Source organism: Heptranchias perlo, chromosome 4 (assembly GCF_035084215.1).
Source record: "Heptranchias perlo isolate sHepPer1 chromosome 4, sHepPer1.hap1, whole genome shotgun sequence".
NCBI classification, from domain to species: Eukaryota; Metazoa; Chordata; class Chondrichthyes; order Hexanchiformes; family Hexanchidae; genus Heptranchias; species Heptranchias perlo.
Genome location: NC_090328.1, coordinates 93,177,127 through 93,238,074, shown reverse-complemented (window position 1 = coordinate 93,238,074; position 60,948 = coordinate 93,177,127). Strand labels below are relative to the sequence as shown.

At 43.1% G+C, this 60,948-nt stretch overlaps 1 protein-coding gene across 1 annotated transcript; it reads right to left on the bottom strand.

Moving 5' to 3' along the window:
* Positions 1-411: 411 nt before the first annotated feature.
* hacd4 (3-hydroxyacyl-CoA dehydratase 4) lies at positions 412-51,669 on the bottom strand. The gene is made up of 7 exons (XM_067983304.1): positions 51,540-51,669; positions 26,306-26,400; positions 21,140-21,267; positions 14,740-14,852; positions 9,541-9,647; positions 4,368-4,499; positions 412-3,036 (listed from the first exon to the last, which is right to left on the bottom strand). The coding sequence occupies exons 1-7, from the start codon at positions 51,581-51,583 to the stop codon at positions 2,960-2,962; spliced, it is 696 nt and encodes a 231-aa protein (XP_067839405.1). The 5' UTR covers positions 51,584-51,669; the 3' UTR covers positions 412-2,959.
* Positions 51,670-60,948: the final 9,279 nt, after the last annotated feature.

Genomic DNA, 60,948 nt, shown 5'->3' with positions numbered 1-60,948 from the left:
CGTTGGATGGTGTCCTCAGTGCGAAGACGGGACTTCATCTCCACAAGGACTGTGCGGTGGTCACTCCTACCAATACTGTCATGGACAGATGCATCTGCGACAGGTAGATTGGTGAGGACGAGGTCAAGTAAGTTTTTCCCTCGTGTTGGTTCGCTCACCACCTGCCGCAGGCCCAGTCTAGCAGCTATGTCCTTCAGGACTCGGCCAGCTCGGTCAGTAGTGGTGCTACCGAGCCACTCTTGGTGATGGACATTGAAGTCCCCCACCCAGAGTACATTTTGTGCCCTTGCTACCCTCAGTGCTTCCTCCAAGTGGTGCTCAACATGGAGGAGGACTGATTCATCAGCTGAGGGAGGACGGTAGGTGGTAATCAGCAGGAGGTTTCCTTGCCCATGTTTGACCTGATGCCATGAGATTTCATGGGGTCCAGAGTCAATGTTGAGGACTCCCAGGGCCACTCCCTCCTGACTGTATATCACTGTACCGCCACCTCTGGTGGGTCTGTCCTGCCGGTGGGACAGGACATACCCAGGGATGGTGATGGATGAGTCTGGGACGTTGGCTGAAAGGTATGATTCTGTGAGTATGGCTATGTCAGGCTGTTGCTTGACTAGTCTGTGGGACAGCTCTCCCAATTTTGGCACAAGTTCCCAGATGTTAGTAAGGAGGACCTTGCAGGGTCGACTGGGCTTGGTGTTTTTTCAGGGTATGATAGCATAGTGGTTATGTTACTGGACTGGTAAGCCAGAGGCTTGGACTATTAGTCCAGTGAATGCAAGTACAAATCCCACCATGGTAATTTCAGAATTTAAAGAATTTTAAAAATTCAGTTAAAACACTATCTGGAAATAAAAAGCTGATATCAGTAAAAGTGACCATGAAGCTGTCGGGCTGTTGCAATATCCTTTCGAGAAGAAAGCCTGCCGTCCTTACCCAGTCTGGTCCATGTGTGACTCCAGTCCCATATCAAACGTAGTTGACTCTTAACTGCCCTTTAACGTGGCCTAGCAAACTGTTCAGTTGTATCAAACTCAGAGCAATAGATGCGGCCGTCCCAGCGGCACCCACATTTCGAGAATGATTTAAAACAGTGACAGCATCTGCTATGGAACTCTGTCAGCTACCTGAAACAAGTGAAAATATCAGAGCTTTCTTCACCCCCAATAATCAGTTAGCAACATTTTTTTAAAAATCAAAATGCAATGGACTCATCACGTGAACTGTACTTAATACTGACAGCTTTATGCAAGGCACATTTCTAGATTATTTAATTGCATCCACCAACTACCTGTTAGAATGCACTTACACTACAAGTTTAGTATCGGTACTAAGCAACTTCTGCTTTGCCATAACTAAATTTGCGGTACAAATTTGGAGTTGGGCCCCACCTGATTCCAGAGGAGAGTGAGACTCTTCGGATGTGGTAGTCTCACCACTTCGGTTTGACACCGCATAAGAGTGTAAGTCCAGTACAGTATTAAACTTGGTTTACAAAGTGCACCGGGGGTCTCTGACCAGGGCACTTTTTAAACTTACCTGATCTCAATTTAAATGTTCGGTGAGCAAGGGAGGGGATTCTCTCCTCCCCACTTTCTAAATATTTTAATTTGTATGTGCGTTATTGAGGCATGCACAGAGAGCACTCCCCTATGTAGGACAGTTACGTTTCCAGCCAAGCAGGAGCCAAGCAATGTAAACACGGTTCTGCCTAGTTGAAGCCTGAACTGCAACTGCAGGCCTCAGCCCAGTAGCTGCAGTATACATTCGCTGTAAGATCTGCATTTCTGTTGCTTTCCTATCTCCATGCTGCCTTCTATCACTGATAGAATGAGCCAGTTTTTTTCTTGGAATTCCAGTTAATTCCTGTGCCCACTCAGTGAAGAATAAGCCCACTGATCAGTACTTTTTCCCCTGATTGCTGCACTCCCCTCCCCCAAACCTGGCAAACTGACAACTGCCATTCTATTTAGAATGAGCCTCTAAGTTTTATGCTAATCGAGTCTGGACTTTAAACAAGAGTTTTTGGCATGCAGAGTCCTCGAGACGAGTGATGGGCTGTCCTAATATATTTATTTAACTATTTCCATTATAATGAATACTGATCAGAGTCAAACCAGAAAAACAAATAAATCTGGAATAATTTAGCAGGAAATGTTCAATGAAATACTGCAAAATGATAGTACCGCTGAGTTAACCAAATGTAACTCAGTGTTGGAAAATAACTGGGTAAATGTAGAGTGAGACAGTTCATTGTCACAGTGATCGAATCCTACCATTCACCTCACCATAATCGAATGTTAATTCACATTTGATACGTAGTCAAATACCAAGATTTATATCATTTTGAAAAATAAACCAACAATTTTTTCAAGAAAAAAGCAGCAAGCATTCAAAAGACACTTCATTGAAGTTTAGGACTTCAAAATGCTTATGCAAACAATGTCCATGCAGACTCTTAACCAACGGATCATTCCCATGCAATTAACAAGTTTGGCAATTTCTGGGAACTAATCAGCTACTACTTAGAACATTTCATCTGCAAACTGCATGTATATTTTGCTGTCGCCTTTAGATGTCTGGCAGCTTGCTGGAGTCAAATACGACAATCGTGCAACTTGTGTCTCGGGAGTGGTTTGGCTACTTATGGAAGCCGACTGCTGATGTAGAGCTGGTATTCCAAGTTTTAAGTTTATAACTAATAGTTGGTTAAATTTCAGATTTTTAAAATTTATTTTGATATTTAATGTGAAATTATTCAGAAAGCATTGTGTGCAGTACTGCCTAGCATTGAGCATTGCAGTGCATTTAGTTTGACGGTGATTCAGAAGAGGGTTTTAGTGATTCTCTGCGTTATATGAGCAAGCTCAGACACTTCAGGTGAAAACGATGACTCCCAAATTTCCAGCAGCATTTGTAGATCCTGATGAGCAGTATGGGCAGCGATCCAAATTGATTAGGTTTACTTTTGCTTTAATTTCATAATTCTTGTGTGCTGCTTTCGTTCTTCATAGAATTGTCTGCAGCAGATGTACATACCTAAATTATACACAGGAAAAAGCAACAAAAAATTACAACAACTGCGCTGGAAGGAGAAATGCATTAATATGACAAGGACCATCAGTGATACTATTTATTGTACACACTTAGGAAGGTTGAAGAACCTAACAGCTGAAAGGTAGCAAATTCTGTCATTTTGTTCTGCTCTATAAAGCTTAGTTTAGCAGTTACTACATACGGCTGTTGATGCTCTTCATTCTGCCTAATCTTTTTAAATGCATTTTAATTCTTTTGTTTTTAAAAACGTTAACATGTATTTCGATATCAGGTTCAGTCCTTCTGTATTGTTTTCACACAGTATGTTGTATATAGATATCCTACAGATGTGCACTGGGTTCAAAGACCAGACTCTGCTAGAATGGTGTTTTGTGAGAGGAGTTTGTAGCAAGTTAGCTATCAGTTGTGACTATGTGGGCAATAATACTTGTATTCCCAGCCATTTATTCTCCTCTCTCCTGGGTCCTCATTACCCCTTTTATTGGTTGAAGAATGGTGCAAACAGCCTGGACCTGGGTCTCTGCCATAACCAGCTGCAGCTAGCTAAGATAGGTACAAGAGTGCCAATAGGGTGACTTGCCCATCAGAGTTTCCATCTCTTTCTTCCTCTGATGCCCCAACTGAAACTGGGAACTCCCTGCATCAGAATCGCTGGCCTCATCTTTCCATTCCAGGAAACAGGTTAGATTTTTTTTATTATTAAACAAAAGAATATGGTTATTCTTGTTGAAGACATAAATGTTCCGAAACATGTCTCAATTATACTGTATTTAGCAAGACATACATGATGTGTGTACTTCATTACAGTACATATTACTTTATTGTTAATTATACACCTATCACCCAATATTTTACATTTATTTTACTTCCCTTGCTTTAGTTCTCTCCTCCTCTATGCAGAGACCGTGGACAAGAGACCTGCTCCTAGACTCCTGTCGGTATTGCTCTTGAGCCAACTGCTGAGAAGTGCACGAGAGTAACACCAGGGCGACTAAACCTGGTCACAACCCTCTGCCTGTAAGAAAGTGTCTGGTTTTTGGTAAGTATTTCCTTCTCGGTGTACAGATCACAAGATAATTATAGATGAGGAAGGCTGTTGGGCCCATCTTCATTTATTCATCCAGAAACACCAACAAGATTGAAAGCAGAAACTTCCCTTTTGGGAAAACTAGAGTTGCAAATCCACATTGTAGTCCTCCATTACACAGTGTGTTGGAGTACCAGAATTGTACGTGCCACCTCATGCTTTTGTTTTGATAATATAACTGCTTGCATACATTTTTTAAGCAGGAAGAGGATCAGCTTCAACTTACCTGCAACAAGTATTAGACAGTAGAGATGCAATATATATGGAAAACGCACTGGTGTGGCAATGGGCCCAGGTAACTGAAAGGAATAGGTTCCTAGGGCTTCAAAATAGGGCAGCGACTGGTAAATGGCAATTACTGGGGTAAAAGAAAGAGTTTGTTAGTAATCTGAACACTGAAATCTTTGACCTGACTGAGGAAGCCGAGGATGTACATGAGGACCGTGGCTCCCTTTTACTAACTGAGTGCTGCTGTGGTATCTGTGCGCCACAGAATGTAACACAATTGTAGAGTTTTTAAGTTCCCAGTTTATTCTGATGAAAAGTTCTTTAGTGGATGGCATGGTGGTTTTGAAGGCCCAATGGTATAGCACAGAGTAGCAGGATGCAGGTTCATTCCTGCACTCCTCCACATGGAGTATCAATCTCTGCCATGTCTCTGTGGAGATATACAAAATAGAGGCTTGGCATTTCCCTACAGGGGAGACACTAGAAAAATTGGAGGGATAGCCACCCCGGGCTGGATGCAGTAATCTGATTTAAAACTCTGAGCCCAACAAACTTTAAAGGATTCGTACAAATTCCATATAGTATATTATGGGTACTGAGCAACGCTGTGTATTTAAAAGTGTCTTTCACCTCTTAAGACTCCGGTTGAGATCCTGGCCTGAGATAAAGGATGAAAGTCTTGTCACTCAGAGTCACAAATGAGTTGTGACAGACTCCACCCAGTTTCCAGTCAAAATAAATCCATACTACAAAACTGCTTTGAATGGACTGCTGAACATGACAAGTCTCATTTGACAGGCCCAGACTGTGAAGAATTGAAATGTCATGCCTTGTAAAGCAGAGAGCACTCCTCTGAAGCTAGGGTTGAAAAGCAATCATGTTGACAGGTCAGGACAGCACAACAGAGCAAGTGAAAAGCCAAACAGCAAAAAGAACACTTAAGATATCGTCAGTGAATGCAAAAGAAATTTAATAAAAATTGAACTTGATCCGTCTCATTTACTGTATCTTCTGTTGAGGAAGTCCCCTCCCCCTACCTGTGATTTGGGAAGTCACCTCCCCTGCTTGTTTGTACCTGTGATTAGGAAGTCACCTCCCCTGCTTGTACCTGTGATTTGGAAGTCACCTCCCCTGCTTGTTTGTACCTGTGATTAGGAAGTCACCTCCCCTGCTTGTACCTGTGATTAGGAAGTCACCTCCCCTGCTTGTTTGTACCTGTGATTAGGAAGTCACCTCCCCTGCTTGTACCTGTGATTTGGAAGTCACCTCCCCTGCTTGTACCTGTGATTTGGAAGTCACCTCCCCTGCTTGTTTGTACCTGTGATTAGGAAGTCACCTCCCCTGCTTGTACCTGTGATTTGGAAGTCACCTCCCCTGCTTGTTTGTACCTGTGATTAGGAAGTCACCTCCCCTGCTTGTACCTGTGATTTGGAAGTCACCTCCCCTGCTTGTTTGTACCTGTGATTTGGAAGTCACCTCCCCTGCTTGTTTGTACCTGTGATTTGGAAGTCACCTCCCCTGCTTGTTTGTACCTGTGATTTGGAAGTCACCTCCCCTGCTTGTACCTGTGATTTGGAAGTCACCTCCCCTGCTTGTACCTGTGATTTGGAAGTCACCTCCCCTGCTTGTTTGTACCTGTGATTTGGAAGTCACCTCCCCTGCTTGTACCTGTGATTTGGAAGTCACCTCCCCTGCTTGTTTGTACCTGTGATTAGGAAGTCACCTCCCCTGCTTGTACCTGTGATTTGGAAGTCACCTCCCCTGCTTGTTTGTACCTGTGATTAGGAAGTCACCTCCCCTGCTTGTACCTGTGATTTGGAAGTCACCTCCCCTGCTTGTACCTGTGATTTGGAAGTCACCTCCCCTGCTTGTACCTGTGATTTGGAAGTCACCTCCCCTGCTTGTTTGTACCTGTGATTTGGAAGTCACCTCCCCTGCTTGTTTGTACCTGTGATTTGGAAGTCACCTCCCCTGCTTGTTTGTACCTGTGATTTGGAAGTCACCTCCCCTGCTTGTTTGTACCTGTGATTTGGAAGTCACCTCCCCTGCTTGTTTGTACCTGTGATTTGGAAGTCACCTCCCCTGCTTGTTTGTACCTGTGATTTGGAAGTCACCTCCCCTGCTTGTTTGTACCTGTGATTTGGAAGTCACCTCCCCTGCTTGTTTGTACCTGTGATTTGGAAGTCACCTCCCCTGCTTGTTTGTACCTGTGATTTGGAAGTCACCTCCCCTGCTTGTTTGTACCTGTGATTTGGAAGTCACCTCCCCTGCTTGTTTGTACCTGTGATTTGGAAGTCACCTCCCCTGCTTGTTTGTACCTGTGATTTGGAAGTCACCTCCCCTGCTTGTTTGTACCTGTGATTTGGAAGTCACCTCCCCTGCTTGTTTGTACCTGTGATTTGGAAGTCACCTCCCCTGCTTGTTTGTACCTGTGATTTGGAAGTCACCTCCCCTGCTTGTTTGTACCTGTGATTTGGAAGTCACCTCCCCTGCTTGTTTGTACCTGTGATTTGGAAGTCACCTCCCCTGCTTGTTTGTACCTGTGATTTGGAAGTCACCTCCCCTGCTTGTTTGTACCTGTGATTTGGAAGTCACCTCCCCTGCTTGTTTGTACCTGTGATTTGGAAGTCACCTCCCCTGCTTGTTTGTACCTGTGATTTGGAAGTCACCTCCCCTGCTTGTTTGTACCTGTGATTTGGAAGTCACCTCCCCTGCTTGTTTGTACCTGTGATTTGGAAGTCACCTCCCCTGCTTGTTTGTACCTGTGATTTGGAAGTCACCTCCCCTGCTTGTTTGTACCTGTGATTTGGAAGTCACCTCCCCTGCTTGTTTGTACCTGTGATTTGGAAGTCACCTCCCCTGCTTGTTTGTACCTGTGATTTGGAAGTCACCTCCCCTGCTTGTTTGTACCTGTGATTTGGAAGTCACCTCCCCTGCTTGTTTGTACCTGTGATTTGGAAGTCACCTCCCCTGCTTGTTTGTACCTGTGATTTGGAAGTCACCTCCCCTGCTTGTTTGTACCTGTGATTTGGAAGTCACCTCCCCTGCTTGTTTGTACCTGTGATTTGGAAGTCACCTCCCCTGCTTGTTTGTACCTGTGATTTGGAAGTCACCTCCCCTGCTTGTTTGTACCTGTGATTTGGAAGTCACCTCCCCTGCTTGTTTGTACCTGTGATTTGGAAGTCACCTCCCCTGCTTGTACCTGTGATTTGGAAGTCACCTCCCCTGCTTGTTTGTACCTGTGATTTGGAAGTCACCTCCCCTGCTTGTTTGTACCTGTGATTTGGGAAGTCACACTGTCAACACATCTCCAAATTCTATCACATCTTTTCTCATCTGACTTGCCAGGTTGAAAAAATATGAGAGACGTTATTGCTAAGTTTTAAAACTTAGTAATTTTTTCCATCATGGAGGTCACATTCATCAGACTTTCTTGCAAATAGATACAATAGAGCAATCATTCTTATCAGTGTGATAACATGTCTTTCAGGTTGAGAGTTTCAGATCATTTTTGTCCAAGTACTGCATAAGCTGCTCATAATGAGTCACAAATTCCTACTGCATCATTAAATTAACAACTAAATTGCTAATTGGGATTTAAATAGAGAAACACACTACTGACCTTCATTGTTTTCCATTTCTAATAATCCTGCCTGCCATTTATACACTCTTCAGTCCACCTATAGCACTGAGCAGCATGGAGAGGTTTGGTGTGCATTTTCTACAAGACACTCTGCCTTGAACAAGTGATCCAAAACATTAAATATTTTCAGGACCTACTGGTCCATCCAGCCTGTCCCGTTCAGTTCTGATGCCTAATGCATCGCGATACAGACATTCCCCACCCCAACATGTAATCTCCTGAGAGAGGTGAAAAAAACAGATAAAAATACAACATAATTAGGGGGGGATATCTGGAAAATTTCTTTCCGACCCCCTTAGGCGTTCGAAATTAGTCCAGGAGACCTCCCTGGCCCTGATTAATACTACAAGACACCTACATTTTGTACAAGATGATCTCCGCCCCAGCCAGAAACAGGCCCAGCTCTCGCTTGAAGGAATTCAGCGAATCAGTGTTCACCGCATGAGCTGGTAACCTGTTCCACAGATCCACTATTCTCTGGGAAAAGAAAAACCTCTTAACATCTAACCTAGTTCTGCTCTCACATAACTTCTGACCAGGATCCCTGGTCCTTCCTAACCTATTCAGTTGAAACAACTGGTCTACACAAACATAATCTAGTCCCTTCATTACCTTGTAAACTGCAATCAAATCACCCCTAAGTCTACACTTCTCTAAAGAATAGAGACCCTGCTCTTTGAGCCTATCTGGGTAACTAAGATGCTTCACACTGGGAATTAATCTTGTGGCCCTCCTCTGAACCACCTGGAGTACTATGTACAGTTTCCTTATCTAAGGAAGGATCTACTTGCCTTGGAGGCGGTGCAACAACGGTTCACTAGATTGATACTTGGGATGGGAGGGTTGTCCTTTGAGGAGAGATTAAGCAGAATGAACCTATACTCTCTTGAAACATGTAAGATTCTGAGGGGGCTTGACATGAGGATGCTGCGAGGTTGTTTCCCCAGGCTAGCGAGTCTAGAACTAGGGGACATAGTCTCAGGATAAGGGGTTGGCCATTTAAGACTGAGATAAGGATGAATTTCTTCATTCAGAGGGTTGTGAATCTTTGGAATTCTCTACCCCGGAAGGCTGTGGATGCTTAGTCATTGAGTATATTCAAGACTGAGATCGATAGATTTTTGGACTCTAGAGGAATCAAGGGTATTTGGAGATTGGGCAGGAAAATGGAGTTGAGGCCAAAGATCAGCCATCATCTTAACAAATGTTGCAGCAGGCTCGAGGGGCTGTATGGCCTACTCCTGCTAATATTTCTTATGTTCTTATGTTCTTTCCAAAGCCTCAATATTATCCACCATGTGAGGAGACCAGAACTGGAAACCGTATTCTAACTGAGGCTTAACCAAGGTATTGTACTGGCAGAGGCCTCTGAGCACTCTGAAGTAATTGATGCAGACAGACTATAGCAGGGGATAAAAGGATGGAAAAAATATCTGCAAAAAAGTATAATTGAGAAGAGCCCAAATAAATTCTGCAGAGAGTATCTGTTACATCATAATATAGGTTTAAGGTAGTTGAGCATAAATACCTTCAGTCAGCACTATTAAAGGGTAAAGGGGCACCCAAAGGCAATGATGAATCTGTGACAAAATATGTAAATCAGTTCTTATGACTGACAACATGTGATACGGATACCTGTAATTTACAAGAAAGTTATGCACTTGTTACTTGCAAATAAAAAAACATTTAAAATATTCAAACATTAACGCCAATAGAGTACGAATGGTGGTGTCACAGGTCATTCATTGTAACTACATAAAAGTATTTGTACTTCCCATTTCACAAGAAAACCATTGAAGTTTCAGGGCAATTTCTTTATTACAAAGTCATGCCGTCTCCTAGTTTGAAATGCTTTTCACACATCTTGGAATTAATCCAATAGAGGTGCACACAAACAGTTGACATTTATGTTCTTTTTCATCAGCCTGAACAGACTTTCAAAACTTTAAGTAAATTCTTCTGTGAAGATAACTTTGTTTTGTAAACATTGCCAAAATAATAGTTTTCAGCTATTTCATTCTTCTTCTTTGCCTGGTTTTCTGCCCATTTTCTCCTCCCCTCCCCCCTTATCTTTATCAGAGGGGTGACCTCTTTTTGGGGTATGATTCCATGGGGGCCGGTTGTCCCCAAGTCCCTTGCCCAAATGTCAATTATTAATGTGCAAGCCTCAACAATGAATGTCAACAGGATAATTGATCATGATAGTGTCAGTGGAGAGAAGATTCTATACAAAATGCCAGCTCCCAGGCTGCCTCTGAATTTAAATGCAGGAGCAAAAAAACACGAGACTAATGTAAGTCTGCAGAAATATCTCTATATAACATTTAGGATTATGTGGTGACTCAAATAAGCACACTTCCCCTAAACAGTGCAGAAAAAAATCATCCTCTAACATGTTCTACGGTGCAGTAAGTAGATTTGAGAAATTTTCTTCCACTTTCCCAGAATCAGCATAACTAAAACCTCAGTAATGCGACACTTTTATTCAGATTGAGCTTCATACTGACAAAACATTATTACTAGCAACATAAAACTTATGGACAGAAAATTATCAACTCTCATCACCCTCACTTACGCATGTGTTATCTGGTGCCATGACATCCATTAGAATGTATGGCCCTGATATCTGGTGGGAGGGTGCGCGGTAGCGCAGGGAAAACCCGCGAAGGTCCTGCTGAATTTAACGGCAGGACCTTGTTACAATCTTTTTCTTCCGTTTCCCACCTGGCTGCCGGGCAGGAAAACCAGCGGCAGGAGGCCGCAGCTGGGGACCGTCCCCAAGGGTTGGGGGGGGGGGGGGGGGGAAGGCCGGAGATCAAGGCTGATGAGGAGGAGGTCGGCGATCACGGCAGGGGGGAGAGAGGCCGCGATCAGCAGAAGGGAGGCCGAAGGCTTCCTTGACGGTCCGGGGGAAGCATTCCTGCTCTTCCTGGCCCACAAGGAGTGCTGGGAAGGACACCTACCTTCTTGAGCCGGCAGCTCCCGCCTCTCTTTCGCTGCCGGGTTTCCAGAGCCCTGGGAAACCTGCGGCAACTGTTAAATTTAAATCAGGCTCCCAGTTGTACTGTGGGAGCCTGATTTAAATATGTTAATGAAGTGTTCCGCCTCTCGACGACGGGACACTCGCACAACACGAAACATGCCACCATAAAAATGGCGACAGGCGCCTATGCAGCAGGCTGGGGACGCATTCCCCGTTTAAAACTTTTTTACCCACCTCTGACCCTCTCCCACCCGTCGTAGGGGGATTAATATGAAGGCCTAATTGTCAGCACATGTCAAAATAGTGCCCTCTAGCATCTGAAAGATAAGCCTGTAAAACTAACATTTTTGGAATTGTGGTTATGTGCTAACCCTAAAGTCACCTTTTCCAAGCATCGTTCTAAATAAGGTGTTCATTTGCTTAGTGTCTGTCTAAATTTTCATTTTTCCCAGCAGAGGGAAGTAGCTCCAACATGTTAGGGTCAAGTAAACTTAAGAGACATCGAGAATACAATAAAGAAATGATTAGATCGCACCTACTACAGTTCAATGTGGGAAAGTGTGAGGTCATAGATCAGAGTATTTTCTAAATGGCGAGAAGTTAGGAACTGTGGAGGAGCAGAGAGATTTAGGGGTCCATGTACAGAAATCACAAAAAGCTAGTGGACAGGTACAAGAAATAATTAAAAATGCTAATGGAATGTTGGCCTTTATCTCAAGAGGTCTGGAATACAAAGGGCAGGAAGTTATGCTACAGTTGTATAAAGCTCTGGTTAGACCCCATCTGGAGTATTGTGTTCAGTTCAGGGCACCGCACCTCAGGAAGGATATAGTGACCTTGAATAGGGTGCTGTGCGGATTCACCAGAATGATACTGGGGCTAAAATGATTGAATTATGAGGACAGGTTGCATAGACTAGGCTTGTATTCCTTTGGGGAAAGACGATTAAGGGGTGATCTAATTGAGGCGTTTAAGATGATTAAAGGATTTGATAGGGTAGACAGAGAGAAACTATTTCCTCTGATGGGAGAGTCAAGAACAAGGGGGCATAATCTTAAAATTAGAGCTAGGCTGTTCAGGGGTAATGTCAGGAAGCATTTCTTCACACAAAGGGTAGTGGAAATTTGCAACTCTCTCCCCCAAAAAGCTGTTGAGGCTGGGGGGTCAATTGAAAGTTTCAAAACTGAGTTAGATTATTGTTAGGTCAGGGTATTAAGGGATATGGAGCAAAGGCAGGTAAATGGAGTTAAGATATAGATCAGTCATGATCTAACTGAATGGTGGAACAGGTATGAGGGGCTGATTGGCCTACTCCTGCTCCTATGTTCCTACAGATAGGGATAACACCTGCCTGGAAGTCAAACATAAACCAGGGAATGTCAAGGGTCAGAAAACAGCATGGGCTCAATTTTGAAATGGTGGCGGATTGGCAGCGGTGGGGGGGGTGGTGAAGGTGCGCGTGGCAAATACGAATATACAAAAATTACTGTTTCCGACGTGATTGCAACGTAATTGATGGTGAGTAAAGGTCTTTCTGGGTTTCTCACCCAGCAGCCAGCCTGATTGACAGGCTGGCTGCCGACAGGAGCTGTAACGCGAGGGGTGGGGGGGAGGGGGGGGAGAGGGAGAGGGGGGGGAGGGGGAGGGGGAGGGGGAGGGGGAGAGGGAGAGGGAGAGGGAGAGCGAGACGTCATCTGGCGCTGGAACGGAAGATCGGGGCGGAGGGAGATTGGAAGATCGGTGGGGGGGGGAGAGTGGAAGATCGGGGGACATCGGGACAGTGAAGAGGGGGAGATCGGAGAGGGGGACATTGGAGCAGGGTGGAAAGGTAGGTTGATTTTGGGTTTTAACTTCGTGCAATGGTTTTTTTATTTAATTTATTTTGTTTCTTTTTGCCTGATCCGGGAAACCAGGCATGAATCAAAAGCCGTGGGAAAGCTGCCCAGGTAAGTTAAAATTCGTTCTAATGACCTAATATGTCACAAGTAAAGTACCTTAAGTACCTCAATGAGGTACATTTGGTTCTTTAACTAGCATCCCGCCGACTTTAATTGCTGGTGGGAGTTCCGGATTCGGGACGCCCGCGTGCACACAGGTGCGTCCGTGGGGAACTCGGAAGTCGGCGGGTTGGAACCGGCTTCCGAACCCACTCTGCAATTCTGCAATTTTCACAGTCCCCCGCCCCCCCCCACCCGGCCCCCAACACACCCGCAATTTACGTGTAAAATCGAGCCCATTGAGTCTGTTACGTCAAATTTAGTGATTTACTTTTTGTAACTCCCTGTTATGTATTCTATTTGAACCATGTATAAATCTCTCTTTATTTTTTGACATGGAATTTAGAAACAAGCTGTGTCAAGTGGACAGGAGAACACTTTTTGTGTTGAACTGGGAATTATTTTTCCACTTCTCCACTTCAAGCTGGCTGTCTTTCCCCAAAGTTCCTGCTGTCACTCCCCCTTCCCACTCTTTCTCATTTAATGTTGGGATTTTCCTTCCACATGCACACACTCGGCTTCTCCCCTTCCCCGTTCATTATCATTCATTTCCCTTCCCTCTATTACCATCCATTTCTCTCCCATTTTCCCCTTTCATTTAATTTCACTCCCTGTCTGCACGGCCATCCATTCATTGCCCTCTCCCTAACTCTTATCAATTCTTGCCTCTCCTCTTTCAATGCCATCCATTCTCTTCCTTTCCTTTCACTGAAATCTATTCTCCACCCTTCCGTTTTACTGCCATCCATTCTTGCCCCTCCCCTTTCACTGCCTTCCATTCTTGCCCCTCCCCTTTCACTGCCTTCCATTCTTGCCCCTCCCCTTTTCCTGCCTTCCATTCTTGCCCCCCCCTTTCACTTCCATCCATTCTTGCCCCTCCCCTTTCAATGCCATACATTCTCTCCCTCTCCTTTCACTGAAATCTATTCTCGACCCTCCTCTTTTACTGAAATCGATTCCTGACCCTCACTTTTCACTGCCATTCATTCTCCCACCTTTTACTGCCAACTACTTTTTCCCTGCTCTTCCACTGGCACCCATTCTTGCCTCACCCCCTTCTACTTCCATCCATACTTGCCCCTCCCCTTTCACTTCCATCCTTTCTTGCCTCACCCCTTTCATCACCATCCATCATGTCCCTCTGCTTTCACTGCCATCCATTCTTGCCCCTCCCCTTTCAGTGATATTTACTTTTCTCCTGCCCTTTCTTTGACTTACATTCTCCCTCCATATACTGCCATCCATTCCCCTCCCTGCCCACTCCTACCTGAGTCCAGTGAATAATGTACTGGAACAGGTCTCTATCTGCCCTTCGCTGCACTCCCAGCACTAATGGCTGAGTTTGCAGTCTCTGTATATTGTAGGCAGGAACTCATGCAGGTATTCCTGCCTAAGGTATACAGAGACCGCAATCTCGGTCATTGAGAGTGCCACGGAGAAGAGGAAGGGACCTGTTCCGGTGCTTTAGCCAAAGGACGCGGGAGGATCGGGACTCAGAGGGAGGCCCAGCTGTGCTGATTTTTGTCAGCAAATGACTGGGTCTCCAAAATGCTGACTTTTAATGTGAAATGTCAATAGTTGGTATATATGCTCCACATATGGTGAGGCCAAAAGCAGGCTAATTGAGGCCTTACTTTATGAGCTTTCTTTTCTAAATAACAGCTCCGCAGAAATCTCCTTTGTTATATTCAAAATTTAACAGACATTTCATTCAGTACCCAAATGGTCATGCAGTCCAGCTACTCACTTGATTACATCCAGAGTGCTCCAGAGGGAAAACAAGGCCCAAACAATATGTTTGGACTGCACCTCCTCTTGACTGGTGATGACCACAAAAAGGATTACGTTCCTCTCAGTCACCTGGAAACATAAATCAGCAGCATTGACTACAAATGTATGAACTTTCCACTCATCGAACTTGCACTTGAAGTTTACACAAATGATCTGGCAATTTGAAATAAGGACAAAAATGTAATTGCAGACCTGGTTTTCTATTTATCACACCTATTTCTCTGGCTACACTGCACAATGTTAATCAGTGTGACTATGAAATTGGCCAAAATCTGGAACTGTGGAGTAAGATCACTATGAATTGTTCCTAAACTGTGGCAGACCAGACCAAACTGATGTGCAATGTTAGTTTTGTCCCTAAAGCCAGCAGCAGTGTATCTGCAAGCCATGTTCTCTTCTGGATCACGCATAGTACTGTGGCACAATAACTTGTTGGTATTCTATAATTTTAAAATGTCAATACAAACTACTTGTTTTGTTAAATTTTGCTATAAAATTTCTCCTCCATTTATACTGTAGGTACAAAATGTTTCAATAACACTTTACACATTTTCAGTTCACAAATCAAGCTTGGTTGAAATCCATCTTGATAATAAAACCCAATATTCTGTTTGATTAAAGTCATGGTTTGAAGTCCTCTATGAATAACATAATATAAGAAACATGTTTCCACCGCCTGTGTGGTACATTTATTTTTCAGTTTGGTTTTGAAATGTGGTGAGAGTTTACAAATATCTTTTTGTCTCTGGGGTGAGGGAAGAAGTATAGGATTGGAGTTTCTCACTAATTATGAGTTCGCTTAAAATGTCATCTGACCAGCTATATTAAAAAATAAAGTTGGTGGCTACACAGTCACTCGAACTAAAACAGTGATCGGTGGCTTTCATTCGTTCTCAAAACTGTGGAACTGCTCATTCCTTCAGTCTTCACTTCTTCCTAAAATCTACAAGTTTTGAAGGCCCAAGCTTGGTGTGAAGGATTATGGACTCCATTCTATGTCACATCACATCATTTTTGTATTATATCTTTTCAGTTGGCTTTTTAACCAGGCCATGTAATGCAAATGTAAACTGGCTTTCTGTTAGCCATCTAACGATTTCTTTCATCTCTGTGAAAAAAGAGAGACAAATACAAAAATCCCATCTAGTAGAGACCAGAAAGGTTCAAGGAAAGGCAACTCACTTCTGATTATGTTACTCTCTGTAGATGGACTGTTACATCAAGATTGTTTGACTAAATATCTCTAACTTGTGAAATTATATTGTATACAAATCTGCCACTGTGACAGAAGATGCATAATAACCACCTCACTTTCACTGGTTCAATGGCTGAGCAGAATGCCCAGTATGGTGACATTGTAAACTGAAGGCAGATCTAGCAATCTGAGCATGTGCATTATGCATAATGTTCTAGAATGCATCATGAGCATTTAGCTAGCCAGCTGAGAATCTATTTGGCTGTTTTGCTAAATTATTGGAAGAAAAGCAAGAGATAAAATTTATATTGAGTTTTTTTTTAAACTGAGAGGCTGTGTACGTGTGTCTGTGTATGAAAGAAAGAGAAATAGAAAAAAATGAGTTTTCTGAGAGACACACACAGTGTGTCTTTTCCCATCCTAATTAGAGTTTTTTTTTAAATATGAATGAGTTGCATTTTGAAAGCAAACAAAACTCTCTCACCTGATTAACAACTGTATTTCTTTGATGGTTGGAAAATATAAACATTCTAATTACTGTCATCTGTGAGACAGAGGATGAGCAACTGGAGAGAGAGACAGACAGAAAGAGACAAACAGACAGATGGACACAAAGATAGAGTTCCAGGAATAAATTACTAAACACCAAATTTAATGGTTACAATAGAAAGTTACAAACCAATTCAGCCACAGGGGATATCCGGACACACCCAGTGCCATCAGGTCCATGCCCTTCCCCTTCCCTCACTGGTAATAGACACCAGGGGCATGATTTTCACTCAGAGCCGGGAACCCAGCGCATGGGTAGATGTCCGCGTGGGGAACCCGGAAGGCAACTTGCGATCAGAATTCAATTGGAGGTCATTATTTATGCTTTTGGGTTCCCCGCACGACAGCCAGCTAGATTGACAGGCTGGCTGCCTGTCGGGAGGGAAAGGAGCCGTGAATTGGAGAGGAGGGAGGGAGGGAAAGATCATGGGCTGTCGACGACATTGGGGGGGGGCCCTTGAAGAAGATCCCGGGGGTGGGGGGGGGGGGGGGGTTGATCAGGTAGGGAGAACTGTCAGAGGTCAGAGGTTACATGGGTAAGATGGGTATAGAGGGATATGGGCCAAGTGCAGGCAATTGAGGCTAGCTTAGTGGTATAAACTGGGCGACATGGACATGTTGGGCCGAAGGGCCTGTTTCCATGTTGTAAACTTCTATGATTCTATGAAAGCTGGAGACACCAAAGAAAGCTGGAGACATCGCAAGGCTGGTCGATCACATCGGAGATGGTGGGGGTTGGAGACATCGGAGGGGGGGGCTCGGCCATGGAGGGGTCTACCATCAGGGAGGTCCGATCGTGCCAGGTGAGCTTGTTGGGCCTGGATGAAGCACTCTTGCTTCTCCTGGCCCACAGGCACTCACCTCATGGATCCGGCCCTTCTCGCCTCCGCTCACCTGATGAGAATCAGAAGCAATGGGAAACTAGTGTAGGTAAAGTTAAATACATTTTACCTTTATAAACCACAAAAAATTAAGGGCCTCAACTATCGCAATCAGGTACATTGCCCCTTTAACAATCCGCCCACTGGCATTAAGTAGAGACAGGACTTCTGGTTTTTGGATGCTTGCACATTCCAAACATGCCTGGGTTAAACCCGGAAGTGGGTCGTTGGAGCCGGGATGCAGTCCCACTTCAAAAATCTGTTCTCTTTACCTCTCACCTGCGCCCAACCCACCCGTTCTTTGGGGTTAAACTTACCCCCAAGAATCAACCAGTGAGCCAAACCCCATATTCTACTTCACAGTTCTGTCAAACCTCAGGATCCCCCTCCTCGGTGTTACTAGACCAAAAGATTCTCCCTCCCCATGTTGACAAACTCCTGAAACCACACCACAATATTACCAAACTTCAGAAAACCAATCTGAGCTCTGCGAATGCCCAGGATCATCCACACTACATCTAAGTCCCGCTCGTCCTACCCAATATTGCTAAATACATCCATCCAACACTTTCGCTCTGCCTTGACCCCATCCCAAATTCTAAGCATAGGGTCATTACCATATCAGGGGCAGGCACTCGATCCTAAACTATAAAAACTCAAAGGGATGAGCCACAGGCTTGGTTGGGACAAAGATTCAAGGCAGGTTTGAGTTCTTCTCTTGGGATCCAACACTGGCAGGCCCTGAATCAAGCATCAATCAATTTCTCTGGGATTGAGTACTGTTTGAGGTTGACATTGTAGGGCCCACATGCATCTCAGAACATCGACCTACACCTGCTCTCTGCAGGCATAGGTGTCGCTGGACTTATCCCAGGACTATTTAGAATGCCCCCAGGCTTGCCTTCAAACTGCTGCTGGGATATCAGGGATGGGTAGAAGAAGTGACCATCCCTCCTTGGACAGAATTTGCTATGATCGTTGACCCGGCAGATTGGGATCTACCCCAAATTCCCCTTCCTCCACCTCAACTGCGACTGAATTTGCGTTCAAGAGGAGGTGGAATTTCTGGGGTCAGATATTTGACTCTAACTGGTGCATCTTGCTGTATATTCTCAACTTTAAAACTAGTAAGGGATAACAATTTAAATATATAGCTAAACGAATATATCTATAATATATTAAATACCTATATCTGTGCCCAATTCCTGCCCATAAAACTTTACTTCCTGTTGCCAACCTTTCCCATTCTAGATTCCTATGTCCACATTAATATGCGAACTACCTATGTAAACTTATCACTCTGTAATTAACACCCACCCACCAGTGGTGACACTGTTGCACTGTACAGCATTTTTGCATCTCCTGACTCCTCAGCCTTACTGCAAAGAAAATGCATGCTCTAACCAACTCTACTTCTCTGCTTCCCAACTTGCTACAAATGTTGCCATTTAACTATAAATTATCAAATAAAATAAAAGTATTATATAATCTGAGGACAGATGGATGACTTTAAAATGGGGAATGAATTACATCATGTCCAAGCCCAATTACCCCCCGTTCTCTAACCCCGCTTCACCTGAAGACTACACTTGGTCTTGAGTCCCCAGGTGGAACACAGTGAGAGATTGCTAGTATATATAAAATGAAGGCCACTCATTTAAGATTTTCACAAATTAATAGACAGTGTTGTGAAATTTATCCCCAAAACACTCGCGAAAATCCAAGAATACCATTTAATAGAAATGGAATTTGACCAAATGAGTTGAGGGGGGAGGGGGGACCGCCGACCCATTTCCCTGGGTTGGAGGTCATTTAAATAGACATGGCGGGCTGCCAGTGGGATTCCCACCGCCAAGAGGGAGCCTTACTGCAAATTCCCAGTGGTGCTGCCACTACAGAATCAGAAGAGGTGACTGGGCATTTAAAGGGACTTTGTAATTTAATCTAAACGGTTTTACCAGCTGCATTTCTTTAATTTATGATTATGTCTCAGAGCTGGTCTAATTCACCGATGATACTATATTAGAAATGCTGGAAATATGCAGCATCAGAAAGAGAAACACATATCAATGTTTTGGGCAAGATTCTGCATTACTTTTCTAGAGGCTGACTGAGTTGTTGTGTATTTCCAGCATTTTCTGGTTTTGTTTCAAATTTCCAGCAAATGTGATTTTTCTTTTTATCTCTGCCTAAACAATCCGTGCTAAAAATATAATTTACTTCGAGTAGTTCTTTTTAAAATTGATTTGATTGGCCTCATTTCTCCAAACATTGCTGCAAACGTGCAGCTGGCCAATCATATTGAGGGGTTTTGATAGAGTTAATGAGAAACTTTTTCCACTGGCAGAAGGGTCAGTAACCAGAGGACACAGACTTAAGATTAATAGCAAAAGAACCGGTGGGAGATGAGGAGAATTTTTTTTACGCAGCAAGTTGTTCTGACCTGGAATGCACTGCCTGAAAGGGTGGTGGAAGCAGATTCAATAGTAACTTTCAAAAGGGAACTGGGACTTGAAAAGGAAAAATTTGCAGGGCTATGGAGAAAGAGCAGGGGAGTGGGACTAATTGCATAAAGAAAGAATTTGCATTTATATAGCGCCTTTCACGACCTCAGGATGTTCCAAGCACTTTACAGCCAATGAAGTACTTTTGAAGTGTAGTCACAGTTGTAATGTGGGAAACACGGCAGCCAATTTGCACACAGTAAGTCCCACAAACAGCAATGAGATAAATTATCAGATAATCTGTTTTGTGATGTTGGTTGAGGGATAAACATTAGCCAGGACACCGGGAGAACTCCCCTGCTCTTTTTTGAATAGTGCCATGGGATCTTTTATGTCCACCTGAGAGGGCCGATGGGACCTTGTTTTAACGTCTCATCCGAAAGACGGCACCTCCGACAGTGCAGCACTCCCTCAGTACTGCACTAGTGTAAGCCTAGATTATGTGCTCAGGTCTCTGGAGTAGTGGGACTTAAATCCACGACCTTCTGACTCAGAGGCGAGAATGCTACCACTGAACCACAGCTAACACCTATCAGAACTGCACAGTTCTCCAGATCGAGTCTGACCAGAACCGTATACAGCAACAATGCAGCCAGTCTGAGTTTGCACCCAGTTCCTCTGCATGTCCTGACATAATCTGATGCTGCTGTTTATATATCGACCTGACAGCACAAGTCAATGCACAAGGGGTTGAGTGTAATGTGTAATTAGATGTGCAAACTGGACTGTACCAGTTTCCTCTGAAACCAGACTGCCTAACTGTAATGCACATATGGAGTGTATGTAACTGCAGATGGGGGCAGGGGGTTATCAGAGAGCTTTCAAAGAGCCGGCACAGGCACAATGGGCCAAATGGCCTCCTGTGCTGTAAAATTCCATGATTCTATAACATTATGTGGCTGTTAAAGTGCTGCACAACTTATATTTTTATTTTTCAAAATCATGATTTACAAAGTTGCCAGAACAAATAAATCCTGCTGAAAATGCTAAGATTAAGTATTTTAGAAATTCCTTGTCTCATGAGGCCTTACTCGGGCTGCATTTGTAGCATATGCCTCCTTTAATAAATAAGTGTTCAAACCCAATAGAGTCCAAGAGATCAGCTATCACATTGTTCAGTCGAAGTGGCTATCTGGGGAAAGTCAGTCAATAGATTTAATACAGAAATGGAAATCACGAGCTTACACAAGTCTACTGAATCTGGTTTATTGAAGCTTTAAATCCTACCTGTAAGAATCGGGGAAGGAACGGGCTCTGTTCAATGCCTGTGAGTATATGCATCAGTTCCAAAATTGATAACAATTGGCAGAAGCACATCACAGCTCCTGTGGCATGGTACGTGTCCACCAGGCTGTCTTAAATGAAACCACAAGACATTTAAATAATGTTATTTCCAAGTTCCAACAATTAGCCACAGTGAAAAATCAACTCAAAAATAACTGCTCTCACGCTTCTCCCAGCACCTGGTCACAGAGTCACATTAGCAGAGACCTGGCAGCAGATTGACCTTCTACCTTCTCTACCAAGGAATGGCATATAATGCAGAGGGTCCTGAGGGAGGAACAGAGCGAAAAGCACAAAATGGCGCTTTTTACGACTTCGGGTCTGCCGCAAATACCTTCTCCGTTCAGTGGTGTCAGCCATTCCCTTAAGTGGTCTGATCACCTGCCTGTTACGGAAGTTGACTCCTACTACCGTGTATCTATTAGCTGGTCCCAGGAATGTAACGACAAATCTCCACTGTGTTCTGGGAAGGATCTTTGTGTCTCATGTACATGTACTCCTTCAATCCCTGATAATGCACAAAAATAAACGGAAAACGTACTAATAAAACGTGCCATCCTCCGAATAGTATGTGTTTCAATTTCCTGCACAAATATGCCTTCAGCTCCTGATTTATTCAATAAATTGGTGGAAGCAGAAGAGGCTCCCCACAGCCCTAACACCAGGCCACTGTGGATTGATGCACTATGACAGATAGCCCTATCTGAGACCATCATACATTCACCAAAGATAAACCAGGAGAAATTCTTTGAAATTTGGTCCCCGCTCCTACCCCACTGGGCACATCAACTCTGGAGACTGTCACATCCCAGACAGCATCATTATTAAAGCCCTGATGGCATGACCAAAACCCATTAAGCACTGACTCATTGGGCAAGCATAGCAATACGTGTTAGTTACTGCCACTACCTAAAACCAAGTCCAGGGATATCCAACAACCCCAGCCATTCCGTACAGCTAACTCTCTACAAGGTATTGTGTATGTTACACCTTGTACACTGTGTACAATAAATGCACTGCAGGTCAATTTACTGCAATCTATTTCAATTTTTAAAAAATGCTCTAACTTGCTTTTAGATGTGCTTCTAGTATCTGTAGTTCAGCTGCTGATGTGTTTTCATTAGAGCCTCATTAAAGTGAGGCTACTTTTTAGATTGTTTTTCAGTGAGGATGCAACTAATCTGACCTGGAAATGCTGGCCATTGACACTGAATACTAAAAGTGAAAGATTGTTCCATACTCTGACACAATCGTTACTCACACTGAACAGCACATTCGCTGTTTTTCTGTTTTATTTTAAAGATATTTTCATTAATTATAAAAGCTCCACAGTAATAATGCTAACAGGAAGGAAAGCCTAGGAAGAGTGTTTTCAGGATAAAGTACTCTCCCATCTTCAGAATTTAAAGCAATCCATCTACATATTCCATACCTTCAATTTAATCGTCTGCTTTTTCTTTCTTGGAGACCTGTCATTTCCAGCTTCCTCTCTCACCCAAGGCAATTCTGCAGTGTATTTGTTGGAGAGGAGGGGACCATTTAAAGGGGGCAGAAGAGCCCCTTAAATCAACGTTCAACTTTTATGTTTGTGCCTCGAACTGGACCAAGGCCTACATCTGGTGAGTGGTTGGGGTGTGAGGATAGGGAGAGGTGCCCACCACTGGGCCCTCGCCTCCAAAAAGGGTGTTGTCGAGCCTTCAACCACTGTTCCAGGGATTATCATCACTTCTCTCCTGGTGGTCTCTGGGGTTGGCGGGAACACTGGTGGTGGGCAGTGAATGGGCCAGGTTGCCAGGCCCCACTTCCCCACTTTACATTCAGCAAGGAAGTGAAGAGGTGGTCGTCAGTGTTTTGTGGAGGTGGGGGGGGGGGGGGGGGGGAAGGGGCAGGCCTCCCTGTCTGATTTTTCCCATTTTCGGGCATGATAGCAGAGGAAAATCCAGGCCTAGCAATCGTTAGTTTAATATCAACTTACTGACCAACAATTAGAGTCTGACCAGGGCGATTTCTGTGATGCAAGCGGTTGGTCTTCCAGTCGACTGCATAACAAGGCTGAAGGGCATACATTTCAGTCGAATGCCCTGAGGGGCAGCAGCCAGGCTCTGGGAGCAACTACTAGTAATCTGACTGCTTTTGAATGGATAATTGGTACGCAGCACCAAAGAGCCTTGAAATGAACTGAGGAGAAAAATACCTCAGAATTGGCAAAAGGGGAGCTGAACTTTTAAACTTCTCATAATACTACATTCCTAAACTGTACAAAATGACCCTATCATTGTAAAGATAAAATAGCACTTTTATAAATAAATAGACTTTTCCTCCTTAAGTAGATTCTAGTCTTGATTTCTCAATGTTCTAATGGCAACAGGGAGCCCCACTGACAGTGGGTGTGGGTCAGAAAATCGAGCCCTGGCATCATTTGAGAGCTGCTGCCTCGCTGGATCAGCCAAACTCTCTGGGCAGGCTTTTCATGTGCCATTAGCCTATTCAATTGAGCTGCTGGCGAGGGCAAGCCTACACCATGCGCCATTTTCAGTGGGGATTTTATGTACGCCCCTGTTGAATTTACATCCTGGATTAATGTTCTACATTTAACAGGAGTAAGTCTTATCTTCATTTATCTAAAACCTGTTTGTACCTGTAATGTTCCATGTACTGTACTGTGCCTGTAAGCAGTTCTTGGGTAAGAAACACTGTGGAAAAACTTTTTTTTAATTATATAGTCATTCTCAGGATGTGGGCATCGCTGGCAAGGCCGGCGTCTATTGCCCATCCCTAGTTTGCATTTGAGTGGCTTGTTAGGCCACTTCAAAGGGCAGCAAAGAGTCAACCACATTGGTGTGGGTCTGGAGTCACATCGAGGCCAGACTGGGTAAGGATGGCAGGTTTCCTTCCCTAAAGAGCATTAGTGAACCAGTTGGGTTTTTACGACAATCCAGCAGCTTTATGGTTACTTTTACTGATATCAACTTTTTATTTCCAGGTTTTTTAAACTGAATTCAAATTCTCAAACTGCCGTGGTTGTATTTTTCTCTGGATTATTAGCCCAGGCCACTGGATTACTAGTCCAGTAACATAACCACTTAAAGGCTTAGCTTGTGCATTATTTTATAAATACACAGTAAGTAAGGAATGAATCTAGACAACTTTGGTACTTTTAAAGAGATTTAGATTCATGGGGCGCTAAATTGGGCCGTGTAGCGCCCATTGTTTCGGCGCTACACGGCCTCTCCGACATCCAAGATGGCTTCTTGGATGCGCACGCACGTTTCCAGCGTGACATGTGCTATCTTGGTATAGGAGTTAGTGCAGGCGCAGATAATGAATGCTGGAATCATATAAAGTAAGGAGAAAATGGCTTCAATCAGTGTGCAACGCCGATTTAAAGTGATAGACACCATTTTGGGACTTAACGCTCAGTGACAAATCCCCAGGACCAGATGGTTTCCATCCCAGGGTTTTAAAGGAAGTAGGTGAGCACATTGCAGATGCCCTAACTATAATCTAAACTCAACGCACAGTCTTAACCCTGACCAACTGAAGATGTCTTAGAGTGCCTGGAGGACCCCCCACCAGCGCTATTTAAAGGGACCATGCAGGATTTACAGGTTAGTGGCTGGATTATTGCTTCTGGCGCCGAGACATTTGTAACTGTTTTTTGAGATCTCTTAGACTTGAATACTAGGACGTGGGGACATAACTTAACATTTACAGCCAGGACGTGCAGGAGTGAAGTTAGGAAATGCTTCTACATGCAAAGGGTGGGAGATGTTTGGAACGCTCTTCTGCAGATGGCAGTTGATGCTAGCTCTCTTGTGAATGTTAAATCTGAAATTGATAGATTTCTGTGAACCAAGGGTATAAAGGGATTATGGGGTTAAGACAGGTATATGGAGTTAGGTCACAGGTCCACCATGATCTCATTGAATGGTGGAAAAGGCTCGAGGGGCTAAATGCCACTGCCACTTGCTACCTCCTGATATGCGTCACCTTCTCCTGCAAGAAAGCGGGACGTGTGTCTGGGTGATGTGCCTATCATGATTGACTAGCTGCCAGTGTGTGTGGCCTGTGAACAGCTTGAAACAGTGAGAGGAAGCATCTGGTTGGAAGAGTTGAGTACTGATGGAAAGAGTTTGTTGGTATGTGAGTGATGGGGGATGTAGTGCGTGGTGCAGTTGGTAGGAGACGCCACTTGACAGTTGACCTCACTCACCTTGACCACTCTTGTCAATGCATTGAACTTCTTCCTGCACCGTATCCATGTTCATGATGCTGTGTGCCTGGCATTGATTTCAACCCCCGCTGCCTCCCACTGGCTTTTGGATATATGTCTGGAGGGCCTCTTGCACCTCCCCCCCACCACCCCCCCCCCCCCGCCCCCCGCTGATATAAGATGTCCCTCTTACACCAAGGTCTCTAGTGCATCAGCAGAGAACCTTGGTGCGTGCACTCTCGCAGACCTGGTACCAACTCAGATCGGCAGATTGGTGAGGTCTGGTGTGCAGAATGGAGAATGTGGGATTTAGTAGTGCACAACCTTTATTCAATGTTTTAACATAACTCATAAGTGTGTAAACATAGGGATGGGACCTGCATCTGTGTTTTATGTGTGCAATGTCTGATCTCCGTTCAGGCTCCGTGCAGACAGTAGACTGTTATTTTCAGCAATTACCTTTAAGAGATTTCTAAGAAACATCCTCCCTTTAAGAGATTGAGTTCCCCCTTGTGGTAGAAAGTGCGAATTGCATTGATTCCATGTGCAAGGCCTGGAATGGAACGCTGATTGCAGGTAAGTCCTCGGGTGGGCCGAAACTTGTGTCCTGCCTGCACAGGCCATTGGGCACGGGGTTATAGCACATCACGCTACCTACGCCCAAAAACGGCCCCATCCAATTTCTCTCCCAGTGTCTCCAATTTTATATTTCCATGCCATTGCCTAAAGGGTTTGAGGCATTATGTCTGAAGAGTTTATGAGAAAACATTGGAAAATCTGTTCTCAGTATCTGGTCTCTGCAGAAAGCAAACTCAACTAGCAGCAGAAAACAGACATCACCAATATTCAATGTGAAAAAAAAATCTGCAGGTTATATAGAGCTGAAAAGTTCTTACCTTCCCCAAATGTTAAGAATCTGGCTGTTATGTTTGAAAATATCCATGAGTATCCACAGAACTGTATCAGATTATATGTGAAAAGATACACATATCTGAGAAAAAGAAAACAAAGTCTGTTTTATCACGCTTTAAAAATGAGCATGAGATTCATTTACCAAAATGTAGGGCTAGAGAATAAAGCAATGGATGTTAGGCGATGCTTCTTCATGCTGGAAGACAACAATGGAGGCATAATAACATCCACAGGGAGTTAAACGGTGCTTTCATAGGAATAAAAAATGCCTGAAAACATTGATGATAAATTATTTTTTGTTGTCTTTTTCAATTATTATTTATATATTTTGTCTCACTTTTAGGTCTCATGGTTGACACTGCCACCATGCTTCAGTTAAAAGGACGGAATGATTTTAGCTATTTATCCACTCATAGTTGGCACAAATATATTATAACTAGGTATCAGGAGGTGAGCTTCTACAGTCCAACTTGTCTTGGCAGTTTTCTAATACCCACAATTTGAAGTGGTGAACTAAAGATTCAGCCAAGAACTCTGAGGGAGGAGGCTCGTTGTGGAGCATAAATGCCAGCATAGGCCAGATGGGCCGAATGGCCTGTTTCCGTGTTGGAAACTCAATGTAACTCAGTGTAACTGGCTATACTTGTCCAATGAGAGTAGGAAAGTTCAAATGACATTTGAGATTGTAATCTGATTTCCTGGCCACTTGTTTGGGAGGCTAAGATTCCATAAGTGGAGCCAATGGTTCATCCTTCAACTTCATGTTATTTTCCGCTATTTACAAGAATCCTAGAAGCTAAAGATTACTCAACTGTAGGCCACACTTGCAACAAATCTACATATAAATTGTGTCACCACTTTCAGTTGGCTGCTGCTGTTGTTCCATGGAGCTACAGGAAATAGCAATGATGTGTAATGAAAATAACACCCAATGGATTAAATACAGTGTACTGAAGATTTTAATGAATATTGGAAGCATATTAATTTATATCACCATCAAGGTTTTGCATATTTTTGAAACAATATAAATAATTAAAGATTTAACAATGGTTTTGTTAAACTAATTTCTTGTCAAGAAAAGGAATTCCATTCAGCTAAATCGCAACCATTAAATCCATAATGGGTTTATGATGATTCTCAATTGATGATTTGTATTATGCATTAACTCGTGCTCTGATAGCATAAGAACTTACTTTTTATGCCATAAGAAATAACCGAAAACATGAATTAATTTGCCCTTTTCTAGGTTTTACATGTGTGTTAAGGGGGACGGGGTCTGATGACTCTCTGCATGTCTAGAGCCTGATATTTGAAAATAGTTCTTATCTCTTACTGCTGCAAGATTTATTTTTGTCTGAGTTCGCTTGATTTTGACACACTGATAAGTTCCTGCTCATCTAGAGTAAGTCTTTCCTGTTGAAGCCTGAGAGGATAATTATTCAATGTCAGTGTTACGTCCAGGTGAATTCAAAGCTGCAGGTTGATTTCTTACAGCTCTTGAGCTGTAGCAGCATGAATATGTTTCACAACAGTTTAAGAGCCAGAAAAAAATGAAAACTTGGCTCTTTTCTCATACAGCCACCATGACACCGATTGTTCAGTTTTGAGGTAGTAATTCAGTTAGTACACACGTACGTCATTTAGAGGAGTCACTTGCTCTACACTACATGACGAAACCTGTGATGCACCCTGAATTATTCACATTTTATAGTGACATGCATACAGAGATTGTACCCACACTAGATCCTGAAATACACGCTCTAGAACGAGATGGTAATGAGGCCCGAACATGAAAATTGGTCAGGCCTCTTGCCAGTGACATTAAGGAAGCAGCGGGTCACACTGCCCACTGCCCACCTGATGTCTGTCCAAACTGAAGATCGGAACTATAGTATTTTTGAGATGCAGATTAACAACTCCCATTTAATGCTTGTGTCAACCATGACATACACCTGTGCTGGTGTAAACGTAATAAAGTTGCAGATCTAACTTATCGACTTCCTCATAATCTTCAAAATTTATATTACGTCTGCCCTTAATCTTGAGGAACACAAATGTTGCAGCGATCTTTTACTTTACTAAGTCATCAAAATTACAATCAGCATACATTTATTATCACTGAAATGGTACCTTCGAAAAGGTTTTTTTTAACCATGCACTCCAGTAAACTGGTACAAATAATGCTGTAAAATACATAAACTGCAGTGTAATTGGGGAATGATGTCAAAAACCTAACAACTTATTGAACTCCAGCAAGTAGCATGAGACCACCTTCAATGGATAGTTTCTCACCAGTTTGACCGCACCAGCTGCCTCTGGTTTGCAGTCACGTTTAAGCCAAGCACTTTTTAATCTTAATTTTTAAAAGTTTTAGTTTTAGCGAACAGTCAACTTTCAGCATTTGAATATTTAATTAACATGATGAGCTGAGTTGCAGAGCTCCACTTTTCCGAAGCAGAAGGCACTGCAGAGCCAGCAGTCTAGCACAATGCTGCTGATGTGCACTGCTCCAAAGTCTTTTGCAATCACTGGTGGGTCGCTATGGCTACCAAAGCTGACTGAATGGCAATTGAAGCCAACTTATTCACGACATTTAAGACAAAATTAGATAAACACATGAAGAAAAATATTAAAGGATGCAGGATAGAGAGCAGGGAAATGAGATTAGAGTAAATAACTCTGATATGGAGCTAATCCATTCACTTAGGAGGGCTAAGTTCCTCACAAACCTCCTACAACATTTTATTCAACTGTCCTTTCAGGAACTGAACATATTAGATAATATCTCTTTAGTACACAAAGAGGTGCATCTGTTAAAATCAAGCAGGAAGCCTTCATGCTTAATCATCTCCACTAATGCCATGGAGTATATGGCTCCCTCCCATCTGAATTTATATCTTTAACCCCTGAAGCCCTTAACTAATGAAACCAAAATGTTCTAATTTCTAGTGTTCTGGATGGCTCAAGTATCTGTTCCCAGAACTCTACAGGGCTATGTATCAAATACCTTGGAAAGGTTATACTTTCCAACAGCTTGCCCTGGCAAAAGAGAAACTCCCTTTCAGATTTAAAAGATCAAATGAAGCGGCAGGATTGTTGCTTCTGACTATTTAGTAGTGTCTCTAAATCTAAAACATTCTGTCAGTTGACTAAACACAAACTTGCTGGCAGGTTAAGCTTTTTATAAGATATAGCAAAGCAGAGTGATTAGCACCAGTCTAGACTGCAGCAGTTCTACGGTGCAAGGGTTAATCACTATTTAGCTCATGTTGCTTTCGTACTGTAGCTAACAGTGAAATGATGAAACTTTAAATTATACTTCTTCAAACTGTTAGTTCCCCTTTACCAACCTATCAAAAATAAAGTTAAAATAACAGTTAATGGGCAGCCGAGGAACACCACAGAGTGAACATGTTGAAGCCAGACAAGATACATTGTCAACCTTAAGGCCAAAGGTCTAATAGCTGTGAACAGGCATATCCTGAGGTCAATTAGAAGGTTCTCTATAGATTGGTAACTGGCTATAAATCCCTGCCTCTTCCCCAAGGTTAGAAAAAACAGTAGAAACTGATTGGCTTTCTTTTTCTTTGTATATTTTTGAGATGGTTTTGCATTTGTAACAATGTTTGAAATGTTACATCTGAAGTGTGACCAACTCAATTTTAAAAAAACTTTTACAATCAATCAGTTTTGAAGTGATAACCCAATAATCAGTCAGTGTTTATTTTTGACTTATCATTATTTTTTTCTCACAGTGCTTCAGCTTGGCTTAGTGTTGTCCCTTCAAAGTCTTTATATCAAATGTAAAGGAATATAGTTTTCACACAAATGTATGTGGAATTCAAAGGGTTAGACTTAACGTGGTTTTGGGTGAGAAACAACAGGAACTAGCCTTAATGTGGTAATACTCGTGGTTAAAAACACAAAACCATGCTATCTGAGGCAAAAACAGTGAAACAAAGGATGGGCCTGTATGTCCGTACATGTCGCTGAGCAACAACATTCTGGAATCAAGGAAGAACGATTGATGGGCCCCTAAAAGTGCTGATAAGGGAACCATCTATAAATGGCTTAAATTTGCTGCAGTGGAAAAGGGGGCCAGGGGTTAACTCTGTGTATAAGTGGCCAGCCCCTACTCAGACTCAGGGTAGAGAACAGAAAAGAAAGTACCAGGCAGGTAAACGAGAACGCGAGTATGTGAATGAAGGAAGAGGGAATGAGGTCGCGGCTTCTGCCCAGAGGACAACAGGGTAATATAATTCTCAACTGTGCTTTGTAAACTACTGCTTAAATACTGTGATGTATTGATTCTTGCTTGTACTAAATGAAGTCCTATGGCTATTAAACATTGTAGTGTCAGTCTCAAACAATTTAACAGAGAGTCAAATTGACAATAAATTGGTGAGTGAGCCAGCCAAGAGACTGACACAATAGCTGTTGGTATATTTGGTGTAAGAGAGATCCTAGGACTGAGGTGGACTGATATTGCTGAGACAGTTAAGGAGGAGAACCTTTGGGAAGTGTAGGACATTGCCACCTACGAGTAGTATGGTGATGGTTCATTAACCCTTCAGTGTTGACAGAATGACTAGCTCAACCAGTGTTTAGAGCCTGAGATAAGAAATTTGAAAAATTATGTGGAACAGATTTAGTGTCGTTTTTGACCAGTCCTGAAGGGGACTCGTGTCAAAAGGCGACAAAATGGATTCAAAGTCAAGTAATTGAGAGTAAGATTGTGCAGGAGGACGAGGAGTTAAAATAGGAACTTGTCAGATTTTGTGTGAGGTGGAGACTAAGATGAAGAAACTGGTAAGGTGCTGGAACGGGTGCTGGAAGGTGGGATTAGAATGGGCACCTGGTTGTTCTTGGAGCCGCCGCAGACACGATGGGCCGAATGGCCCCCTTCTGTGCTGTATCTTTTCTATGGTTCCATGGTAATGGAGAAGGAAATTAAAGAGCATTGGAAAGAGGGGGTCTTGTTGTTTCAGCCAGAGGAATTAGGGAGGTTGAGAGAGGAAGTTGAAATTCGGAAGGGTAGGTTGAAAGATGAGAAAGAAAGATGGAGGGACCTTCACCACACCAGGCTTGGGTGAGGACACAGACTGTAAGCTTGAGACTTTAAGTCTGCATAAAATGGGGAATCAAGAAGGAGAAAGGGAGAGGATCACAAGCTACAGAATGTGTTCTTTTGTTTTCGGTGTACTCTCTCTTTAAAAAGCCTGTCCTCATTGTGAGTCCTTCCTTTCGCTGTTGCGGGCCACACACCCTTTTTAATGCTTGTTGTGTGTTTTTCTCTTTTGTGTAATGTTACAAAGATTTTGTTTAGCTGTGAAAGCAGGTATTTCCAGTATTTTTACAGTTTGTTGGTAAGGCGTGCCTGAAGAAAGAACGAAATGAAAGACTGTAATTTACTGGGTTTTAGAAAGTACATGCTATATTGATAACTTTATCTGTTCTGTTTTGTGATTAATTCTGATATTGCTGAATTAAAATTGGAGGTTTAAAGTTTACTACCCTATTAAATTGTGAAAACCAGACTTTTATTGTGGCCACGTAAAATTCTGGTTATTTGTGTGAGGGTCTCTAAATCCAGACATGAGATCATCACATAAAAATTGGCATTTTGAATTTCTTAAATGCTCAATGATTTGAAGTAAATATCGAGTGATTTGAAGTTTAAGTTATGTTGAGCATTGGTGAGTGTGAATTAATTGTGTTAAAATATTGGGCCATTTTGAAGTAACTCTATTTGTTTAATCATGTTTTACAGGTGGTCCATCCAGTTTTATTCTTATTGTGACTTGCTGTAGTGAGATTGTACAACTGAGTGGCTTGCTAGGCATTTCAGCGGGCGATTAAGAATCAACCACATTGCTGTGGGTCTGGAGTCACGTATCGGCCAGACTGGGTAAGGACGGCAGGTTTCCTTCCCAAAAAGGCATTAGTGAACTAGATGGATTTTTATGACAATCTGGTACTTTCATGGTCACCATTACTGATACTAGTTTTTTTTTTAGTCCAGATTTTATTTAATTAATTGAATTTAAATTCCCCAGCTGCCGTGGTGGGATTTGAACTCATGACTCAGGATTATTTGTGTCGGCCTCTGGATTAGTAGTCCAGTAACATAACCACTATGCTACCGTACCCAGTTGACCCTGCAAAGTCCTCCTCACTAGCATCTGGGAACTTGTGCCAAAATTGGGAGAGCTGTCCCACAGACTAGTCAAACAGCAGCCTGACATAGCCATACTCACAGAATCATACCTTTCAGCCAACGTCCCAGAATCTTCCATTATCATCCTTGGGTATGTCCTGTCCCACCGACAGGACGGACCCACCAGAGGTGGCAGTACAGTGGTATACAGTCAAGTGGGAGTGGCCCTGGGAGTCCTCAACATTGACTCCGAACCCCATGAAATCTCATGGCATCAGGTCAAACGTGGGCAAGGAAATCTCCTGCTGATTACCACCTACTGCCCTCCCTCAGCTGATGAATCAGTCCTCCTCCATGTTGAGCATCACTTGGAGGAAGCACTGAGGGTAGCAAGGGCACAAAATGTACTCTGGGTGGGGGACTTCAATGTCCATCACCAAGAGTGGCTCGGTAACCCCACTACTGTCCGAGCTGGCCGAGTCCTGAAGGTCATAGCTGCTAGGATGGGCCTGTGGCAGGTGGTGAGTGAACCGACACGAGGGAAAAACCTACTTGACCTCATCCTCAACAATCTACCTGATGCAGATGCATCTGTCCATGACAGCATTGATAGAAGTGACCACCGCACTGTCCTTGCGGGGATGAAGTCCCGTCTTCACACTGAGGACACCATCCAATGTGTTGAGTGGCACTACCACCGTGCCAAATCGGATAGATTCAGAACAGATCTAGCAGCTGAAAAACGGGCATCCATGAGGAGCTGTGGGCCATCAGCAGCAGCAGAATTGTATTCCAGCACAATCTGTAACGTCATGGCCCGGCATATTCCTCACTCTACCATTACCAACAAGCCAGGCAATCAACCCTGGTTCAATGAGGAGTGTAGAAGAGCATGCCAGGAGCAGCACCTGGCGTACCTAAAAATGAGATGCCAACCTGGTGAAGCTACAACACAGGACTACCTGCATGCTAAACAGTGGAAGCAACATGCTATAGACGGAGCTAAGCGATTCCACAACCAACGGATCAGATCAAAGCTCTGCAGTCCTGCCACATCCAGTTGTGAATGGTGATGGACAATTAAACAATTAACGGGAGGAGGAGGCTCCGTGAACATCCCCATCCTCAAATGAAGGCAGAGTCCAGCATGTGAGTGCAAAAGGCAAGGCAAGGCAAGTCACACATCATCCCGACTTGGAAATATATCACCGTTTGCAACTATCGTCAGCCAGAAGTGCGAGTGGATGATCCATCTTGGCCTCCTCCCGATATCCCCACCATCACAGAAGCCAGTCTTCAGCCAATTCGATTCACTCCACGTGATATCAAGAAACGGCTGAGTGCAATGGATACAGCAAAGGCTATGGTCTCCGAAAACATCCCAGCTGTAGTGCTGAAGACATGTGCTCCAGAACTAGCTGCGCCTCTAACCAAACAGTTCCAGTACAGCTACAACACTGGCATCTACTCGAAAATGTGGAAAATTGCCCAGGTATGTCCTGTCCACAAAAAGCAGGACAAATCTAATCCAGCCAATTAACGCCCTATCAGTCTACTCTCAATCATCAGCAAAGTGATATGGAAGGTGTTGTCGACAATGCTATCAAGCGGCACTTACTCACTAATAACCTGCTCACGATGCTCAGTTTGGGTTCCGCCATTACAGCCTTGGTCCAAACATGGACAAAAGAGCTGAATTCCAGAGGTGAGGTGAGAGTGACTGCTCTTGACATCAAGGCAGCAATTGACCGAGTGTGGTACCAAGAAGCCCTCGTAAAATTGAAGTCAATGGGAATCATGGGGAAAACTCTCCAGTGGCTGGAGTCATACTTAGCACAAAGGAAGATGGTAGTGGTAGTTGGAGGCCAATCATCTCAGCCCCAGGACACTGATGCAGGAGTTCCTCAGGGCAGTGTCTTAGGCCTAACAATCTTCAGCTGCTTCATCAATGAACTTCCCTCCATCATAAGGTCAGAAATGGGGATGTTCGCTGATGATTGCACAGTGTTCAATTCGGTTCGCAAGCCCTCAGATAATGAAGCAGTCCGTACCCGCATGCAACAAGACCTGGACGACATCCAGGCTTGGGCTGATAATTGGCAAGTAACATTCGCACCAGACAAGTGCCAGGCAATGACCAACTCCAACAAGAGAGAGTCGAACCACCTCCCCTTGATATTCAATGGCATTACCATCGCCGAATCCCCCACCATCAACATCCTGGGGGGTCACCACTGACCAGAAACTTAACTGGACCAGCCACATAAATGCTGTGGTTACAAGAGCAGGTCAGAGGCTAGGTATTCTGAGGCGAGTGACTCACCTCCTGACTCCCCAAAGCCTTTCCACCATCTACAAGGCACAAGTCAGCAGTGTGATGGAATACTCTCCACTTGCCTGGATGAGTGCAGCTCCAACAACACTTAAGAAGTTCTACACCATCCAGAATAAAGCAGCCTGGTTGATTGGCACCCCATCCACCACCCTAAATATTCACTCCCTTCACCACCGGCGCACAGTGGCTGCAGTGTGTACCATCTACAGGATGCACTGCAGCAACTCGCCAAGGCTTCTTCGACGGCTCCTCCCAAACCCGCGACCTCTACCACCTAGAAGGACAAGGGCAGCAGGCACATGGGAACAACATCACCTGCACGTTCCCCTCCAAGTCACACACCATCCCGACTTGGAAATATATCACCGTTCCTTCATCATCACTGGGTCAAAATCCTGGAACTCCCTACCGAACAGCACTGTGGGAGAACCTTCACCACACGGACTGCAGCGGTTCAAGAAGGCGGCTCACCATCACCTTCTCAAGGGCAATTAGGGATGGGCAATAAATGCTGGCCTCGCCAGCGACGCCCACATCCCATGATCAAATAAAACATAACTAAAATGTTATAGCTGTTAGCAAGCTGACCCGTTGATCTTGTGATTGATGGTGGTCAAACTAATGTGACCAATGGTTAAAGGATCTCTGCTATCTCTGTGATAAGGATCTGGAGTAGTTAGATTGTACTGCAGAATTATTTCATAGAATGTTTAAAGTTAATAGAAGGAAATACTATTGTTTTTAACAGATTTTCAATTACTATGGATGGATAAAAATTGGTAAATCTTTTGTGCCTTCATCGCTCATTTTGAAAATTGGATGTTAGAGAAGCTGAAATTTATTATCCAGAGTTTAATTGTATTAAGATGTTTATGCACGTTATCATTGTTATAAAAGCACAAGGACTTTTTGGAAATAGATCAATTTGCACGTCTTTAAAGCATTTTTGTTTTAATGACATTACAGCTAAAAAAAACTGCTATTGTGATTGACTCCTCCCCACCCCCTGAACTTCCAGCATGTTAATCTGCTGACTCATAAGCAGTTTTATCATCCCTTAATGAGAGAGGGAGAGAAAACTTGGGAGATGTTAGTTATGCATATAAGATTTTAAAGTTTCTTCATTGAAGTGGATACGGTGATAGAAGGAAATCTGGAATTGACAAATTAACCCCTTAGGCTCTCAAGAAGAGCCACAATGGATTTTCTATGTTTCTTTTAAAACAGAGGACAATGGTTTCTGGATTGCATAAGTATTAATGGCGCAGGATTAACAAGAGTAGTTCTTTGACATACAGTGCTTTAGAAAGTTATGGAGCAACCTTTGCCGGAGATGTGTTGGTGCAAGAAACTGCTAGTGGTGTGAAGAATTTAAGATGTTATCTGCAGACATTGGCAGATATCCAATATCGCAGCATGGTGACAATTTGGACTGAGGCTTTGCCTCTCAAAGGCTCGGCTTTAACCCATTCAGGGTTATTTATTATCTTTCAAGACAGAGTGCTCGACAGGGGAGATATTGGAGTTACATTCAAAAGTAATTACAAGTACTCTGTCTCTAACATTTGCCTGAGGAAGGAGAAAATCTCCGAAAGCTTGTGAATTTAAAATAAAATTGCTGGACTATAACTTGGTGTTGTAAAATTGTTTACAATTGTCTACCATAAAACCACCAAGACTGGGCATAATTTGTTTCTGAAATTGGAACTGATAAGATAAATTGGGATAAGTTGCAATTCAAGCACTCGAGAAGGGAAAATTAACATGTAGTTTAAGAGGGTAATCAAATTATATTTTAAAATAAAAGGAGTCGAGTCTAAGTGGTTCCTGCCCAATGCTGTGTATTAAGGAAGAAAGTATTTTGGGGAGGGAATAAAATTGTACCTTGATGAGTCCTGTCAGTCCACCAATACTGCTCTCTGGAATTAGGATAATTTTGAAATGATGGAATGGACTCAGGTGCAATGTAGTGAGATATTTTGGGAAATGAAAAACAGTTCAAGAAAAATTTAAGTAAAATAAACAAAAAAATGTATTGATATTGGACAGTAAAATTCCTCCAGGGCTCATGGATGAGAGGAAGTGATTGAGAATTGAAGAATGGAAACAGGGAAATTACACCAAATGGGAATTTCTCTAAAGTCATTGACCTGGACATGATTTACCAAAAGATATCAATCTGGTATAAATGTACAATCTAATGAAAGTCAGGAAATTGTAGTTGAGAATAATAAATTGATAGGTTTCTCTTGTAAATATTTGTGTCCTTGCCTATACTGAACAATGAGAAAACTGCATTTGATAACCTGGCCACTATTCAAGACATCAGGACCATCCACCTCCAGCCAAGCTGTTCCGGTACAGCTACAAAACTGGCATCTACCCAACAATGTGGAAAATTGCCCAAGTATGTCCTGTCCACAAAAAGCAGGACAAATCCAATCTGGCCAATTATTGCCCCATCAGTCTACTCTCAATCATCAGCAAAGTGATGGAAGGTGTCGTCAACAGTGCTATCAAGCGACACTTACTCACCAATAACCTGCTCACCGATGCTCAGCTTGGGTTCCGCCAGGTCCACTCGGCTCCAGACCTCATTACAGCCTTGGTCCAAACATGGACAAAAGAGATGAATTCCAGAGGTGAGGTGAGAGTGACTGCACTTGACATTAAGGCAGCATTTGACCGAGTGTGGCACCAAGGAACCCTAGTAAAATTGAAGTCAATGGGAATCATGGGGAAAACTCTCCAGTGGCTGGAGTTATACCTAGGACAAAGGAAGATGGTAGTGGTTGTTGGAAGCCAAACATCTCAGCCCCAGAACATTGCTGCAGGAGTTCCTCAGGGCAGTGTCCTAGGGCCAACCATCTTCAGCTGCTTCATCGATGACCTTCCCTCTATCATAAGGTCAGAAGTGGGGACGTACACTGATGATAGCACAGTGTACAGTTCCATTCACAATCCCTCAGATAATGAAGCAATCCGTGCCCGCATGCAGCAAGACCTGGACAACATCCAGGCTTGCGCTGATAAATAGCAAGTAAAATTTGCGCTGGACAAGTGCCAGGCAATGACCATCTCCAACTAGAGAGAGTATAACCACCTCCCCGTGACAATCAATGGCATTACCATCGCCGAATCCCCCACCATCAAAATCCTGGGGGGGTCACCACTGACCAGAAACTTAACTGGACCAGCCACACAAATACTGTGGCTACAAGAGGAGGTCAGAGGCTGGGTATTCTGTGGCGCATGACTCACCTCATGACTCCCCAAAGCCTTTCCACCATCTACAAGACACAAGTCAGGAGTGTGATGGAAAACTCTCCACTTGCCTGGATGAGTGCAGCTCCAACAACACTCACGAAGCTCGATACCATCCAGGATAAAGCAGCCCGCTTGACTGGCACTCCATCCACCACCCAAAACATTCACTCCCTTCACCACCAGCGCACTGTGGCTGCAGTGTGTATCATCTACAGGATGCATTGCAGCAACTCGCCAAGGCTTCTTCGACAGCTCCTCCCAAACCTGCGACCTCTATCACCTAGAAGGACAAGGGCAGCAGGCACATGGGAACAACACCACCTGCACGTTCCCCTCCAAGTCACACACCATCCCGACTTGGAAATATATCACCGTTCCTTCATCGTCGCTGGGTCAAAATCCTGGAACTCCCTACCTAACAGCACTGTGGGAGAACCTTCACCACACGGACTGCAGTGGTTCAAGGCGGCGGCTCACCACCACCTTCTCGAGGGCAATTAGGGATGGGCAATAAATGCTGGCCTTGTCAGCGACGCCCACATCCCACGAATGAAGAAAGAGACCTCCGGCCCCCAGTGATCTTTTGAAAAGATAGCCCAAATGCCCAAGAATGGCTACAGTGAACATGAAAGATACAAATGTATGTTGCCATCAATTGGAAATGGAGACCAGGATGAAGAACATGGTTTAAAAGGCCTACGGCCTGGTGAGCTATTGGAGCCACTCTTCTAACAGAGCAGCTACTCTGACATATGAAGCGTGCTGTGGAAACATATCCACCAAAACCATGAGGGAAAAGAAACTGTCCAGCAGAAAGTTAATATTCAAGAACATTACCTATGAGATGTTACATGTGAGGCAACTAATATAAAGAAGATACACTGAAGAATGGCTCTCTGACATGCTCAGTTACTTGGCAACAACACATGTTAACACTGGTTAACGTGGCCCAGGAGAGTGATGAAACCTTTTAAACAAGGCACTGGCACGTGCTCCACAGAGAAACAATTAATGAAACAATCAGGATAGAGTTGAACACTGGTCCCAATCAGAGGGATTGAAATTGAGGAAATTAAAGTAAAAACGGACATAGTAATTTGGATTTCCAAAATTCAGGGTTAGGTTCCTTTCAGTTAACAATGAAATTGGGACAACTGACGAAAACTATGCATAAGATGGATATTCGTAACATGAGAGCTGGAGAATCTTTTAAGTCCATGATTTCTTGATAATATGGGACACTGTAGTTTTCTGTACAGTGCATTATGATTTTCTTTGTCTATATCACGATGTGTAATATTAACCAAGTGAAATTTCGAAGCAAAATGTATATTTTTATGTGTGTTTATGTAATAAAATGTAACTCAGGGTGAAAATTGACCCAGAGAGGTTTCATTCAGGTTCAAAGGTAGGGAGATGTAAGAATATGGTTTAAACAGAGCATAGTCAAGTATCCCATCACACATAACGACTAGGTATTTAGCAAGAGGACAGTGCTGGGGGAGACAAAGTTGCTGTCTCTGTGTGAACAAAAGGAGCTTGTAAATCAGGAGATAAAGGATGAGATCGTCACGCTACGTGGTACGGTTCATCTGAAGCTGTTTAACAGAGCCAGCATGGGAGTGGAATAATTTACGACCAGGAGATAAGACCAGAGATGCATATCTGCAACCTCAGCAGCCGAATAGTATAAAGATAGGGCACTCTGCACCCAAAAGTTAGAGCTCTTGGGACAGTTGGAAGTCCACAGCCCTTATAAACCAGAAGAGTAAATGGTTCAGATAGGTATGTGATGCTGACAAGACAAGAACGTGATAAGGCCACATTGCTGTTGGAGACTACGATTGAAAGACTGAAATGAAACAATGCAATGTTGACACTGAAAAGGGAACATCTACCATTCGAATCATGAATGATGGGAAACTGTGTATAATGTCGGACAGAATCCATGGGTAGGATTACTCTCGTGGCTTTGTGTTTGTTCAGGGAATCATGATAATTGTTTTAATCATACTACTAATATGTATGAAGTGAACCCTGAAGAAAGTCAAACGTAGACAGCAGACCTTAGAAATCACAGCTTTGCTCAGTGGAAAATAGGGTCGGTGTGAGGACTCGAAAGCCAGACTCTCTCGGCCTCAAGGTGGGGACTGTAAAGGAATATAGTTTCCTGTATGAGGAATTCAAAGGGTTAGACCTATCGGAGTTTTGGGTGAGAAACAACAGGAACAAGCCTTAATGCAGTAATACTCGTGATTAAAAACATAAAACCATGCTATCTGAGGCTAAAACAGTGAAACAAAGGATGGGCCTGTATGTCCGTACATGTCGCTGAGCAACAACATTCTGGAATCAAGGAAGAACGATTGATAGGCCCCTAAAAGTGCTGATAAGGGAACCATCTACAAATGGCTTAAATTTGCTGCAGTGGAAAGGGGGGCTAGGGGCTAAGTAGTATAAGTACTAGTGTATAAGTAGCTAGCCCCTACTCAGACTCAGGGTAGAGGACAGAAAAGAAAGTACCAGGCAGGTAATCGAGAACGAGAGTATGTGAATGAAGGAAGGGGGAACGAGGTTGTGGCTTCTACCCAAAGAACAACAGCGTAATATAATTCTCAATTGTGCTTTGTAAACTACTGCTTAAATACTGTAATGTATTGATTCTTGCTTGTACTAAATAAAGTCATATGGCTATTAACCATTATGGTGTCAGTCTCGAACAATTGAACAGAGTGTCAAATTGACTATACAAGTTGGTAATAAAATTACTTTTTTTTTTCATTCTTGGGATATGGGCATCGCTAGTAAGAACAGCAATTATTGCCCATCCCCAGTGGCCCTTGAGAAGGTCGTGGTGAGCCTCCTTCTTCAACCACTGCAATCCACGTGGTGAAGGTTCTCCCACAGTGCTGTTAGGTAGGGAGTGCCAGGATTTTGACCCAACGACGATGAAATAATGGCGATATCTGTCCAAGTCGGGATGGTGTGTGACTTGGAGGGGAATTTGGAGGTGATGATGTTCCTAAGCACCTGCTGCCATTGTCTTTCTAGGTGGTAGAGGTCACAGGTTTGGGAGTCGCTATTGAAGAAGCCTTGGCGAGTTGCTGCAGTGCATCCATTAAGATAACATGAGTGTGAAAATGATCATGATATAAGGTGAATATACCCTGAGTTCTGAATGAAGCCAAGTACTTTCAGAAAGCATAAGTAGCAGCTAAAGACTTTTCACAAATTGCATTTTTTTGTTTAAATTAACAAGTACACATTGTAATCATCAAGATATATCCCGCTAATAGTTTAGAAAAATTGTTGTACTCACCAACACCAAACATTCCAAGCTCAAATATTGCACGATTTAGACGCAGAATAAAACCCCCTCATCACAAACCCCTCAATCAGGAAGCATTCTATTGTTTGCTATTTGAAGTGAAGTAATAAACATTCTTTACATACATGTTGACGATTTCACTACAAATCCAAACACAGGAAATCTTCATCCTGTGGGGGTAATTTTAACTCTTATTGCTCGGCAAAAAATGGGCGATAGCGAATCGGCCGCCCATTTTACACCGTATTGAATTCAATGGAAAAGAAAATCGGGTGAGGTGTAAAGTGGGTGACCAATTTGCTGTCGCCTATTTTTTGCCCGGTGATACACGTTAAAATTACCTATGGTCTCTCAAATCAAGGGTCAGTACAGCATCCCTATATATCAATGTGGCATTTCTCGTTCCCACAACTATCTTTCTTGTGGCCTCTTTGAGATTGCCAATAAGTATCAAATTACAGGCAGTTTCTTATGCTGTAGATTTGCTGCACCTGGAAGTGGATTGAGAGTGGGTAACCTATTTTACCTTGGGCCCCTATAATCAGCAGAAAGAAATTATTTCCATCCCATTAGACAGATTTGAATTCAAACCTGCTCCAGGAGGTTGTCGAACCATTGCACCACCTACTTCCTAAGAATCAAACTTTGATGTATTCAAGAATATATTATCTTCCAATTTCAATGGGCTGTTTCACCAGCCACGCTCAATCCACATGACGTATGTTGCAAAACGGACCTAATTTGGAAGACCACACTCCCACAACATTTTGACCACATACCTTTGTAGTAGAACTGAAAATGTTCTACTATTACTTGGAAATACTGGGAAATCATTCATCCATTTTAGACAGTTGACTGTTTAATGGAATATTTCTCTGGCTGAGTCCAGCAAATAGTTCATTTAATTCTATGCCCATGCAAAATTCATCAGGGGTCTAGACTTTACTGATATAAGGAGTCAATTTTATAAGTCCATACAGTTGACAGGACAACCATGCCCACTGGTAACACATATCAAAAATTCAGGCACATGCTGCCCATGATTTTCGAACCTTGAAAATAAGTGCCAGCTTTATAAACATACAGAGCTTACTTTCTCGACATGCTGCTGTAATCAATTGACCTCTTGACTTCACTGCATATTCATCAGTGCCCTTCAAGCAACTATATCAAGCGCCTACCATGAACTCCCATTCTTAACAGAAGGGGTACCACTTGCTGAATGTCCAGATTATGAGTAACCAGATGCAAAGAATCCTTCACATCAATGCCAGGTTTACTAGAAGTTGCCACGATGCATTTATCCACAGGAATTCTGCCTTCTCTGAGCTCTTCAAGGCAGATAGTCAAGTGAACGGATGGCTTGTGGGTAATGAAGGACACACATCATTGCCAATGGCTAATGATCTCTCTAAGAGTTGGAAGAACAGAGCTGAGGAGCATTACAATGAAGAACATGCCTCTACCAGAGTTGTCATTGAGAAGAGCTATTTTCAGAGCAGCAGATTTGCAAATTCAAGCAAGTTTGAGCAGAAATTCTACCATTTTGTTTGACTACTCCTTAAGCTTGTCTGAAACATTGGGTCTAAGAAATCAAATGGTATATTTTGAATCTTTGCTGGAAACTTAATCAAGACATAATCAGTTGAAACCACTGTGGCTGCATATGCAGCCCAGATGCACACATAGCTGCAACACTGCAAGAGACTGCAGACTTTATGCCTGACTTGCCCATTTGGGCAAAAATGCTCCAAAGGAACAGGTTCTGTAGTCATCCTGCTGATTTTTTCGTCACTAGTTGTTCTCTGATAGAAAGAGGGAATGACCACCAGTGTCTTCATTTGCTTGTTTCAGGTTGCCAGGCCAGGCTTTTGCTCTAGGTAATTGTCTTCCATCTTGTTTGCCTCGTTAGATGGTTTCAGAAGATAGATAAAATGTAGTTTCTCTGCAGTTTACTGTGCCTCATGGAAAAGCTCATTTTTGGAAACTATATGGATCTGAATTGCTAATGCTCAGTTTGCCCCATGAGAGAACCTGTCCAGTCCCATTTTTAATCTATGTAAAGCTGCAACTCACAGCTTCTCAAAAATTTGAGAATAGACAAATGATTGTCTCTAAAGAGTCCTTGTTGCATCCCTTTCACCTTTCTCATAATTGAGCATGAATGGATTCTTTTTTTTTGTTACAGCAAAGTGTTTTATTTAGTAACCTTTATCAGGGCTAACATATTACAAGCTGTAAACACTTAACTTCCCTCATCAAGTAAGCAATGGAAATTTGTCACAATGGATGATATCAGAGCATTAAGTCACAATTCAAATGTAAACAATGTTAAGAAGGACATCTGAGAATGGAACCAGAACTGTATCAAAAAGAAAACAATTCAGCATTGTAAGAACATTCTGGTACCATGGTTACAGTCATTAAATAGCATGTCCTGTGATAACATTATCAATGTTACACCATAATAACACAGGTGGATTATGTATAAGAATAGAAGAATAGCTGCATTTATAATGTGGCTTATCATGTCAAAATAACTCAAAGTGCTTTTAAACAATGAATATGTTTTTGAGGCATAGTGACTCTTGTTATGCAGGTAAATGGCATTTATGTTGCTCAGTCGCAGGCAGCATTGAAGATCAATGTTCAGTTCATTTGTTATTATGGTTGGAGATCTGAGATGGCACAATGTAGCAGTACACGCCACAAGATACAGAGCCTCTACTAACATTATGACTTCTACTCTTAAGCTCTTTATATTTGCTTCTCTGGCTCGAATTGACAAGAATTTTGACCGAACATCATTTCTGATCTACGCCGGTCAAACTTGTGTTCTATTTCTTTGATGTAATTCTTAACATTGTTTGTATTTGAATTATGATTAAATTCTAAGATATCATCCATTATTCTTAGAGTCTTCAGGTGTGACAAAAAACTCCTTTTAATTTTTGTTGTTTACCTGATGAGGGAAGTTATCTGTTTACAGTTTGTAACATAATGTCCAAGATGTTCTGATTTCATCATGTGAAATTTTGACCATACATCATTTCTATATACATCAGTCAAAATTGATTGGCTCATTGGAAGGGACTTGCATTACCAGTTAACCTTTCTTAATTGGACAGTAAGGTTCAAACCTGGAAAAGGGGGTTTTCAGTGAAATTTAAAGTATAAAAACAGCCACAATAACTTGCATTTATATAGCAGCTTTAACACAGTAAAACGTCTCAAGTCGTAAAAAGGGCCGTTCGTTGTCTCCAAATCAGTCAGCAGTTGGGCAGAGTCAGCAGAAGTCAGTTGAGCAGAAGTCAGCTGATTCAGTCCAAAGTCACTTGGTCAGTTAATCAGAAGCAAGTAGTCATCAGCTCATTCAATCCACAGTCAGTTTGGGCACAATCAATTTGAGCCAGAGAAGCAAATATAAAGAGCTTAAGAGTAGAAGTTATAATGTTAATAGCGGCTCTGTGTCTTGTGGAGTGTACTGCCACGTTGTGCCATCTCAGGCCTCCAACCATAGCATGAGTTTGAGGCACAATAGCATGAACCCAACAATCCTTGCCAGGTAGTTGAGCCAGAAAGAGAAGGGAAACTAGGAGATGGCTACAGATGGTGACACAGCTCAAGCCTCCAGAAAAAAGTCAACCAATGGACCACAAAATCGATCTACCAAGTGATGATGCTGCCTCTTAGGACAACACCGCCCTCCTGCCAGCCCCTCAGATGCCTGCACATGTGGCAGAAAAAAGTTAGGGCCCAGCTGTCCTAGCAGCAGCACAGGAGATGCAGCCTGCAGCAAGTGCCTTTGAGACCAGGCCGACAAATAAAAATGTTCTTTTCTGGTTCTGTATAGTCTATGTTCCTATGGGCATTGACGCATACTGGGGATGCGGGGTTAGTTGCTTATGTCTTATGATGTACCATAGTCTCTTGGAGCCTGCTTGCTTGCTTTAGAGAGTCGGGGAGGAATTTCCTGGTGTTATTCCTGAAATTGGTGACAGGTTTTTTTTTCTCAGAAATTAATATTACTAACGATTGAAGATGATGGTGCAGAAGGTTGCACCTGCTAATTAGATAGGGTGAGCACTGAAGCTTCAGATGGCCTTTTCTCACTCCTCTTTGTATGTGCTGCCTACTGTACAATTGTGAATTTTTCATTTACCTCATCAGCTGTCCTTCTGGTCTCCAACAATGACCATGCCAATTGTGCTAAATTACTTCTCTTTGTTCAAACTATTTTCCAACCTCTATTCATGTTCATAGCTAGACAACATTTTACATAAGCGCATCAGTCCCATATGAAACAAAGCCTGTGTCTTTATTCTAAGAACATAAGAAATAGGAGCAGGAGTAGGCCGTACGACCCCTCGAGCCTGCTCCGCCATTCAATCAAATCCTGACTGATCTTTGACCTCAACTCCACTTTCCTGCCCGATCCCCATATCCCATGATTCCCCTGGAGTCCAAAAATCTATCTCAGCCTTGAATATATTCAACGACTCAGCATCCACAGCCCTCTGGGGTAGAGAATTCCAAAGATTCACAACCTCCTCATCTCAGTCTTAAATGGCCAACCCCTTATCTTGCGATTATGCCCTCTAGTTCTAGAATCACCATCCAGGGGATACAACCTCTCAGCATCTATCCTGTCAAGCTCCCTCAGAATCTTATATATTTTAATGTGATCACCTCTCATTCTTCTAAACTCCAGAGAGTATAGGCCCATTTTACTCAACCTCTCCTCATAGGACAACCCTCTCTTCCCAGGAATCAATCTAGTGAACCTTTGTTGCACCGCCTCTAAGGCAAGTATATCCTTCTTTAAATAAGGAGACCAAAACTGTACGCAGTACTCCAGGTGAGGTCTCACCAAAGCCCTATACAATTGTAGTAAGACATCCTTACTCTTGTACTCCAACCCCTTTGCAATAAAGGCCAACATGCCATTTGCCTTCCTAATTACCTCCTGTACCTGCATGCTAACTTTTTGTGTTTCTTGTACCAGGATACCCAAGTCTCTCTGGACACCAACATTTAATAGTTTCTCACCAGTTAAAAAATATTATGCTTTTCTATTCTTCCTACCAAAGTGAATAACCTCACATTTCCCCACATTATACTGTCTCTGCCACCTTCTCGCCCACTCACTTAACCTGTCTTTGGGCTTTGGGCTCGATTTTCAAGCTGAAGTGCGGGTGCGTTGGGGGCCGGGGGGCTCCGAAAATCGGGGAAATCCCAAGCGGGTGAGGGTGACGGCTCCAACCCGCTGACTTCCGGGTTCCCCACGGACGCATCTGTGTGTGCGCGTGCCTCACGAATACGGAAATCCCACCGGCAATTAAAGCCAGCGGGATGATAGTTAACACAGTTATTTAGATGGTTTAAGTATTTGAAGTAGTTAATTTCAGGGTGATTGAGGCAGGGGACCAATTTTTATTCTGCCTCAGCGTGTTTCCCGTGCTGTGGGAAACACTCCATGTTTTAGGAGACGTGTTTCAGCCGGCAGCCAGTTGGACGTTGAAATGCTTGTTTGAGAGATGGGGATAAAAGGTGAGTTATTACAGCAGGGCACTCTGCTCTTTCAGACAAACTTTTGGCTGGGAGATCTTTGTGTTTACACTGAAAATTCTTAGCTTCCACTCAGAATTGTTCTGTTGACACATATTTACCAACTTTTCGGACCCCCTCAAACTGACACCATCAGGATGGCGGGGGGGGGGGGGGGCACCATGGCTGCAAACACTTCCCTCCTCCTCACTCCGGCCAGTAGCTGCTGCAGTGAGGCATCATTAAATCTTGTGCTGCTCCATTGTGCCTTTTTGGTGTTTGCTGCAGCAAAAGCCTTTGGAGCAGTGACCCTTTAAATAGAGCCGTTCCAGCTGACAGCCTGTGATGTGGGTGCGCAGTCCGCCCACTGCGCAGCTTTCGGACGGCAAACCCGGAAGCCATGTTAAGGGCCACCAATTAACTCGTGATCGCATGCGAAACGGTAAGATTTTATTAGTCGGGTTACCCATGTGCCCATTGACCCCGCCATCCCGCCGCCATTTGAAAATCAAGCCCTTTGTGTCCTCCTCACAGCTTACTTTTCCACCTAGCTTTGTATCATCAGCAAACTTGGATACATTACACTCGGTCCCTTCATCCAAGTCATTAATATAGATTGTAAATAGCTGAGGCCCAAGCACTGATCCTTGCAGTATCCCACTAGTTACAGCCTGCCAACCTGAAAATGACCTGTTTATCCCTACTCTCTACTTTCTGTCCGTTAACCAATCCTCTATCCATGCTAATATGTTACCCCCAACCCCATGAGCCCTTATTTGGGGAACAACATTTTATGTGTCACCTTATCGAATGCCTTTTGAAAATCCAAATATACTGCATCCACTGGTTCCCCTTTATCTACCCTGCTAGTTACAGCCTCAAAAAACTCCAATAAATTTATCGGACACGATTTCCCTTTCATAAAACCATGTTGACTCTGCCTAATCATATTATGGTGCTCCAAGTGCCCTGTTACCACTTCCTTAATTATGGATTCTAGCATTTTCCCAACGACTGATGTCAGGCTAACTGGCCTGCAGTTCCTTGTTTTCTCTCTCTCTCCTTTCTTGAATAGCGGTGTTACATTTGCTACCTTCCAATCTGCTGGGACCATTCTCGAATCTAGGGAATTTTGGAAGATCATAACCAATGCATCCACTATCTCTGCAGCCACCTCTTTTAGAATCTTCGGATGTAGGCCATCAGGTCCAGGGGATTTATCGGCTTTTAGTCCCATTCGTTTCTCAAGTGCCTTTTCGCTACTGACTCTACTGATAATAATTACTTTAAGTTCCTCACTCTCATTAGCCCCTTGGTTCCCCACTATTGCTGATATGCTTTTTGTATCTTCTGTGGTGAAGACAGATGCAAAATATTTGTTTAACGCATCTGCCATTTCCTGATTTCCCCATTATAATTTCTCCTTTCTCAGCCTCTAGGCGACCAAGGTTTATTTTTGCTACTCCCTTCCTTTTTACATGTTTGTAGAAGCTCTTACAATCCGTTTTTATATTTCTTGTTAGTTTACTTTCATATTCTATTTTCTCCCTTTTTATCAATTTTTTGGTCATCCTTTGCTGGTTTCTAAAATTCTCCCGATCCTCAGGCTTACTACTCTTCTTGGCAACATTATAGGCCTCTTCGTTTAATCTAATACTATCCTTAACTTCTGTAGTTAGCTACAGGTGGATCACTTTTCCCGTGGAGTTTTTATTTCTCAATGGAATGTATATTTGTTGAGCATATTGAAATATTTCTTTAAATGTTTGCCATTGCTTTTCAACCGTCATACCCTTTAATTTAATTTTCCAATCTACCTCAGCCAACTTGCCCCTCATACCTATGTAATTGGATTTATTTAAGTTTAAAACTCTAGTTTCGGACGTAAGAATGTCACTCTCAAACTCAATGTGAAATTCTATCATATTATGATCACTCTTCCTCAGAGGATCCTTTACTAATTAACCCTGTCTCATTACAAAACATAAGATCTAAAATTGTCTGTTCCCTGGTTGGTTCCATGACGTATTGCTCTAGGAATCCGTCTCGAATGCATTCCATGAAGTCGTCCTGCAAACTACCTTTGATTTGATTTGCTCAGTTTATATAAAGATTAAACTCCCCCATGATTACTGCATTATCTTTGTTACAAGCTCCTATTATTTCATGATTAATACACTGTCCAATGGTATAGGTACTATTAGGGGGCCTATAAACTACTCCCACCGGTGTTTTCTGCCCCTTGTTATTTCTTATTTCCACCCATACTGATTCTACTTCCTGATCTTCCAAGCCAAGATCCTTTCTCACCACTGTCCTTATGTCATCCTTTATTATTAGAGTTACACCCCCTCCTTTCCCATTTCACCTGTCTTTTCTGAAACGTCACGTATCCGGGAACATTTAGTTCCTAATCTTGGTCACTTTGCAACCATGTCTCTGTAATGGCTATTAGATCAAATCCATTTATCTCTATTTGTGCAACTAACTAATCTATCTTGTTACAAATGCTCCGTGCTTTCAGATAAAGAGCCTTTCATTTTGACTTCTTACCATTTTTTCCTGCTTTGACCTTATTTGTTGATGCACTATTATTGGTAAACTCTCTGTCTCTTCCTGCCACACTCTGCTTATCTTTACCCAAATCACTACACTGCTCTGTTGCCTTGACTTTTGTCATTAGATTTCTAAATTTCTCCTCACCTGACCCCTCCCCCCCTTTTAGTTTAAAGCCCTATCTACAGCCCTAGTTATTCGTCTAAGTGTTAGCGTACCCTAGTTTAATACTGAATCCCGAATCGTGTTATACCACTCATTGGGAAATACGTGGGATGCCCACCATTACCTCTGAAGGCAGAAAATATCATGCTACTAGATCAATGCATACAGGCTACATACCTTGGTCAAATTTATTTACAGCTGAAATAATATACAGAAGCAGCAAGATACTGATATGGTTCAGTAATCAAAATTGAATTATGAGGGTAAGTGTCCATGTTCACGCTGCTGGAATGGAACCTCGTCCATTGGCAGCATATATCAGAAAATTGTGGGCAGGCTACCAGGCTTTTCTGTTCATTAAAAGTTTGGAAACTTAGTTGACTCTTTGAAACAAAAGAAACAAAAGAATCCCAAATGCGCAAAGCGCCTCTCAATGTCATCTTAGAAACAGGTAAATTACTTGGAAGGAGTCTTCACAGAGACCTAAGGATCTACTTAGGGGCAAGGTGATCAGGGAAAGGAAGACCCCAGAATGTCTGTAGATTGGAGATTTTCTCAACAGTCAGGCAATCAAAATTTAGTTAAGGGGACAATGTATGAACTGACATTTCTTGGGGGGGGTGGGGGGTGGGGAGTGGCCTAATAGTCCGATTTTAAAACATTCCTGACATGATGAGTTCCCATTCTTTGCTGACACACTGAAGAGAGGTCCCAGGGCAGAGGTTTAGACTTTCACACACATACATTGAAAAGCAAATCAAACTGGACTGCTTTCATGCACTTCCATGCAGCCAGCTGAAAAGTGGCTTCATAGCAGAATGATGCATGACAGTGTAGGAAGGGGTCTAAGCAGAATGAGAAAGTAGAATTAATTTGCATCAGTAGCACTCCTGCCTCTAAGCTACAAGCTTTTCTCCATGACATAAAAATATAATTTAGGCTGATATTTTAGTGCTACACTATTGGAGGTGCTGTCCTTTGGCTGAAATATTAAATTGGGCCTCCACCTACTTGCACTTCAGATGGAGATTAAATCGCCTGTGGCATTATTTGAAGCAGAACAAAGAATTCTCCCAATGTCAAATATTCCTCCCTCAACCAACATCATCGAAAACATCTCATTGCCGTTTGTGGGATCTCACTGTGTACAAAATGATTGCTAAATTTGCTTGCATATTTCAAAATAATTCACAAGTGAATGAGAGACATCATAAATTGTTAGGTACAAGTCTTTCTTTCGTCCAGGTTGTTTGAGCTTTTTCCCCTCATTCCCTTGAAGTTGGTCCTTTTAAACAATTGTACATCTGGGTCTTGGTCTTCTATAGTGCTGAATCCCAGGTCAGGTATAACGTGAAGACATTGCGGTTCTGACAAGGCACCCGCTACAAGCGAGGCGTCGCCAGTGAGATGGGGTCTTGGAAAATGTGAATCGGAGAAAAGGGAAACTGTTTAATCTCTAGGATTCAGCTGACAAATCGCTCCAGCTTTGCTCTTGTGGTTTATGTCATCTGAACTCCCTCAATGAAATGATTTTCTTGTAATCACGCCCAACCTACTATTCTCTGTGCGGCTGATGTTACTTTTTCTAAGGAGCATTTGCTTAAACTCTCAAAATCCTGGCTGTCCTCTTCATTCCCTTCTATCTGCTCGATTCCCCATTTTCCATGATCTCGTCAGTCAGAGGAAACGCCTTACTGACAGTTCGACATCGGATCAACGACCCCGCCCACCACCGCCGACGTTTTTCTTCCAGAAATAACAAGAGCAGCTCAAGAAAGATTAAAGAAAACCTAAAGATCAGGCCTTCTGAACACATCAACAGCGAGTTGTGCGCAGAGTGTCAGACAGACGCTCCTTATTTACCTTGCCCGGGGCGGTCTGTTTGCCGATTCCTGGTTCTCGGGCATTTGTACGTTGAGTTTGGATTTGATCAGTCTCCACCTTCAAGTCAGCTCTCCACTGAAGCTTCTGAGGAAGTTCGAGCAGCTCACACTTTGCAGGAAGCCTGACGTCATCTATGGAAAGTATCTTGTTGCAAGAGAAGAACTAGCGCCAAACTGGCGATCTTGTCAGTGAGTTGTGTAAAAATACTTACACATGTATACAGGAAATAGCAGAAGAGCAAAAACTGTTATTAATCCAAACCAGTGAAAGGAGATATTTTCAAACAACTTCTGTTGCAAAACACATTAGTTTTGATAATGGTATGCTGTTTATTTGAAAATGCAAAATGCTTTTCAAAAAAAAACTTTGCTAAAAACAAGGACAGTTGTATTTTGAAAGAAAGCAAAAAGTTATTGCGATGTAGCAAGGCGGGATGACCAATTTTGCTAAATTTATTCTTTTTTTCAAATTTATATTTGAAAAGAAAATTCGGCTAAGTTTATAATATGATATAAGGTCCTGCATTAAAGGAATAACATAAATTTGGAACCTCCATTATCCTCCATCCCACCAGAATTTTTGTAGGCCTTAGTTGAGATATGCTTCATTGCACATCTTTATTATTTTCATTCCATCTTAGTAAATAAATAGGGATACATATACACAAATCACTAAAATTAGAGACGCAGGTTAATAAGGCTATATAAAAAAAGACAAATCAAGCACTAGGGTTCAGTTCCAGAGAGATAGAATTGAAAAGCAAAGAAGTAATGTTGAACTTGCATAGAACATTGGTTAGACCACACTTGGAGAATTGTGCACAGTTCTGGTCTCCATATTATAGAAAGGATAGAGAGGCATTGGAGAGGGTGCAAAAAAGATTCACAAGGATAATACCAGAACTGAGAGGATATCCTTATCAGGAAAGGCTGAACTGGCTGGGCTCTTTTCTCTAGAAAAGAGAAGGCTGAGGGATGATCTGGTAGAGGTCTTTAAGATAATGTAAGGGTTTGATAGGGTAGATGTAGGGAAAACGTTTCCACTTGTGGGGGAGTCCAAAACTAGAGGTCATAAGTATAAAATCGTTGCTAATAAATTCAATAGGGAATTCAGGAGAAACTTCTTTACCCAAAGTGTGGTAAGAATGTGGAACGCATTACCACAAGGAGTAGTTGAGGCAAATAGCTTAGACGAATTTAAGGGGAAGCTAGATAAGCAATGAGGGAGAAAGGAATAGAAGGGTATCCTGATAGGGTTCGATGAAGTAGGGAGAGAGGAGGCTTGTGTGGAGCATAAACGCCGCATAGGCCAGTTAGGCCGAATGGCCTGTTTCTGTGCTGTAGTTTCGATGTAACAAGTACAATATAAATAACACAAGAATTGACTGGAATATTTGTGAATGGACACTTTTCCTGCTACAGTTAGTTATTTTTTTTGTTATTTTTATTGCACTTGTCTTCAATCCCATGCCTACAATATTGCTGTACAATGAAGGTAAGACCAAAACTTGGGAATTTTCTGCCAATTTCCATGATCCACAAATGACGAGGTGAAATCCCCTCCATTATGGTGGCAAATGGAGAATGCACCACATATCTATAGTAAATTAAGTATGTGAGCTGTCTGTTCCATTGAAGACTCTTACATAAACCTGCTGTCACGTGACATCCATTGAAAAATGTCCACATTTTCTTGCAATTACAAGTTACACCTGTACAGGCCGCTGTGATAGGATTTTCAATGTTAAAGTTATCACATGTTGCCTGTCACATAACATCCACTGTTTTAGTGACTGTCTTGAAGGGTACTTATATCCATCTTTTCCCCACAAGTGATTCAAAATGCTTTCTGAAGAAATTTTCATTCACCATGTTTTTCTCAGTAACTGAATTTTCTAAAAGTAAAAATAAAGGTATAAACAAAAAAAAATTATATGAAAAAATTTAAATTTCACAATAACCAGTGAAGTGTCTTTTAATGCCATAATTAATATTATCACTTGAAGGCTTCAGCCTCTCCCAAAACTAGGGTCTTAAATTTAAACAAGGCCAATTATGTAGGTATGAGGGGCAGGCTGGCGAAGGTAGATTGGGAAATTAGATTAAAAGATATGATGGTAGATAAGCAATGGCAAACATTTAAAGAAATAATTCATAATTCTCAACGAATATAATTTCCCTTCAGGAATAAAAATTCCACGGGAAAGGTGATCCACCCGTGGCTAACTAGAGAAGTTAAGGATAGTATTAGATTAAAAGGAGAGGCTTATAATGTTACCCAAAGAGTAGTAAGCCTGAAGATTGGGAGGGTTTTAGAAATCAGCAAAGGATGACCAAGAAATTGATAAAGAGGGAGAAAATTGAATATGAGAGTAAACTAGCAAGAAATCTAAAAACAGATTGTAAGAACTTCTACAAGTATGTAAAAAGAAAGAGATTAGCGAAAGTAAACGTTGATCCCTTTAGAGGCAGAGACAGGAGAAATTATAATGGGAATAAGGAAATGGCAGAGACGTTAAACACATATTTTGATTCTGTTTTCACAAAAAACATACCAGAAATAGTGGGGAACCAAGGGTCTAACGAGAGTGAGGAACTTAAAGTAATTAAGATTAGTAAAGAAAAAGTACTGGAGAAATTAATGGGACTAAAAGCCGACAAATCCCCTGGATCTGATGGCTTACATCCTAGAGTTTTAAAAGAGGTGGCTGCAGAGATAATGGATACATTGGTTTTGATCTTCCAGAATTTCCTAGATTCTGGAACAGTCCCTGTGGAGTGGAAGGTAGCAAATGTAACACCGCTATTCAAGAAAGGAGGGAAAGAGAAAACAGGGATCTATATGTCCGTTAGCCTGACATCAGTAGTAGGGAAAATGCTAGAATCTATTATTAAGGATGCAGTAACAGGACACTTAGAAAATCATAATATGATTAGGCAGAGTCAACATGGTTTTATGAAAGGGAAATCATGTTTGACAAATCTCTTAGAGTTTTTTGAGGGTGTAACTAGCAGGGTAGATAAGTGGATGTGGTATATTTGGATTTTCAAAAGGCATTCGATAAGGTGCCACACAAGAGGTTGTTACACAAGATCATGGCTCATGGGATTGGGGGTAATATATTAGCATGGATTGAGGATTGGTTAACGGACAGAAAGCAGAGAGTAGGAATAAACGGGTCATTTTCAGAATGGCAGGTTGTAACTAGTGGGGTGCCGCAAGGATCAGTGCTTGGGCCTCAGCTGTTTACAATATGTATCAATGACTTAGATGAGGGGACCGAGTGTAATGTATCCAAGTTTGCTGATGATACAAAGCTAGATGGGAAAGTAAGCTGTGAGGAGGACGCAAAGAGCCTGCAATGGGATATAGACAGGTTAAGTGAGTGGGCAAGAAGGTGGCAGATGGAGCATAATGTGGGCAAATTTGAAATTATCCACCTTGGTATGAAGAATAGAAAAGCAGAACTTTTTTAAACGATGAGAGACTAGGAAATGTTGGTATTCAGAGGGATTTGGGTGTCTTTGTACACGAATCACAGAAAGTTAACATGCCAGTACAGCAAGCAATTAGGAAGGCAAATGGTTTGTTGCCTGAGAGGAGCCGAGCCGAGCGGAGGGAGCGTCCGATAAAAGGCGGGATTTCAGAGCGCTGAGAACAGCTGAGAGGAGCCGAGCCGAGCGGAGGGAGCGTCCGATAAAAGGCGGGATTTCAGAGCGCTGAGAACAGCTGAGAGGAGCCGAGCCGAGCGGAGGGAGCGTCCGATAAAAGGCGGGATTTCAGGGCGCTGAGAACAGCTGAGAGGAGCCGAGCGGAGGGAGCGTCCGATAAAAGGCGGGATTTCAGAGCGCTGAGAACAGCTGAGAGGAGCCGAGCCGAGCGGAGGGAGCGTCCGATAAAAGGCGGGATTTCAGAGCGCTGAGAACAGCTGAGAGGAGCCGAGCGGAGGGAGCGTCCGATAAAAGGCGGGATTTCAGAGCGCTGAGAGGAGCCGAGCGGAGCTGCGACCGAGTTCGAAGTGACGTCAGGAATCAGATCGGGACGCGACACAGGGGAGGCACCTGATTGGTGAGTAGGTTCAGGTGAGTATTTCTCCTTATCGACAGTAACTGAAGTAAAAGGAAAGGGAAGGTCTGCAGGTCTTATAGGAAGTAGCATTTATTTTTTAGTGAATCAAGGTCCCTAGTGTAGTTAACATTCTCTAAATTGAGAACAATTTAAAGGAGTAAACTCCTTAAAGGGAGTGGTAAGTAGTTTTTCTTTCCTTTTTTTTTCTCTTGACATTGTAGTTGTTCTTAAGCTAATTTAAGGGTTAAGTCATGACAGGAGATCCCAGCGCCGTGTCATGTTCCTCTTGTGGGATGTGGGAATTCAGGGCTCCTTCCTGTATCCCTGATTCCTTCACCTGCGGGAAGTGTGTCCAGCTGCAGCTATTGTTTGACCGCTTGACGGCTCTGGAGCTGCGGATGGACTCACTTTGGAGCATCCGCGATGCTGAGAAAGTCGTGGATAGCACGTTCAGTGAGTTGGTCACACCGCAGATAAAAATTACTGAGGGAGATAGTGAATGGGTGACCAACAGACAGAGGAAGAGTAGGAAGGCAGTGCAGGGGTCCCCTGCGGTCATCTCCCTCCAAAACAGGTATACCGTTTTGGATACTGTTGGCGGAGATGGCTCACCAGGGGAAGGTGGCAGTGGCCAGGTTCATGGCACCGTGGCTGGCTCTGCTGCACAGGAGGGCAGGAAAAAGAGTGGCAGAGCTATAGTGATAGGGGACTCGATTGTAAGGGGAATAGACAGGCGTTTCTGCGGACGCAACCGAGACTCCAGGATGGTATGTTGCCTCCCTGGTGCAAGGGTCAAGGATGTCTCGGAGCGGCTGCAGGACATTCTGGAGGGGGAGGGTGAACAGCCAGTTGTCGTGGTGCATATAGGCACCAACGATATAGGTAAAAAACAGGATGAGGTCCTACAAGCTGAATTTAGGGAGTTAGGAGTTAAACTAAAGAGTAGGACCTCAAAGGTAGTAATCTCAGGATTGCTACCAGTGCCACGGGCTAGTCAGAGTAGGAATGACAGGATAGCTAAGATGAATACGTGGCTTGAGAGATGGTGCAAGAGGGAGGGATTCAAATTCCTGGGCCATTGGAACCGGTTCTGGGGGAGGTGGGACCAGTACAAATTGGACGGTCTGCATCTGGGCAGGACTGGAACCAATGTCCTAGGGGGAGTGTTTGCTAGTGCTGTTGGGGAGGGTTTAAACTAATGTGGCAGGGGGATGGGAACCGATGCAGGAAGTCAGTGGGAAATAAAGTGGTGACAGAAACAAAAGGCAGTAAGGGAGAGTGTACAGAACATGACCGGACAGATGGTCTGAGAAAGCAGGGCAAAGACCAAGGGAAGTCTAGATTAAACTGCATTTATTTCAATGCAAGAAGTCTGATGGGCAAGGCAGATGAACTCAGGGCATGGATGGGTACATGGGACTGGGATGTTATAGCTATTACTGAAACATGGCTAAGGGAGGGGCAGGACTGGCAGCTCAATGTTCCAGGGTACAGATGCTATAGGAAAGATAGAGCAGGAGGTAAGAGAGGAGGGGGAGTTGCGTTCTTGATTAGGGAGAACATCACGGCAGTAGTGAGAGGGGATATATCCGAGGGTTCGCCCACTGAGTCCATATGGGTAGAACTGAAAAATAAGAAGGGAGAGATCACTTTGATAGGATTGTACTACAGACCCCCAAATAGTCAACGGGAAATTGAGGAGCAAATATGTAAGGAGATTACAGACAGCTGCAAGAAAAATAGGGTGGTAATAGTAGGGGACTTTAACTTTCCCAACATTGACTGGGACAGCCATAGCATTAGGGGCTTGGATGGAGAGAAATTTGTTGAGTGTATTCAGGAGGAATTTCTCATTCAGTATGTGGATGGCCCGACTAGAGAGGGGGCAAAACTTGACCTCCTCTTGGGAAATAAGGAAGGGCAGGTGACAGAAGTGTTAGTGAGGGATCACTTTGGGACCAGTGATCATAATTCCATTAGTTTTAAGATAGCTATGGAGAAGGATAGGTCTGGCCCAAAAGTTAAAATTCTAAATTGGGGAAAGGCCAATTTTGATGGTATTAGACAGGAACTTTCAGAAGTTGATTGGGAGAGTCTGTTGGCAGGCAAAGGGACGTCTGGTAAGTGGGAGGCTTTCAAAAGTGTGTTAACCAGGGTTCAGGGTAAGCACATTCCTTATAAAGTGAAGGGCAAGGCTGGTAGAAGTAGGGAACCTTGGATGACTCGGGAGATTGAGGCACTAGTCAAAAATAAGAAGGAGGCATATGACATGCATAGGCAGCTGGGATCAAGTGGATCCCTTGAAGAGTATAGAGATTGCCGGAGTAGAGTTAAGAGAGAAATCAGGAGGGCAAAAAGGGGATATGAGATTGCTTTGGCAGATCAGGCAAAGGTGAATCCAAAGAGCTTCTACAAATACATAAAGGGCAAAAGGGTAACTAGGGAGAGAGTAGGGCCTCTTAAGGATCAACAAGGTCATCTATGTGCGGAACCACAAGAGATGGGTGAGATCCTGAATGAATATTTCACATCGGTATTTACGGTTGAGAAAGGCATGGATGTTAGGGAACTTGGGGAAATAAATAGTGATGTCTTGAGGAGTGTACATATTACAGAGAGGGAGGTGCTGGAAGTCTTAACGCGCATCAAGGTAGATAAATCTCCGGGACCTGATGAAATGTATCCCAGGACGTTATGGGAGGTTAGGGAGGAAATTGCGGGTCCCCTAGCAGAGATATTTGAATCATCCACCGCTACAGGTGAGGTGCCTGAAGATTGGAGGGTAGCAAATGTTGTGCCTTTGTTTAAGAAGGGCGGCAGGGAAAAGCCTGGGAACTACAGACCAGTGAGCCTGACATCTGTAGTGGGTAAGTTGTTAGAGGGTATTCTGAGGGACAGAATCTACAGGCATTTGGAGAGGCAGGGACTAATTAGGAACAGTCAGCATGGTTTTGTGAGAGGAAAATCATGTCTCACGAATTTGATTGAGTTTTTTGAAGGGGTAACCAAGAAGATAGATGAGGGCTGTGCAGTAGACGTGGTCTACATGGACTTCAGCAAAGCATTTGACAAGGTACCGCATGGTAGGTTGTTACATAAGGTTAAATCTCATGGGATCCAAGGTGAGGTAGCCAATTGGATACAAAATTGGATTGACGACAGAAGACAGAGGGTGGTTGTCGAGGGTTGTTTTTCAAACTGGATGCCTGTGTCCAGCGGTGTGCCTCAGGGATCGGTGCTGGGTCCGCTGTTATTTGTTATTTATATTAATGATTTGGATGAGAATTTAGGAGGCATGGTTAGTAAGTTTGCAGATGACACCAAGATTGGTGGCATTGTGGACAGTGAAGAAGGTTATCTAGGATTGCAACGGGATCTTGATAAATTGGGCCAGTGGGCCGATGAATGGCAGATGGAGTTTAATTTAGATAAATGTGAGGTGATGCATTTTGGTAGATCGAATCGGGCCAGGACCTACTCCGTTAATGGTAGGGCGTTGGGGAGAGTTATAGAACAAAGAGATCTAGGAGTACAGATTCATAGCTCCTTGAAAGTGGAGTCACAGGTGGATAGGGTGGTGAAGAAGGCATTCAGCATGCTTGGTTTCATTGGTCAGAACATTGAATGCAGGAGTTGGGATGTCTTGTTGAAGTTGTACAGGGCATTGGTGAGGCCACACTTGGAGTACTGTGTACAGTTCTGGTCACCCTATTATAGAAAGGATATTATTAAACTAGAAAGAGTGCAGAAAAGATTTACTAGGATGCTACCGGGACTTGATGGTTTGACTTACAGGGAGAGGTTAGACAGACTGGGACTTTATTCCCTGGAGAGTAGGAGGTTAAGGGGTGATCTTATAGAAGTCTATAAAATAATGAGGGGCATAGATAAGGTCGATAGTCAAAATCTTTTCCCAAAGGTAGGGGAGTCTATAACGAGGGGGCACAGATTTAAGGTGAGAGGGGAGAGATACAAAAGGATCCAGAGGGGCAATTTTTTCACTCAAAGGGTGGTGAGTGTCTGGAATGAGCTGCCAGAGGCAGTAGTAGAGGCGGGTACAATTTTGTCTTTTAAAAAGCATTTGGACAGTTACATGGGGAAGATGGGTATCGAGGGATATGGGCCAAGTGCAGGCAATTGGGACTAGCTTAGTGGTATAAACTGGGCGACATGGACATGTTGGGCCGAAGGGCCTGTTTCCATGTTGTAACTTCTATGATTCTATATGATTCTATGATTTATTGCAAGGGGGTTGGAGTATAAGAGTAAGGAGGTCTTGATGCAATTAGATAGGGCTCTGGTAAGGCCACACCTGGAGAACTGCATACAGTTTTGGTCTCCTTACCTAAGCAAGGATATACTTGCCTTAGAGGGGATGCAACAAAGATTCACTAGATTGATTCCAGGGATGAGAGGGTTGTCCTATGGGGAGAGACTGAGTAGGATGGGCTTATATTCTCTGGAGTTTATAAGAATGAGAGGTGATCTCATTGAAATGTACAAAATTCTTCGAGGGCTTGACAGGGTAGATGCTGAGAGGCTGTTTCCCCTGGCTGGAGAGTCTAGAACTAGGAGTCATAGTCTCAAGATAAGGGGTCGGCCATTTAGGACCGAGATGAGGAAAAGTATCTTCACTCAGAGGGTTGTGAATCTTTGCAATTCTCTACCAGAAGGCTGTGGTTGCTCAGTCGTTGAGTATATTCAAGATTGAGATCGATAGATTTAAGGAACACTAAGGGAATCAAGGGATATGGGGATAGGGCGGGAAAGTGGAGTTGAGGTAGAAGATCAGCCATGATCTTACTGAATGGCGGAGGATACAGGGGTTGAGCAGGTAGTTTGAAGGGGAAGAGGTAATGGTACAGATGGGAGTGACAAGTTAGTAAGAAGGGGAGGGAGTAGTGGGAAAGCGAGGGACCACAAAGGGAGTGAGAGGGTGGGGGAAGCACAAGTGATTGGGGAGAAAATGGAAAGGAAACTGCTGAGGGCAACATTTTCCTCACAACCCCCACTCCAAAAGCAGCCTCCAGCCATTGGTGCTCCTATCCCTGCTATTCCATGCCATACCACGCAGTACCTCTCACCCAAAGGAAAGAAAAAAAATACAGAGCGGAAAGTAGAAGAGGACAAAGAAAGAAGCAAAAAAAGTTAGGAGAGAAACAGAAGAGAAGAGAAAGAGACAGAAACAGAAGTAGAGAGACAGAGAAACAGCAACATGATGACAGCGGAGACCGTATTTGTTGACATGTGCAATGCTACAGGAAAGTAACTCATTGACTATCTTTTAATTATGAACTGTTGATCATCACAACAACAACAA

What these genes read in the sequence shown, in the direction of transcription:
- hacd4 (XM_067983304.1), bottom strand. Translation starts at nt 51,583, where the DNA reads ATGCCCGAGAACCAGGAATCGGCAAACAGACCGCCCCGGGCAAG. An exon ending in AACAGACCGCCCCGGGCAAG is followed by an intron (nt 26,401 to 51,539) that starts GTAAATAAGGAG and finishes TCTTTTTCTCAG; the next exon opens with ATATGTGTATCTTTTCACAT. An exon ending in AGCACTCTGGATGTAATCAA is followed by an intron (nt 9,648 to 14,739) that starts GTGAGTAGCTGG and finishes TGTAAATTACAG; the next exon opens with GTATCCGTATCACATGTTGT.